The sequence below is a fragment of the Lygodium microphyllum genome, chromosome 13, assembly GCF_053477565.2.
Source record: "Lygodium microphyllum isolate KBCC chromosome 13, Lygodium_microphyllum_v1.1.10, whole genome shotgun sequence".
Lineage (NCBI taxonomy): Eukaryota > Viridiplantae > Streptophyta > Polypodiopsida > Schizaeales > Lygodiaceae > Lygodium > Lygodium microphyllum.
This window is the reverse complement of record NC_141147.1, coordinates 25,594,502-25,666,590: the sequence shown is the minus strand read 5'-3', so window position 1 is coordinate 25,666,590 and position 72,089 is coordinate 25,594,502. Positions and strand designations below refer to the sequence as shown.

The 72,089-nt window shown below is 39.6% G+C and overlaps 1 protein-coding gene across 2 annotated transcripts; it reads left to right on the top strand.

Moving 5' to 3' along the window:
• Positions 1 to 16,215: 16,215 nt before the first annotated feature.
• On the top strand, positions 16,216 to 45,276 carry LOC148026434 (CBL-interacting protein kinase 23-like). 2 transcript variants are annotated; one of them, XM_087690875.1, is made up of 14 exons: positions 16,216 to 17,150; positions 17,559 to 17,621; positions 17,760 to 17,831; positions 17,923 to 18,030; positions 18,220 to 18,300; positions 43,043 to 43,090; positions 43,189 to 43,314; positions 43,399 to 43,488; positions 43,597 to 43,719; positions 43,816 to 43,926; positions 44,020 to 44,136; positions 44,290 to 44,346; positions 44,766 to 44,840; positions 44,933 to 45,276. In XM_087690875.1, the coding sequence occupies exons 1-14, from the start codon at positions 16,980 to 16,982 to the stop codon at positions 45,005 to 45,007; spliced, it is 1,317 nt and encodes a 438-aa protein (XP_087547001.1). In that variant the 5' UTR covers positions 16,216 to 16,979; the 3' UTR covers positions 45,008 to 45,276. The 2 variants fall into 2 exon arrangements, with proteins under 2 accessions (XP_087547001.1, XP_087547000.1); XM_087690874.1 differs by having other exon boundaries at positions 43,043 to 43,120.
• Positions 45,277 to 72,089: the final 26,813 nt, after the last annotated feature.

Sequence of the window (72,089 nt, the reverse complement as noted above, 5' to 3'; positions counted from 1 at the left end):
TAAATAAGACTCTGTGTACATCGAATATACCAAGAGGCTCCCACTGGAAGTGAAGTCAGATGCAAAGAGAGCAAGCAATGCTCTAATACATCAAATACATAGCATCAGACATGCCAAATCCCAGTAGAGTACATCCGGAGCATAAATCCCAAGCTATCTCATGCCCATAAAGCATAAGCTTGAAAGCATTCAAAGAGCATGTAACTGACAACCACATGTAACTGACAACCAAATGTAATGCCTAGTAGATCCAAAATGCTCAAATACATTTGAAGATGAAGCTCCAAGTAACTATCAAGCATGGGCAAACCAAGTGGCATTCATATCTGACCAAAGAATAAATGCAAGAGGCCTAAATGTCAAGTAGTGACAATAGGCATAGACATGTCCAAAGCATGCCAACTGAAGCCAAATACCAATGAAGAACAACCAAATCGAAGCTTAGTACAAGCTCAAAAGCATTCCGGAACCAAAGATAACCTCGATGTTGTACCCTAAAGGTCAATACTTCATTGCATATCCCAAAGACATAGCCCGAAACCAATAGGCATAACCAAACATGAGATAATAGGCTTTAGCCCACTGTGGTATAGCAGTGATTTACTGTTCAAAACTGAGTATTTTCAGTAAGAAAATCAATCCAAAATGATGGCATAACATGTGCCTTGCATCCCCCAAACAATCGGGCATCAACAGGTACCAAACCAGTTAAGTAGAAGTGCCCAAACAAGCATAGCATTAGATACCAATGTTACTTTTGCATAACATGACTATGGGACTACTGTAAAAAGTACTAGGAATGTACAGATTAGACCCAAAACTGATGCCAATGATCAAGGAAGCTTCAATCAAAGTTAGATACCAATGTTACTTTTGCATAACATGACTATGGGACTACTGTAAAAAGTACTAGGAATGTACAGATTAGACCCAAAACTGATGCCAATGATCAAGGAAGCTTCAATCAAAGTTAGAGACCATTGCCAAGTGCATTGCCAAGCCCGAAGAAGCATGACATAGCCATCAATGAGGAGTAGGTGAGCTGTTGTAGTGTGATATCCAAAATAGCCAAAAAAATGGCGCAAATTTGCTGAACCCTTCTTCTGCTCCTGTGCATCCACGTGACCTCAATGGTAGTCGTTGGAGGCTCCGGGGGGTGCCCATGGAGGCCCACAACAAGCCTCAAGTGCCCAAATGCAAGAGGGAGCAAGATCCAAGCTCCAAGGGTTTGAGCTATGGGTGCCCTATTTGACTGCAACATGAAAACTAAAGAAAAACACTAAAAGAACACTTCAATACCTCTGTAGCAATGCCCTGAGAGTGCCTCAATAGGCCGGGAAGGTGCTCGGGAAGCCAGGGAGTGACGAGACCTCAGGAAGATTAGCTATGGCTGCTAGAAAGGAGACCCAATGCTATAGGTATTTGAATGGAAGCTAAGAATGCCACGAACCAAGCTCCAGAAGTTGGGAAGCCTCACTCTAATACCAGTTGAAAGGTGAGAAGGATCAAAGCTTGTTTGGAAGTGAGCTATGGCGGAGAGCAAGAGCAAGAAGAGAGAGAGACACAAATGGGAACTCCAATAACCACAATGTGTGGCTGGGCCTTCCTTTATTCAAACTATCACTAAAAGAATAAAGAATAAGTGACTATGACGAGCACGCACCACCTGTAGTGTGCAGTGGCGGGTATTGTCAGTGTAGTAATACATGGGCGGCTAGGCGAAGCACCTTTACCCCCAGTAGGCAGGCAATAGTTCATAGGTCACAGGCTGCTGCAAGAGACACGTTGTAGGCAACCAGGTTGCAGACGACCAGGCCAAGCAGACATGCAATCGGGTTCAATGACAAACATGGTGACAAGCTATAGACATGACCGCCAAGACGCGACGACCTGATGGGCAGCGGCAGATATGAAACGGGAAGTCAATATTTTTTTAATCTTTTTTTTTTCAATTTCGTCTCCCTTCTCTACTAGACGTTCATGTATACAAGAACAGAATACAAATCTATATACATCTACTCTTGGAAAATTGGGGCTTTTCCCGAATTTGGGGACTTTAATGTAGAAGTGGACAATCTGACTCAGAAATTGCAAAAGTGGTGCGCATTTGCCCGTGAAATTTTGGGGCTTTTTCACATTTCAGTGAAATTTCTTCAATTTCAATTAAATTTGTGCACACCAAACCCAAGAAATTTGGGGCTTTTGCAAAATTTCATCAATTTGTGTAATAATTGCCTAGTATATGCACTTGGGTACTTGAATTGATGTAATATGAATGGATTATCCTCTAAAATTTTTTGGACTTTTGATCCAAATTATCAACTTTTGCTCAAGAATGCCTTTGGAGCAGAAATTGCAATGAAATTTTGGGAGTTTTACATGTATCTAGTGGCTTGGTCTCTAAATGTGTCAGATATTGCTTGAGGAGTGCATCAAACAATATTTTTGAATTGTGAAAATATATTTGCATATCTAAAATTTTTGCAATCTTGGGATTTTCATTGCTACTTGGTACTCTTGTGTGCTGTGGTCACTTGTGTCACATTTGGATTTGCCTTTGGTGACTGGTTAGTCAATTTGGGACTACAAATTATGGCTAGAAATAGTGACAACATTAATCTTTTGCGCATTAAGATGCTTGAGGGTGCACATAATTTTGCAATTTGGCAAAAACAATGCTATAATGTCTTGGTGTAGAATAAACATGTAAAGCCCATCAAAACAAAGGGAATCAAACTAGTAGACATGGAACAAGACAAGTGGAATGACGTGGATAAGTTTGCTCACTCTACCATTGAGCTCTCAATGTCAGACAACTTGCTCTTCAACATTGAGAAGCTGAATTCAACATATGCAATGTGCCATAGGCTTGAAGAATTGTATGCTCAGAAAAGTGCAGCCAACAAGGTTTATTGGCTGAAAAAACTAATGGATTTTCACATGAAAGAGGGTACAACCATGTTTGTATATTTGAATGAGTTTAACTCAATTTTCAGTCAACTGATTGCTTTGGATTTCCATATTGATGAAGAGTTCAAAGCTACTTTCTTGCTATGCACTTTGCCTGAAAGTTGGAATACTTTCAGGACAACTTTGAGTAATTTGAATGCTCAGCTATTACTCTAATGTGGAGAGTTATTTGCTTATGGAAGAACTCAATAGGCAAAATAACTCAACAAACAAGTCTTCAAATGCATTATACACTAGAGGAAAATTTCAGCATAAGAGGGGTTCTGAAAACACAGCATGCAGCAAATCTCATGGAAAGAATGTGGAGTGCAAAATGGTGTTGCATCATGTTAACAGATTGTGGTGAACCGTCATGCTTCCAGGAAGCAATGGATAGACAAGATAGTAAGAAATGGCAAAAAGCAATGCTATCAAAAATGGAATCTCTCATGGAGAATGGCACTTGGGATTTGGTACATTTACCAAAAGGACAAAAAGTGCTACCCTACAAATGGGTTTACAAAACGAAAGTCACTTCTGGTTCTTTGCCCAAGTGCAAGAAGGCACACTTGGTTGCTAAAGGGTACAAGCAAGAACACGGAATTGATTTTGATAAAATATTTTCTCTCGACTTTGCAAACCATCTTGGGCTTAGTTGCATCTAAGGACATGGAACTCATATAGATGGATGTAAAACCCGTGCCTTCTTACATGGTGATCTACATGAGGAAATCTATACGCAACAGCCTGTCAATTTTGTTGCAAAGGGAAAAGAGCACATGGTATGTAAACTCAACAAAAATTTATATGGGCTAAAGCAAACACCACGAGAATGGTATCGCAAATTTGATACATTCATGCAATCTCAGGGATTTCATCGTTCTCAAGTTGATCACTACTTATATACCAAGAAGGGACCAGATGGCAGCCTTATTCTCTTAGTTCTATATGTGGATGACATGTTAATTGCAGGCAAGGATGTTCATGCCTTGGACTCCTTCAAGTAAAGTCTACACAATAGCTTTGATATGAAAGATCTTGGTGAGGCAAATCGCATTCTTGGCATGCGTATACTCAGAGAGAGATCAAAGAGTCTTCTTTATCTGTCACAGTAGGACTATATTACGAAAGTTCTACAATGTTTCAATATGGAGGGGGGGAAGCTATTAGTGTACCTTTACCTCCATATGTGAAACTTAGGGTAGATGACAACCCTACATTAGATGATGAAAAGGTTAAAATGGCCAAGATTCCCTATGCTTCAGCTATTGGTAGCTTGATGTATGCTATGGTTGCTACACGTCCTGACATTGCATTTGCGATGGGAGTGGTTAGCACATACATGGCATATCCTGGAAAAAAGCATTGGGAAGTAGTGAAGGGTATCATGAGATACCTTAAGGGCACAAAGGATTTGTGTATCTACTTTGGTAAGCAGAAGTGATCTGTTGTCGATTTCATGGATGTAGACTATGCTGGCCATCCTAACTCCAGGAAGTCTACTTCAGGATATTGTTCATGTTCACAAGAGAAGCAGTCTCTTGGATATCTAGGCTACAAAAGTGTGCTACATTTTCTACTACAGAGGCAGAATATGTGGCTGCCACAAAGGCATGCAAAGAGTCTTTATGGCTTTCACATATAGTGAGAGAGCTTGGGATCACAGAGGTTCCTATCCTCCACTATGATAGTGAGAGTGCTATCATGCTAGCATGGAATCATGTCTTTTACGCAAAGATAAAGCACAAACAGGTGAAGTATCACTTTATCAGGGATGTACTTGATAGCAAAGGCATTGAGCTTGTCAAAATACATACAAATGATAATCCTGTAGACCTTCTTACGACGGGTCTTCCAGTCGAGCGGTTTTCTCATTGCCACCAAATGATGGGGTTTGGATAGTATATGTGTCTTTCTGTTTTGTACATGCATAAACTTAGCTGATTCTTTCCTCTACCTTCAAGCATGTTGCCTTTAGGTGGGAGGTTGTTGGGAATAAAGGCTCACCGTGCCTTTTTATTGAGTTTGGGTGTGTGGGGTGTGAATGCATGCATATATATATATATATATATATATATATATATATATATATATATATATATATATATATATAGAGAGAGAGAGAGAGAGAGAGAGAGAACCTAAAAGTGGTGCACTAGTCTTTGTATTGAACATCAAGTGTCGTGCTCACTTTCTCACTCTACTACTCTCAACTCTCTACACCTTCACTCTCAACTCTGAAATCCTTACATCAGTTTTGGTATATATTCGCAATATCAGATTTTGAAGGCTTGTTGGAATGGAAGTATGTTTGTTGGATTGCATTTGCAATGTAGGGTGATGTGTCTCAGCTTCCATCACACTTGTAAATTGATGGTTTATTCCTACATGGGTGAGAGCAGTCTTTGTATTCATGCACTTGGAGTGCAAGATGCAATGTCTCAACTTCCCTCGCACTTGTAAAAATGATGGTTTATTGCTGCATGGGTGAGAGAAACCTCTATGTTTGTTGGCAGCAACACAATGATATTCCATAATGAGCATGCAGTGGTAGTGGTGTTTACTAGAACAAGCATGCATATGAAAATATGCATTGTAGAATGTCAATTACATGTACAATGCACAATGCACCAACATATTACATCAAACAAAAAAGAGCGGCCATGACAATGGAATATATCTTGTTGGTGAAAGAAGATTATATGCATACGCACTAGAAAGTCCCGTGTATGGTCTTCCATTAGAGATGAAAATTTCAGGTTGATAGCTTTGATTTTTAGTTCTTGATGGTCAATAGTGCAATGCAAAATGCCCAAACTATATGACTAAGAGCAACATCCTCTACACTTATTGGCAGCAAAACAAGGAAATATATGAAATTGAAGATGCAATGGCAATATTGTTCTATGGAAATGAACATGTAGTGGCAATAGCATTTAGTGGAACAAACATGCATATGCTTAAATATGCTCTAGTGTTTTAGCACATTTTGGGATTACAATTGTAGTGTACAGTGGATCATCATATCCCATGAAAGAAATAAAGGCTAACATGAGAATGGTTTCCATCTTGTTGTGAAAAGATGATTATATGCATTTGGACAACAGGATGTCAGATGTTTGGACTTCAAGCAGACGTGCTTTTTTTTAAAGCAAAACTGTTGGTTTTTCATGCACACATGATGGAAAACCTTTGTGAATCTAGGAAGCATAACAATGGGTGAGATAATAGCATATTGGCCAGGATAGAAATCCCTTTTGCTTGACATCAAATAAGCTGACCCATAAATTTCTATGTATGCCTATGATGATGATAAACTTTTCTTCATTCAATATAGCTTGATTTTGTTACTGAAACTATACCAAGGTATTTGCAACAACTTATATTGGTACACCTTGAGATTGTCTATGAGAAGTTGGTTGATTGCTAAAGTGCACTATAAGTGCAAGCAATAGAAGATTGTCATTGGTGCAAGTGTCTTTTGCAAGGATACCTATTGGTTTTTCAAGTAGCCATATCTGGAAACCTTGGGAAACTAGGAAGCAAGAAATGGATCAAATAAAATCGGATTATTTGGGATAGTTAACTACAATGTAAACTATGATGTTGATGAACTTGTTTTCATTCAAAACAGCTGGCACCAATAATGGTGATCATTGCATTGTGTTGGCAGTAATTTATGATGATACAACTTGACATAGATTATGAGTAGTTGGCTTGTTACTATAGTCTATTGTAATTGCAAGCAGAAGTGCACAGTCTTTGTTGTGTGTAAGTTTCTCAAGAAAACCTATTGTATGATATGATGACATTTTGGGATACCTCAAAGAAACCATGAAATTGCAAAAAGGGTCAAGTAATATGATATCATATCAAGGCGAGGTAGAGAGTTTGTGGCTTGATCAAAGTGAAGATTGTTTGAGGTAGACTAAAATGGAGCAAAGCATTGTCCTCAATAAGATAACTAGGACACTTCATGGAATTGAAGCGTTGGACAAAGCTCAAGCTCATGGAGCCAATAATTGTGCAAATCTATATTTGTATGTTGTAACTAATATTAGAGGATCTATTTTGCCTTTCTTGGGTTCTCTTTTCTGTTGTTGAGTTGTTCTTTAGAACTATATATCTTGCAATCTCGCACTGTCATATTAGAGGATCTATATGAAATCACCAAAGCTAAATGGCAAATGGAGATATAGACACCATTCCCAAAGGTTGCATATCTTTTGAAGGGTGATGAAGAGTTATGATACTGGAAACACAACAACTTTGTGACTGTTGGAGGATATTGAGGCTCAAGCACGGCACATGATGAGCTCTAACTAGTAGTAGCATAGCAGGAGACAATTTTCATACCAATTTTCTTAAGTCTTACATCTTAACTAAATGTTTGAAATACCAGGGCTTTAAGAGAGCTGTTGAAACTAGCCAATAATATGAGATTAACTTACGCTAATATCTTAAGTAGCTAAACTAGCATACTCACAAGGACAGCCAGATAGACAGCAATAAGGTCAGAAACACAAGCAGCATGTAGAAGAGTGGACAAAATGGGCAGGGCTACCTACTTGGAGGCCAACCAGGCATGTGCATAGTAGGCAACTGACAAAAATCCAGGGGCCTTACCAAGCTTTTCTTGTATGTGTTAGAAGTGCACTAAATCCTAGTCTAGCATAAACAAAAGAGTCAAAGAAGTGTACATGTGACAAAAATTTGGAAATAAGAGAGTACACTTTACAAATATCCCTCCTTTGTAGCTCATGCTTTACTTTATCCTTCATTTGTTAGCCAACCAAATGGAATTAAAAGTAACAAGCCCTTGAAGTGGCCAATAATTGGACCCCTCTGTACGGTGGTCTTCATGTATGTAGATTGTGATTGCAAAAGTATATGAGCTAGTAACCAAGGAGAGAACCAAAGAAGTACAATTTGCACACTGTATTTGGAAGTTGTTGATTCAATATGTGGAATAGTTAACTTGCCAAAAGCATGATGCCAATCTCAAAACTTAATCATGACAAGGTCAAAGAAACTTGATACAAAATGCAAATGTTTATGTGATCAAGCATAATGCAGATGGTGAATAGTTACATAGTCCATAAGAGCTTCGCGCATTCGTAAAGCTTCAAGTTGTTGTTGTGGGGAAAGATACAAATCAACATCCTCAGGTGGGTGCACAAAAGGATTGTCAACAAGTGGATCATTGAGATCAATACGTCCTCTTTCCTCCTCCTCCTCCTCATCATGTTCTAGCAATATATTATGAAGAATGCAACAAGTGTGAATTAACTTTGGTAAAAAATCAATATAAACATTAATGTTTTTTTTCTTAGTATAACCACTTCTTTTTCAATCTAACAAAGGCTCTCTCTGCAACTATGCATGTGGTGGATAATCTGAAATTGTAATCATTTCTTTCCGAAAATGTAAGCTCATTTCTTTGAAATGGAATCATAAGCCATGGGAGCAAAACAAAGCCTCCATCTCCGACCATGTACTCTCTTATTTGAATTTCAGCAAAATGAAAAGGAGGACTTATCCATCTGCCTTGCCCTTGGCACAGTTGGAAGAACCTTGACATGGCCATCCAATATTCACATTCATGAAGCGCATGTTTGCATCTACAATACCTTGCATGATCATACGATACTTTCCATATTGATAATACCAATCGGCATTGCTCTCATCAGGAGGCATTTCAATTTGAAAGTGAGTGCTATCAATCGCACCACAAAAATTTGGGAATCCTTGCAAAGCATGAAAACCTTCCTTCACCCCATTCAATTCCCCTTCTTTGATAGGGCAAGGAAGGAAATAGGAAGCATTCCTGCGAATGGAGATCACAAAATCTTGCACTATTTTGTGCACTATGGAGCAACCACAACCAAAGTGCTCCGAAACATCTAGTAGTCACATCTCGGAGGCTAGACACAATACTGCAATTGCGACTTTTCTTTCAACAGAAAATACACACCCTGGGACCCTTCGAAGTGAGAGTGGGATGTCTCCTTGTTGTAAGTCATCACGAAACAAATCTCTCACTTATTGGAAAATTTGTAGGGGCATTTTAAAAAGTTGACGAAATCTTTCGTTGAAAATATGAGCATAATGAAAATAATGGTTCCACCAAATTATTGATGACCGAGTCCATACATACCACATGATTGGCTCTCTAGAGGGTAGTTGTGAAGAAGCAACCAATGATGTGTAGTGCTGGCTCTAGCCCATAAGAGCAGTTGGAAGGACATAAGAAGTTATGTTTCATCTTCCTCCTCCTCTATGCTCTACAGAATAGTGCAAGTGCATAACTCCTAGATTTTACTAGCAATTGCGAGTAGGGAAATCAAAGATTGCAGTAGAGGGAGAAGAGTAGACTCCTCACAAGTGACATGCACAGGAGAAGTATCCTCATTGTCCACAAGTTTGTGGGCTTGGTAGATTGATATGGTGTATTTGATGGTTTGGTAGCTACTGTGAGATGCTTAAAAACATAAAAGGATGGGACTCAATAGCAGCAGAATGAAGTAGAAGGATTGTCAAATTACACGTAGAGTTTTTGAAGGAGAAGGAGATGCCTTGGAGTTTTTCCACCCAAGATGCAAAGAGAGATTGAAGAAAGAAAGAAAAAAAAATAGTATTAAAAAACGGGCAACAAGAGCAACAAGCTGTGAATGGTAGAGAATAGAGAGCACCATGTTTTTTGTTGGTGATTTTCTTGGTATTTTTGGGCAATAAATACCGTTTGGTGCAGGTGACCTTCTTTATCGACAATAGTGGGTGCCTTTGCAAAGTCATAGATATATGTGTCATGTCCTATTAAAAAAAAGGTCTTACTAGTCAAAGTTACCCTCATGTGGCATCACTCTTAACTTAGCTCTAATCTTCACAACTTCTCTAATTGGCTCTCAACCAAACAACATGTGGGTGGTTGTCTGGTGGCTTGGCACCAAGGTGCAACTGCAACAAGGAGGTTGATGATTTGGTTGATAGGCATCTCCATGAAGGGTGGCTATCGAGTGGCGCCACTATGCCAGCAGTTATCTCCACTTTACAGCTTTTGTAGCACCAACAATGCAGGATTGTTGCTAATGGGGTTGTACCTCAAGTGGTTTGAGCATGTGGGTCTATACATGGGTGTGTGAGTTCAAATCTTAGCACCAACAATGCATGACTATTACCAATGGGGTTGTAGCTCAAGTGGTTTGAGCATGTGGGTGTGTGAGTTCAAGCCTTGGATAGGCCTCAAACATATCCTTCAAATTTCAAACCTTCCACAAGAAAACAAAACAATGAAAGATCAAGCTTGATACAACCATATGAGAGTATAGAGCTAAAATTTTATCACAAAAGCTATAAATACCGCATGAGTCCACATGTGGTGGATCTCTTTGAGCATTAAGGGTTTCCACAATACTTAAAAAGTTGTTTCCTTCATGAAGGATATATTCAATTATCATGTCTTTTAGAAACTCAATGTGATTTCAAAAAGAAACGAAAAAAGAATGTGTTCCCATCATCGTTCGAGTCTTACAAGTTATGAGTTGGGTCAACTACAAAAGCCATAGAGCTAAGTGTTGTCCTTATGATAGATATATGCCAAGGTTCATGGTTCAACTTTGCTATGGCAATGTTTCTTTGAAATTGAAATAAGTTAGGGTCTAGTTTTCTTTGAGGGTTGAACCATTTAATCAACCTTGCAACATGTACCACAATTAGTCCATGTGATCAAGTCGCAAACTAAAGTATGTTTTCTTTGCCAACATGGTCAACATTGCACATGCAAGGTCCGAATATAACATTATACCTTAACCATAAACATTTAAAACAAATGCAATGTTCTTTGCTTTCATTCCATCTATTGTATGTTATTTTCCTTTGGGTATTTAAATTGCATGCATTGGTGTATTAACTTTTGTGCACCTTCCTTGTAGTTTGTTGAAGAGGCCACTTATAGAGGGCCGCCTACTGATCATTCTCTCTTTCTTCATTATGATTATTAAGTCCATGAGAACCTATCTCTCTAGCATGCAATCCACCTCTTGACGACAACATATTACAATGATTTGGATGCTATTGGCATTCATGGATAATATGAAATTGTTTGACTTTGAGCATCATATCATGTTCTTAACTAGCATGGGTAATTTCCACTAGCTTCTAATCTCATCTCACCACATGCCCTAGAATGGTATTCACTTTGATATGTGGTATATAAAACCACTCTCCATCCATTGGTGGCCAAAGTACTAGCCTTGGTGCACGAAGGATCACATGTACTTCTAGTCATTTTTTCAAGTAACTTTGTTTGCACATCTACTCTGCATTTTCACACCTCACAAAGGGAGGATACCCAAGTAATTGTTAATAGTGAAATCTTGTATTTTCCCAATGGAAATGAAGGTTGCAATTTCTATTCTCCACCTTGTAATTGGTTGCTCATATGCACTTGTTTCAGACTAGTTTGGTTGTGAGGTGACCACCATGTCAAGGATGTCATTAGATGGCTAATGATTGTAACCGAGATTCAACCTACAAAGGATGGAATGGATAAATTTCAAGGCTTTCCAAATTGCATGGATACTATTGATTGCCCCCACATTAAAATGGAAGGCCAATGAATGAATTGGCAATGAATTAGTGTGATTGGATAGGAAACTACACTGTGGCTTTACATGATATAGTTAACATAAACTTGTGCTTCCTTGATATGTACACAAGTTTTCAAGGCCTACAAATAGTAAAAGAGTTGCCAAATAGCTCCTTATTTCTATTGGCACAAGCTATTTGTCAACTCAACGGCCTCTCCTTTTGTAATACATTTGAGAATGCATAATAGGAGATAGGGGTCTTTATGAGTTTATGTGGTTGCTTATTCATTTTTAAGAACCATACCATGCTTCACAATCATGCTACAAATTTTGATTGGGATTCTCTCAAATGGTAACTGAGCATGTCTTTGATCAATTAAAAAATGCTTAGTGAATCTTAGCTAGAGTCATAAAGTATCTTGATGTTTGCAAGGTCCAAAGGTCGTTGTTTTGTGTTATATGTCACATGACACAACCATTTGGATCATGGCATGATGTTGATGATGAGGTAGACATGGATTTGGTAATTTAGAAAATAGAAATTCTTCAACAGGTGGATGCTTTCAATGATATTTATGGCGAGATAGTGACCATGTATCTTGACGAGATTCAAGACACTCACATTTGATTATCCTTGAGGGCACATGGTTTCTAAGTATAAATGTCTATGTGTCAGATCTCATTGTCTCTCATGTATTGTTAACTTTCATATCTTGTTATCTCTTGCATCTCATTCTCTCTTCTAGCCTCATGAGAATTGTCTCAAGCCTGTAATTGTAGAGTGGGTGTATTATTAATGCATGTACTTAATTTCACATCATCACAGCACGTGCAACAAGAGAATTGTGAGAAACTAAAGGTCATACATACAAAATACATAATGCTTTTCAAAATATGTGTCACTATTTTGGCGTTACTCTATGGTTTCGAGGCTCAATTAAAATAATTGGTAATCTAAAAGATGATCTGAAAAATTTGCAAGAAAGATCATGTTTTTGACTATTTACTTTGATGCTCAACCCTATACCCTAAAGTCTCACATACACTCTCGGGGAGTCCACCTTATAGAACATGTAAGCTACCATGTAAGTTCATATGAAATGGTATTTTATTTAGTTAAATTTACAGGATTATATTTACAAAATGGGCTTTTTCGATAAGTTTAGTAAAGTAAAAGGGCCATTTTATAGTCTTATAGCATGTAAAGAAAAGGTATTTCTTAACACCCTTTGAACACATGTTATATAGATGATTTTTTTATAAGTGCAACCCTCGAGCATACACTATGCAAACAAACACTATAGGATTGATGCTCAACCCTATACCCTAAACACTCACATACACAAATGCACTGATGCACTATGGACATATACCCTAAAACATGTATATAAACTACTTGGTTCAAAGTTAAATTCATATGATTTGACTAAAAGATAGTGAATAGTTCCAAGATAATTGTAGATTGTATGTCTTGTTAATGCATACTTAATTTTGCAACATCGAAGCATGTGATAGAGAATAATTGTAAGAAACTAGACTTCATACATGCAAAATACATTATGATTTTCAATTTGGTGACATTATTTTAGATTTAGGATACTTGCAAGGAAATGCGTAATTTTCAAGGAAAGAGTTTGAATGACTTCAAAGTTCCTTGGAAGGAATTTTTGTGAAGCTCACTTAAGGTTATTGATAATCTTGAATTTCATTTCGAAAAATCAAATGAAAATAACATTTTCAATTATTTGGTTTGACACTAGACCCTAAAGCCTAAACCCTCAAATACAGTCAAGACTCAATGTTAGTCCCTTACAAGTGCTAGGGCCTAATAAGCACATATGAGCAAAGAGAATTCAACATTGTCTTGATTGAGTCTTGTAGAACTTGAACTTTGTTTTTTGTCACTTGTACCTACATGGCTTGCAATGATAACATTTCTTTGACCTTCCTTTGTTATTGTTTAGATATTTTCTTTTCAAGTGTCCCCCCACAGTGTCAATGAGGTTCTTGCTTATGTCTTGAAACTCCTCCTTGATGCTCATAGCTTTTATATAGTTCATTTCCTTAGTTGAGCTAGGACTTTCCATTGGAACTGCAACTAAATGGGTGGACCTAAGCTACTAGGAGTGTTGTTGATAGCCCCTCCCCCCTTGAACCTGCATTTTTAAAAAATTGCCCTACCTATGTTTATGCATTCAAGTTCTCTAGAAAGGTGAACATTGTCTGTGTCAACATTAAGAATACATTGATAATCTAGCCATGAACCACATGCACCAAGTAATGTTCATAACAGAACAATATGCCTAGTTCTCCTTGTTATTTATGAGGCTCATGCTTGCCTTGTTGCCACTATTTCTTGATGTTTCGAGACTATCATTCTAAACACAATAATGAGAGAAATGTAGTTACTATCTCCAATGCATAATTTGTATGGATTTTGTAAATTGGCACGATGCACAAAGCAATGCATTTTAGTGTATCCTTCATAGAACAATAATGTGGTGCAAATGTCAAAGTACAAATGATATTTTATAAGAGAATGATCCAATGCAAAGTTCCAAAACAATCACTTCTCATAAATATAGGTGTTGATAAAGTACATGAATGAGTGTGTATGATAGTCATGAAATAAGGATTGATGGAAGCATCATAAATTAAGGAGAATTGTTCGCAAAATACATAAAGCTAAAATTATCTTTCAATTAAGCTCAAGTGATGTGTCTTTGTTTCTTCTTTTAGTTTAAGAAAAGAATTACACAATTTTAGCAAACCCTAAGTTAAGGCATGCACTAATGCATTCACATGAGGATGCTCTAATGCAATCCAAGTTGCTCCAAAGCAACAAGAATAGCCTTAGAAAATGCTAAAGCAACTGCTCCCAATAAAGCATTGATGGCCCTTGTAATACAACAAACTAAAACACACAAGTTTGGGTTTACATTCAACATCTCTTGGTGACACTTCTCTTCCAAACACCATACTTTAAAAGCATTGTAACGATGTAATTGTTGCTCCATTTTACACAAAGGATAAGAAGATCCACAATTTCTATCGAAGTTCACGTGGGACAATCTATGATTATATGTATGGATGTATGTATGTATCTATTAATCTGTCTTGAGTCAAAAGGCTTTATATGGAAGGATTATATCAACATAACAATTTATTATTATGTTATGCATTGTTCACATGGGATGGACATGTATTGATTAAAAGTTTCAAATATGAGTAAGGAGGGAATTTATAATCAACATCTAACTTGGTAATCATATTCACCATTAAGGCAAACAACCTATTGCAATCAGGTTACTTCAAAGCAAGAAAAATAATGCTTAGCAAGAAGGTATAACCACAAGAACATTAGTATTAGTAGTGCACTCCATTAGATTTGATTCTACAATTTGTTAAGAAAATTCAAAGGGCATTAGTTTGCAAGAATGTTAATAATGCCTAATGAAGAATGTAATGATAATGCATTTTCTTATTTATAACGATATCTAACAGTAAGCATAACATTGTGCTTGATATTAAATGAATGGCATATTAATTAGAAAATTATTGTAATAATAATCATAAGCTTACTTACATGTGGAAGTTGGACGTGGATGGTGTATGATGGGTGATGTAGGGCATGGATGCCCAGGGGGTCACTAAAAAATATGTAAGGGGACTTTCGTGTGATCCCTTTTGGAAAAGGACCAAAAGCAACGATAGCCATTGTTGTGCGTTCTCTAACTTTTGCTATATTAGCAAAAGTTTTCCAACTATCCCTACTTGTTGCAAATTTGGCATTGTTTGTGGGGTGGGAATGTGGAGGTTGGGTGTGTGATGTTGTTTGGGTTATTCGGAAAAGGGGTTGTGGAAAGGTGTTGTAAGTCTATCACATGGGTTCAAAAGAAATGATTTTTAAATTCTCATTTTTATACAACCTTTACATTAGAAGCGTGCCATTTCAAGGGGATATTTAGAGATTGAATAGGAAAAGGGTATGTTTTATTCATGGAAAATTCACAAACAAGGAGTTTTAAAAATGCATTGAACGCACTTGATAGGGAGGAGAGTTTACATATAGTGAACCCCCCTAAGCATGGACATTGTGTTTGGAACTATGGTTTATGTTGTTGATAACAACCACCATGAAGGAGAATAGCATTGAGCAGGGGGCAACCAATGGGGTGGATGAAACAGAACGGGACTGATGGGTGTGTTCAAAAACCTTATATATACCAAGGATCATTGCCATTTGCATTGCTTGCAAGCAATGATCCCCTAAAAAGGATGCCAATGTTCAGAAACTTTTGCACCTCGAGAGAGGAATCTGTGCCTCAAAAACGGACGGAATACACTGCTTGAATGTTGTTGATTTGATTGCTTTTTCTTGTGGTTCCTTCTCAACACTACTTGGGGGGGGGGGGGGAGGGGGGGAATGTCATCCAATGTGAAACTATAAGTTATGATATGAAACGTTTAGGTTACAGTAGTCTATGGAAACACTCCATGACAATGTGAAAGTAAAGGGGTTTTCAATGGTGGTGGAACTGACCGTGGGAAACCCCTTCTAGTCTTGGATTCCGTAGACGATAGAACTGGTTTGGATATTCTCACACGTCCTCAAGGCGGAGCCTTAGGTCAAATTTAATATTAGTATTGTAGCTACATTATCAGCAGACGTAACACCGGCTCTAGGTACGACTGCAGGGAGGGACTTGCTCTATCCAGATGGGGCCCTGGCCATGAGTCATCGCGACTGGAAAGTTATTATTAGTGCAGGCATATTCTCTTTGAAGCGTAAAGATTCATGGTACGTCTGTTGTCTGTAGGTCTGTGGCAACGTCTGCATCCCTGCCTTTGGCCATGAACCGATAATCGAACAGGACCCTATCACATGATCCCTTGCCCGGTTCTGATCCTTTCGCTCTCTCCAAAAAGCATACGGATCCTTCTGAAGCCCTGCTTGGCAACTTTTATGGCCGGTGCTGCTTGAGCGGATTGCTTATGACCGAAGAATCTCGCAGCATCTTTAACACTGTAATCAAGGCATTAGCTTCTCCTTCTCCGTTTTTGCAGCCGATGATAAAGTTTTGATGCTTGGTACAGGCTTCTGCTTCTTGTCCATTACATCACTATGACATTATGTACACGCGTGGTTCTGGACACACCTAAGCATCATTCGAAGCTCCATTTGAGAATAAGCTGCACTGCGCAGTCTAGAATTGGTCTTCTTCTTTTGAGTAACCTGTCAGACGCATGTTATATCAACAATCATTGCTTTCAATATGTTGAAACTGGAGTTTGCTCCTGCATAGCCTGATCTCGCTTGACGACATCTATTATGAGCGTTACCTTCTGGTTGCAAGACAGCAAGAAAGAAATCAGATGAGATTGCAAAGAAGATTCGCTTTAAGCTGACTGATTATCCTTCCACCCTTAATCTCAGTAAACATGAGTGTTAAAACTTTACGCACGAGGGTTGGTCAATATGAACTTGGGCGCACAGTTGGAGAGGGCTCCTTTGCAAAAGTTAAGCATGCCAAAAACCTTGAGACTGGGAAGAGTGTTGCCATAAAGATTCTGGACAAAGAGAAAGTTCTAAAGCATAAGATGGTTGAACAGGTACATTCTGCACGCCGTATTGTTGTCTTGTTATGTGACACTAAAGAAACGATCAGAGTTCACCTATGTTGTCAACTGCTAGTTTTTTTGAAGCTTGTAATTGCTGCTGATTTTATTCCCTGCAATACTTGTTGCGGATCATTTGGATGTAACTCAATTGACCAGAAATAATACCTCAAATCAGTGCTTAACCATGTTCAGGAAATGGATTTTTAGAGCATTCTAGCGATGGAATCTTCTCTGCCAGAATGCTCTTTAGATATGAATTGTTTAGGCAATGATCTTGATACATTTGTAAGTCAATGGTTTGATGATGGATGTGCTCTTGACATTTGACATCTTTAGCGACTTTTTTCTTAAGCATGGATTTCAGCTCACAGCAGACAGTATTAACATTTCTGTCTGTAGATTAAGCGAGAGATTTCAACCATGAAGCTCATCAAGCATCCAAATGTTGTACAAATTTGTGAGGTATTCCTTGAAATGGAAAGCAAATGTTGATTTAGGCTGATACATGCGATTAGAGTCTTGTTAGAGTAATGCTTTTTGTGCTTATATCTTTTGAGTTTTTGTGGTGCCAAGGAAAGTTAATACCATATTGAATTACAGGTTATGGCTAGCAAAACAAAAATTTACATAGTGCTGGAGTTTGTGACAGGAGGCGAGCTATTTGACAAAATTGTAAAATTTATGATGGAATATCAAGTTCTGAAGTAGTATATTTAACAGCTGGCCTGATTTTGAGTTAAGGCCAAAATTGTGTTTTGCACAGGTTCATCAAGGTAAACTTAAAGAAGATGAGGCAAGAAAATACTTTCAACAACTTATTAATGCGGTAGACTACTGCCATAGCAGGGGGGTTTACCACAGAGATCTAAAGGTTTGTGAATTAAGTTTTGACGTCTAGGATTGGTAAAGTTGCAGTCTGTGTCTAACTGAATGATAAGAGATCAAAACGGATACTAGTACATTGGGCATAAGTATTTTGCAATTTCAAGGTAAATTCCGTCATGTCTCGGTTTTCCATTGATGCATTAACACGTTTCTCTTGTGTTATGTTGGATCCCAGCCGGAAAACTTGTTGCTTGATGCACAAGGAAACCTGAAGATCACAGATTTTGGATTGAGCGCCCTTCCACAACAATTGCGTGTAAGGAACTTCTATTTGATGCTTAAATTGTGTATGGGATTTCATTAGCAGATCATTGATAAGTCACTTGTTTTACATGAAGTTGATGGATGAAAGTTTGGATTTATTTTCAAGGAGTGCTTACCTAGTTTGGTTTTTTCATGATGTTGTTGAAATATAATAGCACACTTAAGAGGCTAGGAGGTCCATCAGTCCCATCCTCCTCTTTCTTGCTCACAGCCAACTTTGGCCTTTCTGTCTGCTCCTCCTTTCCATGCTCTAGTGTGCAGCCAGCTCCTCATCTTTCTTCTTGTGGTGCCGCTGGTGTGCTGCAGGGCTGGCAGAAGCACGATTAGATCTGGTGATGATATTCCATGACTGAAATATTGCAAAACGAGGCTACCACAGTAGGTAGCATCAGCTTTCCCTCTCTGTTGCAATGTATGGCAATGATACCATGTCCAAGGCTGATGCTATGGCTATCATTCCATGTTAGAAGGGCGCAAAAAAGGGAACATGTGAACAGAAAATAGAAATGCTGAGGAGCAAACATGAAGGCAATGAACTGAGATTGATGATGAAACAAGGGCGATACAAGGAAAGCCCTTGCATATGCTACAATGTGTAGCTGCAGTGAGGGCGCTAATGAGAGAGTGGAACTGGCCCACCATGTGGCGTTTGAACCAAAAGGCAAGAAAGAAGGAAGCACTAGGGTCCTATATATAGAAAACCCCAAGTATAGACTTAAATGTCTAGGTGGACTGAAAGCGTTTGGCTACCACACAACTGGCCACAATGGACTGAAATGACCAAACTGGCCACAAACAACCAATAAATGTCTGAGTTCATGACACCCTTCATTGACTCAGTGGTAGGGCTCACAACCAAGAGATGACTTATAACATGTATTGCTAACAAGAGTTATGGGTTGCAGTGATCCTTCTTATTATGTTGATGCTATGACTAGGGATAATACTTCTAGGTGAAAGAGGGATATGGAGTCAAAGATGGATTCTTTGGAAAGAATGCTTCTTGGGAGTTAGTTCCTTTGCTTAAGGGCAAACATATACTACTATGTAAGTGTGGCTACAAGTTGAAGCTATCTCTATCTGATGCCTTGCCTAAGTACAAGGAAAGATTGATAGCCAAAGGATTTAAGAAAGAGAAGAAGATCAGCTTTGATAAGATCTTCTCACCAGTGCTCAAGTTGAATACCTTTTGTGCAATTTTTACTTTGATTGCCAAAGAGGATATGGAGTTGGTGCAAATGGATGTAAAGATTACTTTCTTGCATTGGGACTTGCACGAGGATATTACATGTAGTAGTGTGAGGGATTTGTTGTGGAAGAAAAGGAGTAGTTGGTGTGTAAGCTACATAAGAGCTTATATAATTTGAAACAAGTATCCAAGCAATGATATCATTTGTCAATGACCATGATTCTCTTTTCACTTTCGGTTTTTGGAAGAGCTTGTTTGAGGCCATTGGAACACAACTTTGTTTTAGTATAGCTTACTATCCCCAAACTAATTGCCAAATAGAGCAGGTAAATCAAGTCATTGAAGACATGGTTAGAGCTTATTATTGGAGAGAACCTAAGTGGTGGATACAATATCCACCCTTGGTTGAATCTATTTACAATGTGTCCTATCATCAAAGCATTCAGACAACTCTGTTTCAAGCATTGTATGGGTAATATTGTCTTACAAAACTTAACCTTTTTGATAATACCCTAAAGCTAGAAGCTTCTAAAAAGATGTTAGAAGAAATAGATAAGCAAGTGAAGGCCATAAAACAAGATATCCAAGCTACCAAGGATCGGCAAAAAACATATGCTAGTCTTGGAAGGCAAGGGTAGATCTTCAAGGAAGAATTGGTCTTTATCCATATCCATCCTAATAAGAGTTCCTTGTCCTCGGGAAATTCAAGAAGTCGAGCCCAAGATATTGCGGGCTATATATGGTTATCAAGTGTCTCAGACCCCATGCATACAAGTTACAATTCCTTGAACACTTCAAAGTTCACAATGAGTTTCATGTTAGTCTATTGAAAGGTTATATAGCCAATCTTAATCATGTTCTTAATGATCAACAAGATGTAATGCCAAGCCAAGGAGTCCTTGAGGTTTAGCCTGATAGGATACGTGATGTAAAAGAAAGAATCCTAAGAAGCACAATCCTCAGAGAGTACCTCATCTAGTGGAAGAATTATTTTGAAGAGGATGCCACTTACATTGATAAGGAAATACTGTGCAAGCATTATCCTCAATTTCTTTCAAGATGAGGACATTTTGATTCCTCTCAAGGGAAGAGGATGTAATGTTTGGGGTCTCTCCCTGCCCCTCATCGTGTGTGAAATGGGGGTTTTGTCAGAAGTGGAGCAGTAATGGAAGTGTGAACATATGTTGTAATAAACTGCTGAAACACAAGACAAAAGAGAAAGGGAAAGGAAGGACACTAAAAAACACAATATAGATGAGAACTCAAATGCATGCTTGGGAAATGGAATCCATATATCCAACACGAGATAGTCGCATATAATAGTGAGCCCCATCTCACCACCCTCTCACTCTCCCCCTCTGGTACTGGAGAGTCACGAGGGATGCTGTCACCACCACCACTAGAAAGCAGTTGAGGAAGGGGCCATCAATCCTTCCCGCGATCTGAAGAAGCTAATCCTTTCCACGCCTTGGACTTCTCCTTGGTTGGAGGATTGGACTCTGAGTTTGAGGCAGATGATGACTTGTCGGAGGAGTCCACATCCCGCTTTGTCTTCTTCTCCTTCTTCTTCCCTGTAGTTGCTAGCTCTTTGCAGTCCTTCCGTGAATGACCTTTCTTCCCACAGTGGTAACACTGGGTCTTCGACTTTTTCTTCTTCGAATCCCTCTCTAAAGCTACAAGAGCCTCACTAGAACTTGATGAAAGCCTTCTCTGTAACCGCAATGATGCCTCATGCTCAAGCAACATTGAGGTCATATGTGTAAAATTGACAGGAGTCGATGATGTCTGTGCCTTCAAAGCATTTGACACTCCATCGAATGTCGGAGGGATTTTGGAGAGTGCGAGTCCAATAAGATGAGCCTTTGGAAGGGCAGATTGCATTTGTTGAAGCTAGTCCTGGATTTGGGTCACATGAAGTAGAAAAGACTGGGTAGTATCTTTGGTCTCGAACGGAATTTGTTGGAGTTGTCCGTAAAGAGTGACTGCCCTCATGGTGGAAGGGGCTGCATACAGCTGCAACTTCGTCCACACTTTAGAAGATGTCCTATAGGAGGTACTGTAGGTAGGACGACTTTGGAAATACACTGAAGCAAGGCTGAGTAAGCACGTGTATTGTCCGAATCCCATGTAAGCACTGCTTCCTCATGGTTGTCTTCATTAAAATCAGCTAGAATAGGAGGCGGCCACTGAGGACGTTCAATAGCCCCACAAACCACGTACCATAACTGCTTCTGTATAAACCAAGCCTTCATCGCAACACTCCATGTAAGATAATCAGGTCCATGTAGCTTATCATCAGTGGACGTGCATGGAGGAGCCATCTATAGAGGATTTAGAAGAGAAGTAGAGAAAATAAGGTATTTGGAGAGGGAACACAGCCAAACCACAAGCGCAGACGGCAGAAAATGAGAGTTCACATGTAGTATTCATTGAAATTTGACCAAAACAAGAAGAAATCTGTTGTGAAAAGTCAAAAAATTAGCTAGAAAATGCTGGAAATAGCAAAAACTGCCTGAGAATACAGTCGCCCAGCTAGGAGGAGATATAGAGACACCAAATGTAGGCTGGAACTAACGCAGGCGATACAGATGCTGACATTAGTAAAAACATTGGAAAAACAGGTCATCTAGTTGAAGCAATAGTTGCTGATCAGCAATGGTCAAAACAGTCCTGAAATCAGCAAAGAAAACACAACAGGACCATAGAACCTGAGCCCTAATACCATTTTAGAAGTGGAGCAGCAATGGAAGCGTGAACATATGCTATAATAAAATGCTGAAACTCAAGACAAAAGAGAATGGGAAAGAAAGAATAGTGATGAAGACAATACAGATGAGAACTCAGATGTATCCTAGGGAAATGGAATCCATATATCCCACACGAGACAATTGCATACAATAGTGAGTCACTGGCTGCGTGGACACTGATACTGGCTCCTCTCTCCATGGAGTCTCCACGTGTGATGGCAGATGAGTGACTGAGTGGGGAGGAGCCTGAATATATAGGACAAAAATATGTCCTCAATATGATCAGGTCGGCTAGTATTTAATGTTGGTTGGCTAGCAATAAATACTAAATATGACCAAAATAAAGACCATAAAAAATGCCTAAAATATCCTAAATAATGTGCCTAGCCTTTGGATGCATAGATTCACTCATGAGTTGATATATTTGCTAACAGGCTGAGGGGGGATTAAATTTTTTTAAATTTAATTTAAAAAAAACTTACTTTTACTTGTCGCGCCCACGTTTGTCGGTGCCACCTGGTGCCATGCAGTTATGGTCGATTGGCATCTGACCACTACACCACTAGTGTCACCCTCCCAACACGTATCTGCAGCTCCCTGCCATGCAATCCAAACTAAAGCTTCATAGTGAAGGATAGGTCTTCAAATAGATGGAGAGAGATCCCCTTGAGGGATTGAGTTTATGATTAATGGGAGGAGGGCCTTGAACGAGGAGCTTATCTTCTTCTCCTTAAGCTTCCTTTTTCGCATCTCTACTGCCTACGCGTTTGTTCCAGCTTGCGTTTTGGTGTCTCTGCATCTCCTCCTGGCTGGGCGACTGCATTATGAGGCCGTTTTTGCTGTTTCAGGCAGTTTGTGGTTGATTTTTGACTTTTGGCAGCAGATTTCTTCTTGTTTTGGTTAGCTTTTGGTGATTATTCATGTGAACTCTCATTTTTTGCAGTCTGTGCTTGTGGTTTGGTTGTGCTCCCTCTCCAAACACCTTCTTTTCTCTTCTTATATTCTTTTCTCTACAGATGGCTCCTTCGTGCACATCCCTCGATGATAAGTTTCATGGACCTAACTATCCCACATGGAGTGTTGTGATGAAAGCTTGGTTTGTGCAGAAGTGGTTATGGTACATCGTATGTGGAGCTATTCCTCGTCCTCACCGTCCTACTTCAACATTGGATGATTTTGATGAAGGTAATCATGAGGAAGTAGTGCTTACATGGGATTCGAACGATGCACGTGCCTATTCGGCCTTGCTTCGGTGTATTTCTAAAGAAGTCCTATAGGTAGTTACCTCTTGCAAGACATCTTCTTAGGTATGGACAAAGTTGTAGCTGTTGTATGCGGCACCTTCCCCCATGAGGGCAGTCTTTCTTTACGGATAGATCCAGCAAATTACATTCGAGGCCGAATATACTGTCCAGTCTTTTCTACTTCGTGTGATCGAGATACGAGACCAGCTTCGGCAAATGCAGTTTGCCCTTTCAGAGGCTCATCATGTTGGACTCCTCCTCTCCAAACTCCCTCTGGTGATTGATAGAGTGACGAATGCTTTGCAGACGCAAACATCATCCACTCCTATCAGCTTAACACATATGACGCCGATGCTACTTGAGCATGAGGCGTCTTTGCGGTTACAGGGGCATCTTTTGTCATCTTATTATGGTGGTTCTAGTGAGGCTTTTGCAGCTTCAGAGAGGGGTTCGAAGAAGGCGATCTAGTGTTACCACTGTGGGAAGAATGATCATTTACGGAAGGATTGCAAAGAATTAGTGGCTTCCAGAAAGCAAAAGGAGACGAAGCCAAAGTGGGATATGGACTCCTCTGATGAGTCCTTCTCTGCCTTCAACTTAGACTCCAATCCTTCGGCCAAAGCACGGGCTAAGATGCAGAAAGGATCAGCTTCTTTGGCTTGCAGGAAGGGATCGATGGCCCCTTTCTCGACTGCTTAGTAATGGTAGTGATGACAGCATCCCTCACAACTCTCCAGTGTTAGAGAGGGAGAGTGAGAGGGTGGACAAATGGGCCAGCTACTTCTCATTTATACATCTATACAGATGCATAGGATCCAAGGAGAGACTTCCCTGATGCATCAATCGAAGTTTGGCAGATTCAAATCCTGGAGCTAGAATTGACATCCAGGTTCATGATGGGCTATCTGGCAGAGAATCAAAGGCATTTTTGACAGGTTGTTCATGTATGCTACTAAGAGACATTGGGACAACCACAGAGATATGCTATGCTCTTCTCTATTTTCAGGTGCTCATCCGATCGACATCGACATCAAGTTTTCTCCAAGGCACCTTGGTGGTGGCTTGCGTATCCACTGCTTGGGTATCCATGGTTCTACTTGGTGGTTCTATGTTGTATGATTTATGATTCATTACCATTGTACCATTGTATTGTATGAGATCACCCATGATCTAAGAGAGGGTGTTAGCAGATATGTTAGTGCGTGTGTGAGCTTATGCATGCTATAGGGCTGGGCATTATTTAGGTTATTTTAGACATTTTTTAATGGTCTTCATATCTATCATATTTAGCATTTATCGCATATTGAGGACATATTTTTATCCTATTTATTCAGGCTCTTCCTCCTTAGTTAGTCAGTCAGTCACTCATCATCACACTTCTGGATTTTCTGTTGGGGGGAGGAGCCAGTGCTGGCAAGATGCAAAGGCAATCGGTTCTTCTACCACTTTACCATCACACCTTCCATACTTCTTTACCTTTTCCCTCGTCATCGATACCCTTGAGTGGTTGGGTTGGCTTCTTTGTTTTGTGATGTGTTGGATCTAACCATCCTTTTGTTGAGAAACCAGTTCTTTCGTGTATCCACCTAGAGTGGTTTCTCAATAAAGGGATCTAACCATTCCTTTGTTAAGAAACCACTTCTCCCATGTATGCACCTCAGTTAGGGTATCCCAAAAAGGACTGGCGCCCTCATTTTGGCAAGTTTATCAGTGGGTATCCACTTAGTGGTATGCCACCTTAGGTAGCTGAGGTCTATAAATAGGCCCTCTAAGGTGGCTGAGGTCTATAAATAGGCCCTCTCTTCATTCATTCCACACCACTACCTTATCTCTTCACGGCTCTTCTTGTGTCATTAGATACCCTTCCCTTCTCTCGCTAGCCTCTCTTCTATTGCTCACATCCCTTTTGGAGAACATTGCAGTTCAAGATTCGTGGCTGCCTACTCTATCTTCACTCTTTGCTTTAGGTGTCCCGTTCCACATCGTTAGACCTCCACGTTTGGAGCTTCCCTTGCATGGTGTCATCATCTCCACCAAAGGCACTAGCTCTCTCTCTCTCTCTCTCTCTCTCTCTCTCTCTCTTTTGGCTCCATCAACATTTGTGTTTGGTAGCTTGGAGATCTCCTCCATAGTTGGTGTCACCTTCCCTAGCTCCCTTGACAGCTAGTGATTGTCTTCTTTATCCCTGATGCCATCAAAGGATTGTGTTTTACTCCCTTGACAGTTGTTCTTCACCTTCCATTGATTACTTCGATAGCCCACTACTTGGAGGATTGCGTTTCACTCCCTTTTCCACAAGTGTTGCCTCTTGATTTAGACAGGACAATGCAATCATCTTCTGAGCTTCAGCTCCATTGTATTAACTTTTCTGTACATAGCATGATTCAATGCTTCATCATCGTGTTCTCTTGTGTTTTTGAGTTTCTCCTCTCTTGGTGTTTGTCGTACACGGCTCTCTCCGCAAACCCTATTATCTCTTTGCATCGTTGCATATTCTGACATGGTATTAGAGCATACTTGTTATTTTGACATGGTATTAGAGTGGAGGAGCTCAAAGAGTTAAAGACCCTATTCATTAGAGAAGGCAAAGACATGTTTCAGGTTTGGCATCATCTATTGATTTTTCCATTTCCACTGCATCAATATGAGACAGATATACCCTTCTCTTCCTCTCCCTCCCACCCTCCCTTCTACATGTCGACACCTCGGTGCTATGACTTCTCCACAGGCAAATGGACAAACCACTAGGTGCCCCTATTGTGGCATCACCGGACCCCCCACCCATGATTTTCGACATCGACCTTTGCTCCCTACATTGCCGGAGTATATACATCTACCCCAAGGTACTCTTTGTGCCACCTCTCCCTTTTGGGCCACAGAGTGTATTTTGCACGGGCTTTCAGATTTTTATGCTCAAGGCAATACGATGCATTTGATGTATGCAAAGTCCTTTTGAGCCAAAGGAGGACCACTTGGTACCTTGACCTCCTTGAGACCACCGCAATGCACTATGGAGGTTTCTTCTACTTCTTCTAGGGCTTCAGGAATGCCACCTCGACAAACCATTGTTGTGCAATCCGCTCCATTGAGAGGTAGTGATTGTTGGCTATTGTCCCCTTGATAGTCCGCTCCTTTGAGAGAGAGTGGTTGTTCAATTTCTTCCCTTCGGCTTTGTAGTCCACTCCATTGAGAGACACCAACTGTTTCCCACCCTTGGCTTAGCATGAGCCCTATCTTTTTGCACCCTTGACTACTTAGGTTCGCAAGGACACCTCTGGGAGTTCTTTGACATGTTTGGCACCCCAGATACCTTCTTCGGCACAATTGGTGGCCCTTCCTTCGTCATAAGATGATTCAGAGTTCATGATCCATGAGTTTTTAGATTCCCTCTCGTAGAAGGGGATTCAGAGGGGGGGTATACTTTCCTTGCCCTCCGCAAGGGTGTTAGAATTTGCCGATTCTATGGGCAACGCCCAATGTAATTTGTGTGGTGTGGACACTATTAAAGTGTCAATGTAAGGTGTGTACACCTAGTGTCTTGGAAACTTGAAGTAGTGACTCTAGGCTGTAGAGTAAAATAAACCTAACTCTAGTTAGTTGGTGGAAGGCTGGTTAGGTCAATCCTTGACCTAAACATAAGTTTTACTTTCACTCCATCTTTAATTCTAGCAAGTACACTCTTTTCTTTTTGCTTCAGCTCACTCTCTTTTTCAAAGGCAAAGGAAATGTCAAGCAAAATGTAAAAAATCAGCAAAAGGGTGATGCTGGACAGCCATCAAATAAGGTTGTCCAAGACATAGAAAAGACTAAAAAGAAGGGGAAATGCCATTATTGCAAGAAGCCCGGTCACTATATCGATGAATGCAGAAAGAGATTGGCCAAAGAGAAGAAAAAGAACCCCGGTTTGGCTGTCTAAGAAACATCAGTAAGCAAATCTACTAATGATGATACTTCAACCAACTTTGTAGAGGAGGACTATGCATTTCTCAAATGTAGTTATGATTCTTCAATGACTGATTCAGCATTTAATGCTGCTGGAATGCAGCAAACATGGTATTTTGACAGTGGGGCGTCAAAGCACATCACTTCCAGGAAGTGTTCGTTTACCTCTTTGCATTCAGCCCCTGCTAGGAAGCGTGTTACATATGCGAACAACAATAGTTATGATGTATGTGGCATTGGGACAGTCAATATTACTGCTGTAGATGGTTGTGATTTCATGCTTCTAGATGTCTTTTTTGTACCTGGCATTACAAAGAACTTGTTGTCTATCTTTGCTTTTAATAAGCATGGCTTTCAGGTCATCTTTGAGGATGACAAATGCATTGTTAGAGACAGAGAGATGGATTATGCACTTAGGCTGTCTGGCACCTTGCATAAGGGTCTATTTTTGTTGGATACATATGACAGATAGTCTCATGATGCTTTAGTAGTCACTACTTTTTCACCTGCTATGCAAAACACGGAGCTATGGCATGCCCGCTATGGACACATGAGCTTTGGGAGTTTGATGACCCTTCAGAGGTGTCATATGGTAGATGCATTGCCTGCAGTGGAGACTCCACCTCCTCATGCACGTGAGGGATATATTTTGGGTAAGATGCATAGGTTTGCCTTAAAAAAGGATGGTGCAATGCGTGCTGTCTGAAAAATGCAGCTTATTCACTCTGATGTTTGTGGTCCCATGAGGACACGTGCACTTGGAGGTCATCAGTACTTTGTTACATTTATTGATGACTACTCTCGGTATACATGGGTGTATGGGTTGAAGGCAAAATCCGATGTGTTCATGCATTTCAAACATCTTGTTGTAAAGCTTGAAGCTGAAACTGACTTAAAAGTGTAGACACTTTGCACAGATAGAGGGGGGGAATACATGTCTTGTGCTTTTGAGACATTTTTGCTTGATCATGGCATTACGCATCAAGCCACTGTTAGAATGACTCCTTAGCAAAATGGTGTTGTTGAAAGGAAGAATCGGACTCTTATGGAGATGACTCGTTGTATGCTAAAAGGCCTTTAGTGTGCAAATGATGTGTTGAATCGTGCACCCACTAAGGCATTGAAGACGATCACACCGTTCGAAGCTTGGCATGGCAAGAAACCCAAAGTAGACTACTTTCAGGTGTTTGGTTGCATAGCCTATGCACATGTTCCAAAAGAGCTTTGTGGGAAGCTTGATGACAAGGCTATAAAATGCATATTTATTGGCTACAATTTGGAGAGCAAGGGCTATTGCTTGTATGACCCGTGCACAAAGAAAGTCTTTGTCAGTAGGGATGTCCTATTTGCTGAAAATGCTGCATTTTCACATGATCAGTTTCAAATGCTAGCCACCCATGACATTGGTGATGTCTTTGAGGGTCTTTTGCCACTTTGGAGCAAGTGCCTGCTATAAATGGCAGGACAAACTTAATACAGCAACCTGTTGCTGCACCACATACTCCTGAACAGCAGGGTATTGATGATGGTTTGCCACATGTAGTGGAAGAAGCAGCACATCATGAAAGGGCTGCTATAAATGCAACCAAAACAGCCCCAAGATGGCTGTTATAGACTCTCTAGGAGAGTAAAATGGATGCTTCTATACCTCAACACACTAGAAGGGCTGCCCGAAATGCAGCAAATGATGCAGGAGGGGCACATTTGATTGATTTTACGGAAGTGATGATTGTAATGAGCGTGTGTTTATGAGCTCACTATTGGATGATGATGAGCTACTTCCTTGGACGAAGCTCAGCAAGATGTACATCGGATGCAAGCCATGCAAGATGAGTTAGACTCTATTGCCACTAACTCTACTTGGGATCTTGTGGATTTACCACCTGGCAAGAAGGCCATTGGCACCAAATGGGTTTTTAAACTCAAATGCAAGGCTATCATGATAGTACAATTGACAAGTATAAAGCACGGTTGGTAGCAAAAGGCTATGCATAGAAGAAGGGCATAGATTATAAAGAAACTTTTGCTCCTACATCCCGTATGAGTACGGTGAGATGTGTGATTGCTATGGTTGCAAATTATGGTTGGAAAGTACATCAGTTGGACATTAAGACAACATTCTTGAATGGGGATTTGCATGAGGATGTTTATGTGTCACAACCTCTAGGGTTTGTGGTTAAAGGGAAAGAGCAAATGGTATGCAATTTGCATAAAGCTCTTTATGGTCTCAAATAGGCTCCTCGTGCATGGTACTCCAAAGTTGATGCTTATTTGGCTAGCAAAGAGTTCAAAAATAGTCCTATTGCTCCCGCTCTATACATTAAGAATAGGGGGGGACTTGCTGATTATCATTCTTTATGTAGATGACATGTTGCTCACTGGACCTACAAAAGAAAAAATTGTAGATTTTAAGGCTGAATTAAAACATGCATTTGCTATGTCAGATATGGGCTGCCTACACTATTATTTGGGGATTCAATTCACCCAAAATCAGCATGGTATCATCATGTCACAGTCACAATATGTGGATAAGCTGTTACATAGGTTTAGTATGCAAGATTGCAAACCTATGTGCACTCCTATGGAGCCAGGCTTAGAGTTGTTTATGCATGATGGTGAAGAGATGTCTGATGTTGCAATTTACAGCCAGGCTGTTGGCTGTCTTATTTATCTTTGCAACACACCCCCTGACATTCATTATGCAATATCTCAAGTGAGTAGGTATATGCATAGCCCACTGACCATACATTGGCAAGCTGTTAAGCAGATCTTCAGATATTTGCAAGGTACTCAGTCACATGCATTATTATTTCCTAGGGGGGGAGACTTGCACTTGCAAGCTTACAGTGAATCAGATTGGGCTAGTGATGCAAACACTAGACAGTCTACTAATGGACACTATTTCTTTCTAGGCCGTTTATGCATTTCATGGCTAAGCAAGAAACAGCCTACAGTGGCTACCTCGTCTTGTGAGGGTGAGTACAGGGCAGCCTTCACGGCAACAGTCGAATGTGTATGGTTGTGTAGATTGTTGGTTGATCTACATTTGCCATTGGAGGGTCCCACACCCATTCTTTTTGATAGTCAGAGTGCTATTGCAGTAGCACAAAATCCTGTGTTTCATGCTCTCACGAAATACATAGAGGTGCATTACCATTATGTCAGAGAGAGATGCTATGCAAGAGAGATCAGCTTGATGTATGTACCCACATAGAAAAATATTGCAGACATTTTCACCAAGGCACTACCACACGAGAAGTTTGAGGCTTTTCGAAAGTCCTTAAACTTGTTACCCTTTGGTGATTGATCATCCTTGTATTTCATCACATTAGCACTGCAGGGGGGTGTTAGAATTTGCCGATTCTATGGGCAGCACCCAATGTAATTTGTGCGATGTGCATACTTATTAAAGTGTCAATGTAAGGTGTGTATACCTAGTGTCTTAGAAACTTAAAGTAGTGACACTAGGCTCTAGAGTAAAATAAACCTAACTCTAGTTAGTTGATGGAAGGCTGGTTAGGTCAACCCTTGACCTAAAGATAAGTTGTACTTTCACTCTATCTTTAATTCTAGCAAGTACACTCCTTTCTTTTTGCTTCAACTCACTCTCTTGCTGTCATTGTCTCTCCTCTCTCTCTCCATAGCTGGCTGCCATTTTCCAACAAAGGGTTCGTACTTCTTCGGATTTAGAGGGGGCAACCCTTGACCTAAAGATAACTTGTACTTTCACTCTATCTTTAATTCTAGCAAGTACACTCTTTTCTTTTTGCTTCAGCTCACTCTCTTGTTGTCATTGTCTCTTCTTTCTCTCCATAGCTGGCTGCCATTTTCCAACAAAGGGCTCCTACTTCTTCGGCTTTAGAGGGGGCCCTTGCATGCTCCATTCTCCGAGGGGGTCCTTCTTCATCATGAAGTCCTTTATGCATCCTTTACTCTTTTGGGATGGCCATCTTCGGGTAGTGGTTTCTTCTCTTGATATCCAAGATCTTCAGGTACCACCTAGATTGGGGCCTTTGAGGTTCAGCCATGACTTGGTGACGAGTCCTTCGAATTCTTTTCGGCATGGAGTTACGATGCTAGTGGCTTCTCTCCCAAGGTGGAGTCAGGCTCTACAATTCATCTTGTCTACTATTCCTTACTACAGGATATCTTTTAGGTGGAAATCTTGGATCTCAGGGATTCTCTATATCTTCTTCACTTCTCTTTCTTCATCACTTTTTGGGCTGAGATTGGGTGAAACCAGTCTTTTTTCTTTGAAAGGGTGGTGATAATCTGATTAAGCATTAATTACAACAAGCATAAAATTCACGTAAACTAAAACGCACACTGTACCATACAATCTTGGACATTGGACAGCTTGTTGGCCCCAAGACTAGCACCTCTTGTGGTATTTTTTAATCTTATATTGCAAATGGAAGGAGTACAATTGAGATCCTTTGATCTCCTCCACTAATCCAAGTGCCTCTTGCTGTTATAACTGACCAACAAGTCTTGAAACCAAATTTTCCCTTGGTTTGCTTGGGGATTAGCCTTTACCTTGCTCCTTAAAAGACAAAATTTGCCCCAAATCTGATATTGGATGGCTGGCCTCTTGAATCACCTTGAAATTCCTTAATTTCAAGTGCAAGAATTTAAGTCCTAGGCTATCAATTCTAAGCATGCATCCTGAGGTGGTGGTCAAATCCTAATTTCTATTGTATATTAGGGTTTACAACGGAGATTGACTAAAGTCTCTTCCTCTGATGGCTCAAATTGTTGGAAGATGTTGAGATAACTTGAGAAATGGCGGAAGGATGAGAGAGAATGCTGTAGAGAGAGAAATTTTAGAGTTTCATCATCGTGAGAAACTTTGAAATGCTACTATTGCCCTACTCAAATAGCCATGGAAGCTGTCATCTACAGCCTAGGAACACTAGAAAGATTGTTGCCCTCTCTTGTATACTGTCATCTACACTAGAAGAATCTTGGGTTGCTGTCACTTGCTCCGAGAGGGCTCCAAACTATTGTCACATACTGTAGGACTAATCCTTGGTGACTACAAATCACATCAGCAGCCTCTTCTTACCCTTTAAGAGCCTCCTCTCTCACAATGGCTGGAATAGACTTCCACTAGCCCCTAAAAACGTTTTTTCCACTTGCATAGGCAAGTTTTGCCAAGTATAGCTTTCTAGTCCCATTTTTCGACATTATTCAGCTTAATATTCTAGTGCTCAAAAAAATAATTCATCAATCATCAATAATTAAATTGGTAAGGCCAATTTGCCTTCAAAGTATCCATGAGTAGTTATTGATCCCTAGACCGGCATTAACTAATTAATTAATGCAAAGTCTCTAATGTCACTATTGACATCAGCTCTAATAGATTGGTCTAGGTCCAAATTTGACACCAGGTGTCACCTAGTATGTGTTAGAATAACTTATTACAACTTTTGCCTTCAATACCAATTGATATCTCAGGATCTTGGATCAACACTGTGAAATAATTAGCTTGCACCTCATCTGTGCAAGTTAAGCAAATGCTAAGTAAAGCAATAAAATTTCACATCCTTGTGGTAGGGGATGTTGAGAAACCACTTCTTTCTGTGTATCCACCTTAGTTAGGGTTTCACATTGAGAGCCTAAAAAAGGGCTGGCACCCTCATTTTAGATACTCTATCAGTGGGCGTTCACTTAGTGGTGCCCCACCCTAGACAGCTAAGGCCTATATATAGGCCACCTTTCATTTTTTCCACACCACCATCCACACTCTTTGCGACAGTTCGTCGGTCATTAGACACCCTTCTCTTCTGTCTCCAACTTCTCCCCTACTACTCACACCTTGTTTGGAGGACATTGCAGTTCCAGGTTAATGGTTGTTTACTCCATCTTCACTCTCTACTTCAGGTGCCTTGTTCGACATCATCAGGCTTCTGCGTTTGGTGCTTTCCATGTCTGGCGTCATCATCTTCACCAAAGGCGTTAGTTCTCTCTCTTCAGGCATCATTAGTATTTGTGTTTGGTAGCTTGGAGATCTCTACATTTGGCGTTAGCTTGCCCAGCTTGGTGTCACCATCTTTCTGAAGAGAGAAGCCCAAGTGGAAGCACGAGCAAGCAGAAGCAAGAGAGGTGAAAGATGTGGGAACTTCAATAGTCACAATGTGTGATCGACCTTTCCTTTATTCAAATGTCATTGAAAGAATAAAGAATGAAGTAATAGTGATGGACACCCGTGGCTTGCAGTGTGCCGATGCGGAACTATCAGTGTAGTAATATATGGGCAGCTAGGCACAGGCGCCTTTATCCCCAACAATCTCCCACGTAAAGGCGAATGTGCCTTGAGTGAAGAGAGAACAAGAAAAAAATGACAAAGTGCAATGTGTACATAGAGTATAACAGGATGAGGAATAGAGGTCATTGCATCCAATGTCCATAAACTTCCTAGGGAAGGCAAAACACTCTGTTGAGAGACTTTTCGTGAGCAGATTTGCAAGATCTTGGTCAGTTGAGATCTTAACAAGGTCAATAGGCTCGTTCCCAATGACCTCTTTAATAAAGTGGTTCCGCACCTCAATGTGCTTTGTCTTCGCATGGAAGACTGGATTCTTAGCTATCTGGATAGTACTCATAGAATCCAAATGCAGTATAGGGACCACCTTAGTCATACCAAGGTTTGCTACCAGATGGCCTAACTAGAGAGTCTCTATGTAAGCCTCAGCGGCTGCAATTTACTTGGCCTCCGCAATAGAGAGGGCCATGCATTTCTGCACCTTGGAGATCTAAGAAATAGCATCCCCAGCAAAGGTAAACTCATAGCTAGGGATGGATTCCGTATTGTTTGCTTGTCTTGCATAATCAGAGTTAGTGTATCCCACGACTCGTGTATCTTAGCCACCATAACATATGCACATATTTGCTAGGTCCTTTAGGTACCTCGTAATACCCTTGACGGCATCCCAATGCCGCCTGCCAAGTGTAGCCATATAGTGTGCCACAGCTCCCATTGCAAAAGCTATATTAGGACAAGTGGCTATCATGGTGTACATCAAACTGGCCACTGAGAATGCATAAGATTCTTGGCCATCTCGGCCTTTTGCTCATCACATTGTGGACAATCGGCTTGGCTCAACTTTATATGAGAAGGCAAAGTACTGCTAATAGGCTTAATATCTTGTATACAAAACCGCTCAAGGACCTTCTAGATATACTCCTATGATAAGTAAAGGAGCCCCTGAGAGCGGTCACATGTAATGCGTATCCCAAGAATATGTGAGGCCTGTCCCATGTTTTTTATTTCAAAGCTCTTCTTGAGCTGACTTTTCAAAGCATCCAGCTAATCAAGAGCTCTTCCAACAATCAACATGTCATTCACATAGAGTGCCAAAATTAAAAGGCTGCCATCACGAGTCTTCTACGTATATAAACACAGATCCATATCACTGCGTGTATAGCCCTGTGAATGCATAAAAGCATCAAACTTGTGGTACCATTCTTTAGGTGCTTGCTTAAGGCCATAAAGGCTCTTTCTCAATTTACACACTAGGTGTTCATTGCCTTTTTTCTCAAAGCCCTTAGACTGTTGCATATAAATCTTCTCATGCAAGTCCCCATGTAAGAAAGCCGTCTTAACATCCATTTGTCCAGATCTAATTGAGCAACTAATGCTAGTACTAGGCATAGGATAGTCGTTTTAACTATAGGAGAAAATACTTCCTCGAAGTCGGCACCATGCTCTTATTTAATACCCTTAGCAACCAATCTGGCCTTATAGGCAGCAGGCTTGGGGCGTCCAAGGATACTCTTCAACTCGTACACCCACTTGCACGGCAATGCACACATTTCACCAGGCAAAGGAACCAACTTCCACGTATGATTTTTTTTTGTTAAGAGTCAAAACTCTGACTGCATAGCCCTCTCCCAAGAGTGACTATCACCACGACGTATGGCTCATCATAAGTGAGAGGCTCACCTGCATGTGTCACCATCACATAATCAACGAAGGGCTCAAACTGTTGAGGAGGACGTTTGGATCTAGAATAGTGTCTTAAGGCAAGTTGAGGAGCCTACACATTTTGTCTAACATCATGATCATGGGCCACTGGAGCATTAACTACTGCTACCGGCTGTCTAGTTGGTTGTACGGGAGCAAGAGGCTCCTCTTGAAATATAACCCTATGTATCTCGACTATCTGCTCAGGCTGCCTATGCATCTTTTTCTTATGGAAAACTACATCATGGCTGTGGATGAGATTGTGAGCCTGTGGATTCCATAGGCGATAGCCCATCTCACTTGCATCCCCATAACCAAGAAGGATGCATTTCACGGACTTGGGATCTAGCGTTGTGCTCTTGTCCTTGGATACATGGTAGAAAGCCTCACAACCAAACAACTCACTTGCCGAATCAATTATCCCTGAAAATGGATGGTGCTGAAGCATGCGACCTATACTCGGCCATCGGGGCGAGTGGGAGGTCTCGATGAGTAGGAGGGTATGGGGGTCGTGGCTCAGCTCTGGGTGCGAGCCCGAGTGAAACGGCCCCCAGTGCAGATCTTGGTGGTAGTAGCAAAGATTCAAATGAGAATTTTGAAGACTGAAGTGGAGAAAGGTTCCATATGAACAGCAATTGGACATGGGTTAGTCGATCCTAAGAGATGGGGCAGTCTTGTGTCAAGGGCACAATGCGTGCTGCTCATTGAAAGGGAATTGGGTTAATATTCCTAAACCGAGACATGGCAGTGGTCGGCAATGTGACCAAATCCGGAGACGCCGGCGGGGGCCTCGGGAAGAGTTCTCTTTTCTTTTTAACGAGGGAAGTTTTCTAGACCATATCTTCTTTGCAACCTGAAAGTTAATAGTATTATAAGTAGATTGATTGATCAAGTGTGATAGTAGTCATTGCCTCAGCCCAAAACTACTATGGTAAGCTTGTTTGGCTAAGCATACTATGGATCCTTTCTTGTATTATCTTGTTCATATGCTTAGCAATACCATTTTGGGGTGGGTTGTACGGGGCGGTTAACTGACGCTTAATACCCCTCTCATCGCAAAACTGCTCAAAGGCTTTAAAAACATACTCACCCCCATTATTTGATCGTAGACATTTTAGTCTATACCCAGACTGGTTCTCAACCAATGCAAGCCAACAGTGAAAGGTAGCCAAAACATAAGATTTCAACTTTATGGAATATGCCCAGACCTAGTGTGAGTAATCATCAATGAATGTGACAAAGTACTTCATGCCTCCTAACGATTGACAGGGCATAGGTCCACAAACATCAGAATGAACAAGGGCCAAAGGCTTATCCATGCACAGAGTGCAAAACTTCTTATGTGTACTATATGTGTTTGCCTGCAATACAAACAATGATCACATGATTCAAAATACTTATAGTCAAGAGGTGGAAGATATTACAAATGAGTAAGCATTTCCATTCCCTTTAGGGACATGTGCCCAAGGCGGCGATGCCAAAGAGATACATGTGGAATTACAGCCACAAACAAAACATGATCTACAGATCTAGACAACCGAGGGATATAAAGTGCTAGACTTGGCACCGCATGCTAGAACAAGGTTCCCATGTGGGTGATCTTCCAAGAAGAATTTCCAAAGGAAACAAAGTAATCCTCATCATCCAATGTGCCAGTAGAGATAAGACTCTTCGTGAGAGTCAGTACATGTCGAACATTATACAAAGTAAACATATTGCCTAAAACAAACTGCAGCCAGATATCACCAATGCCAACTATCTGTAATGCCAAGTCATTCCCCAAACAGACAAATCCAGCCATACTGCAGTAGAATGAACCACTCTTTATGAGGGGCCACATGAAAGAAAGCCCCTAAATCCATCAACCAACAGTGAGCAAAACTAGGTGAGGCATCAATCAACTGTGACTCATCCAAATAAGAAGTTGCAAGTATGAAATTATCATCAGAGTCAAGTTGTTGCTGCACTACATTGATATCTTTGATCTTAACACTAGACTTAGCAAGGACAATGTTGCGATCATTAGACTTGTCTTGTGCTTTCCCTTTGCCCTTTTCTTTGTTCTTGTCATTGTACATTTTATGGCAGTGTGGTTTGATATGTCATGCTTTTTCACAAAAATGGTGAAAGGTGAGAAGGATCGAGTAAGAGAGCACACAGTGAGAGTTATGGTGGATGGAGCAAGAGCAAGAAAGAGAGAGACTCCAAATGTGGGAACTCCAACAGTCACAATGTGTGACCGGTTCAACAGTCACAATGTCTGACCGGTCTTCCCTTTATTCAAATGTCACTGAAAGAATAAAGAATGAAGTGACAGTGATGGGCACCTGCTGCTTGCAGTGTGCAGGTGCGGGTACTGTCAGTGTTGTAATACACGGGCGGCTAGACGGAGGCGCCTTTACCCCCAACAACCTTCCACTTAAAGGCGAATCTGCCTCAGTGAGGAGTGAGAAGAAAAAAGAAAAAAGACAGTACAACATGTATATAGATACAAGAGGATGATGAAAGACGTCATCTCATCCAATGCCCATCAACTTCCTAAGGAAGGCAAAGCGCTCTGTAGAGAGGCTTTTCGTGAGCAAGTTTGCAGGATTCTAGTCAGTTAAGATCTTGACAAGGTTAACAGACTTGTCCTCAACGACCCGATTTGTTCGTCATTGGCGTTAACATACAATTTTTGTGCCTGGTTCTAGATCAATATAATGCTGACAAAGTTCAGCTTTAATACCCTTAAGGTCAGTATAAGACCAAGCAAATTCCCCAATATGTGCTCGTAATACCTCCTCAAACCTTTCTCAATCTTGGGATTCCAAGTGAGCCCCTAGATTCAAACATTTCCCTTCTACCATTTCTATTTTAACTACTTCCACTTCGGGCTCTTCAAGAAACAAAGAGGCTATTTTCCGAGGGTTGATCATAGATACATCCTCGGATACCCCCATTGATACATTTTCAAGCAAGTTATTCCTAGCACTCGATTCTGGTTCTTCTTCTCTCACAGTCACAGAATGTACCAAGAGTACAACAAAATCTGAATGCAGTGTAGGGATAGCATCTGCAATACCAAGGCCAACAACCAAATGACCCAACCAAATGGTCTCCTTGCAAGCCTCAGTGGCTGCAACATACTCGGCCTCTGTAGTAGAAAGGGCCGTGCATTTTTGCACCCTGGACATCCATGAAACAACACCTCCAGCAAAAGTGAATACATAGCTAGAGGTGGACTTCCTACTATTTGCATGTCCTGCATAGTCAGAGTCAGTGTATCCCATGACTCTTGTATCCTGGCTGCCATAACATATCCACATATCAGCAGTGCCCTTCAGGTACCTCATGATACCCTTCACGGCATCCCAATGCCTCTTGCCAGGTGTGGCCATATAACGTGCCACAACACCAATTGCAAAAGCAAGATCTGGATGGGTGGCTATCATGGCATACATAAGACTGTCTACTACGGATGCATAGGGACTCTCGGCCATCTCGGCCGTGTGCTCATCTGTCTGTAGACAATTGGCTTGTGATACCTTCATATGAGAAGGCAATGGATAGCCAATAAGCTTTACATCCTGCATACAGAAGTGCTCAAGGACTTTATGAATGTACTCTCTCTGTGATAGATAGAGTAGTCCTTGATGCCTATCACGTGTAATGCGCATACCAAGAATGTAAGAGGCCTGTCCCAGATCTTTTATCTCAAAGCTTTTCTTGAGTTGAGCCTTAAGAGCATCTAGCTCATCACGAGCTTTCCTTGCCAAAAACATATCATCCACATAGAGTATCAAAATCAATAAAGATTCATAACGGGCTTTCTTCCTGTACAAGCACGGATCCATAGCACTATGGTTGTAGCCCTGTGACTGCATAAATGCATCGAACTTATGATACCATTCCCTAGGTGTCCGCTTCAAGCCATAAAGCTTTTCCTCAATTTGCACACTAGGTGTTCCTTGCCAGGCTTTGCAAAGCCCTTAGCTTGCTCCATGTAAATCTCATCATGTAAGTCCCCATGTAAGAAAGCTGCCTTGACATCCAACTGATACAAGTTTAAGTCAAGCTGTGCAGCCAAAGCCAAGACTAAGCATAGGGTGGTCATCTTAACCACATGAGAGAAGACCTCATCAAAGTCAACACCATGCTTCTACTTAAAACCCTTTGCTACCAATCTGGCCTTGTATGCCGGCCTGGGGTGACCATGGGTACTTTTCAACTTGTACATCCACTTGCAAGGCAAGGCTCTCTTGCCACTAGGCAAAGTACCCAAATCCCACGTACGATTCTTATGCAATGAGTCAATCTCAGATTGCATAGCCCTCTCCCAAGAGTGACTATCACCCCTGCGCATAGTCTCATCATAGGTGAGAGGCTCTCCTGCATTTGTAACCAAGATATAATTTATGGAGGGCTCATAGCAGTCAGGAGGTCGTCTATCTCTAGTAGAACGTCTAAATGCAGACTGTGCTGCTTGTCCAATATCCTGTCTAACATCTTGTGTAATATCCTGTCTAACATCTTGTTTAACATCTTGGCCGTGAGGATCAACTGGTACAGGTTGTCTAGCTAGTTATGTGAGAGCAAGGGGCTTCTCTTGAAAGATAACCCTGCGTATCTCAACAACTTTCTCAGGCTGCATATGCATTTTGTGCTCATGGAACACAACATTATGACTGCGGATCACTTTCCACGCATGCAGATCCCAAAGACGATATCCCATCTTACCTGTATTTCCATAGCCAAGGAAAATGCATTTCACACTTTTAAGATTCAACTTATTGCGTTTATCCTTGGGCACATGGCAAAAGGCCTCACATCCAAAGACACGCAAATGAGCATATGAGAGAGGCTTTCCTTTCCATACCTTCTCTGCAACTTGAAAGTCAATACCACTGCAAGGTGACCTGTGAATGAGATGCACGGTGGTAGAGGCTGCCTCAGCCCAAAAATACTGTGGTAAGCCTGCTTGGCTAAGCATACTGTGGACCCTCTCTTGGATAGTTCTATTCATACGCTTAGCTATACCATTCTAGAGAGGGGTGCAAGGGGCGGTCAATTGACGCTTAATACCCTGCTCGTTACAAAACTGCTCAAAGGCATGCGAGACGAACTCACCATCCTTATTGTTCCCTAGGCATTTCAGCCTATGTTTAAATTGATTCTTTGCTAAAGCAAGCCAACGCTGAAAGACGGTCAAGACATCAGATTTTTACTTGATGGAATAGGCCCGAACCTTAAATGAATAATCATCAATAAATGTGACAAAGTACTTCGCACCTCCTAATGATTGATAGGGCATGGGTCCATATACATCTGAATGCACAAGAGCCAAAGGCTCACCCATGCGTGGAATACCAGGCTTTTTATGTGAATTCCTAGTCTACCTGCCATATAAACAATGATTATATGACTCAAAATGCGAGTAGTCAAAAGGCGGAAGATACTGCAAAGCACTAAGCATTTTCATTTCCTTAAATGACATATGTCCGAGATGAGCATGCTGGGGAGAGACATGTGGGATAGAACCCATTGACAAAACATGGTCAACCAAGGGGTAGAGGCTGCTAGACTTGGCACCTCTTGCAAGAACCAGCTTGCCACGAGTTATCTTCCATACAAAATCACCAAAGCATATATGATAACCTGCATCATCAAGCTGTCTAGCAGATGTATGGCTTTTAGTCAGTGTGGGTACCTGACGTACATTATGTAGAATAAAAGTGCTACTAGAGGGAAACTGTAGAGTGACATCACCAATGCCAACAATAGCAAGAGATTGATCATCACTTAAGTACACAGTACCAGATACACTGCAATAGGTATGAAACCACTCACGGTAGGAAGTCACATGAAAAGACGCACCCGAATCCAAGAGCCAACACTGTGCATGAATAGACCAAGTCTTGGTCAATTGAGAGGCATCACATGAAGAGGTTGCTAAAATGTAGTCACCATCGGACTCCTCAGGCTGCATGACATTTATCTTCTCAATCTTTACGCTGGACTTTGCAGGTATAATATTGTGATCATTGGATTTTTCCTGCACTTTTTCTTTTCCCTTTTCTTTGCGCTTGTCATCGCGCATCTTATGGCACAGTGGCCGTATGTGTCCCACTTTCCCACAATAATGGCGTGTAAAATCAGACTTACGTCCACAGGACTTGTTACGTCCATGTGACTTAGACCAGGACTTTTGAGAGTCCTTTCCATGATGATCATTATCTTTCTTGCTACTTCTGCCACCTCTAACGGATAAAGCATGTGAAGTGTAGGAAGCATCATTGTTTTTCCTGTTAATTTTTTCAGTCAAAAGAGCACTCTCTACATTTTGCAATTTCAGCCCATCAAGTTTGTTGGTATAGATTGCAGTGCGAAACACATCTCAAGACTCAGGTAAAGTGCCAAGCAGAAACAAAGGATGCAGATTACCCTGAAACTCAATACCTTGTTGAAGCATATTCTTCATGATAGAATGAAACTGGCTAAAGTGAGTAGACAATGGGGTCTCCTCCTTCATGAGGAGATCCATCAATTGTTTAAGCCAATACATCTGTGAAGAAGCAGGGCTTTGCTTTGCATAAAGTTTCTGAATCTTTTCTTGTAGATTCCATGCACTTTGATCTTCATCTTCAGCAACATTATTATGGACCTCTTCAGAGAGTAATAAAATGATAGTGGACTTGCATAGTGCACCTGTAACCAGTCTTTCTTCCGTGGATGGGTGGTAAATTCTTGATTACAACTTAATTACAGTAGCAAACAACCAATGCAAATTTGAAAATACAAATTTACCTATTGATCTTGGACAATGCACACCCAATTGGCCTCAAAATTGGCGTCCCTTTCGGTATTTCTTTAGCTTTATTGAAGAAAAAGTTGATTTACATTGCAATTCAAACTTCCCTTGTTGTCCAAAGTGACTAGCAAGTCTTCAATGTGATTTTCCCCTTAATTTGGGCACTTAATTGGCCTTCACCCGCTTTGATGGAGATGGAAAATGTCCCAAATTTAATGGATGACTAGTTCTTCACTTGAATTTAGCTAAAATTCACCTTCAGCCCTGAAAGATCCAAGTCTTGGAGCTTTCAATTTCTGGCACGCTTCTCGAGGTTGCTGCTAAATCCTAAATTCTGTTGCAAATTAGGGTTTACAGCAAAGAAATCTGAAATTTCTCAGCCTCTAATGATCTCAATGCTGCAATTTTTGGAGCAAGGCTGTAGAAAGGTTGGAAGATGAGAGAAAAAGCTGAGAAGAGAGAAAATTCAGACTTTCTTTGCGAAGAACTAAAGAAAATCTATCATTTATTGCTGCTACCTTGTCTCAATAACTCTCTTTAGTGATTGTTGAAGAAAATCAGTTATTTACTGCTGTTGCCCCATCTCAACAGCCCGTAGATGTTGTCACCTGTTGTTGATTGGTCTTCTCTTGCCCTTGACTGCCTCAAAAGGTCCTCCAATGGCTGCTAATCAGACCAGTAGCATCTCCATTTGAATTATTTATGTTTTTTGTTTTTAATCCTATTTTTCTATAACTACTTATCTTCTTTTTAGGGTAAACTTGAGTTTATTTTCACCTATTTCAAATCAAACTTCCTATCGTCAAAACTCAAGAAGGTTTTAATTATTCTGATAGCAGCCTGAATTTGTCTGCAGGAAGATGGTTTGCTTCACACAGCATGTGGTACTCCAATGGCCCCAGAGGTTATCCTACAACCATTTTGTCTTGAAATGGTTGTTATGTCATTTTTTTGACTCATGAAATTTCTTCTACAGAAACTGATTTTGAGTCCATGCTTCAGGTCATAAAGGATAAAGGTTATAGTGGTGCAACTGCTGACTTATGGTCATGTGGTGTCATTCTTTTTGTTTTGATGGCTGGCTATCTACCTTTTGAAGACCAGAATCTTGTGACCCTTTACAAGAAGGTACTTTACAGATTTCTGCTGAAAGATTGTATGTGACTAATCTGAGAGCGAAAAGTTCATAACTCATACTATATATGGATGTAGATTAACAAGGCTGATTTCAAATGCCCTCCGTGGTTCTCATCTGAAGCACGCAAACTGATATTGCAGATACTTGACCCCAATCCAAAAACTGTGAGTTCATGCCGGTTATGGTTTTGTATACTGGCCAACTAAGTACAGGCAATGTTTGCAGCAGTCATATTTGTGATTGAAAGCAGATCATTGTTTTGCCCCCTTCAGAGAATTACCATATCGGAAATTTTGAAAAATGAATGGTTTAGGAAAGGTTATACTGCACCTAAGTTCAAAGAGGAGGATGATATCCCTGTTGATGATGTTGATGCTGTCTTCAATAACTCAGCTGTAAGCATAGCACTGCTTCTTGGGTCCTATTCTTTGTCTAATGTAAATCAGCTTTTTATCTACTAAGGACTCCTTTGTTCGTATCTGGTTCTGCAGGAGCATCTAGTCACAGAGGAAAGAGAAACAAAGCCAGCTAAGATGAATGCGTTTGAGCTGATCTCGATGTCACAAGGTCTCAATCTCTCTAACCTGTTTCAGAAGCAGCAGGTATACACAACTTTGCTTTATATGATTCAAGATGCACTGCATATAGTAAACATCACGAAGCAACTCCTGAAGACATTAATTTAATTTCTGCAGGGTTTAGTGAAACGTGAGACGAGGTTTACATCAAAAAATCCAGCTCCAGAGATCATATCAAAAATTGAGGAAGCAGCAAAACCATTGGGGTTCAATGTACAGCGGAAGGATTACAAGGTGATGTAAACATTACTGTTTTATTTTCTAAAAGGAAGTTACAGAGGGCAAGGTGTGGTCGTCCATGTGAGGATGCTCTAAAGCCTCTTCTTTTTCAAGAAGGAAATTGGAGGGTGCCTTCCATCTGACTGCTTATGTTGCACTCTGTCACAGATGAAATTGCAGGGAGAAAAGATGGGAAGAAAAGGCCATTTGTCTGTGGCTACACAAGTTAGTGTTTTGTTCTCATTCACTTTTTTGCATTCTGAATTCTGTACAAACATAAAGAACCCTCTACATCCGATTCTGGCACCAGCTTTGACTGAGTCACATATGATCTGGCATTATAGACCACCAAATTGGCCATTCACACAGCCCTTGTATTTGACATTCTCCTCATGGGCAGTCAGCTCCAAGAAATTTGGTTATTTTTGTTCTATCCTCTTTATTCAACATGGCTTATTTTGTACTTTGCATTGGTCCTTCGTTAACTGAAACATTTCATACCAGTGATTGTTATCCTACACGGCTTGCATTGTATTTTACCTTGGTCCTTTGTTTAATCGACATGTTTATCAACAGAAATTATTTTATTGGGAAAGCAAAGGATCCTAGATGACAGTCACCTGAGTATTCCTGTCTTCCTACAGGTTTTTGAGGTAGCCCCATCATTATTTATGGTGGAGGTACGCAAAGCTGGTGGAGACACCCTTGAATTTCACAAGGTAAAGAAAGCCAGTTTTTCAAATCTTGACCTGATTCATTAATCTCTAATTCCCATTTATATGTCACTTACCCTGATTTACCTGGATTTCAGTTTTATAACAATCTATCTGCGGGTATCAAAGACATTGTATGGAAATCAGAAGAAGATATTAAGGAAAAGGAATAGTATAGTGGCAGTAACAATGAGCTTCTTGTGTGGCTGCTTCTTTAGTTTGTTGTAGTGATAAGATATATATGGAAATAATCTAGTGTGCTTTCATAATATCTAGCCATTTAAAGTTACTCCACTGTAGAGGATGCTTTGTATTTTACCCTCAAGTTCACCAAATGTATATAATGATTGCAGCAGAGATTGATCTAATCTGGCTCTGTGATGTATAGACACCCATTGATGAGTCTTCATCATCATTAGCAATGCTTGTGTCCATATTCAAACACCTTTCACTATAGATTTGAATCTTAGCTTAGTGAGCTTTCCCTTTTAGTGAGGATGAGGCCATGGAGAATTGAATGGGGTATATAAGAGCTAATGCAACTTCTATTAGAATCAAAGCATGAATGGAATCAACAGGGACCAGATTGGGGTGTATGCATGAATAGGTGGACTTAATACCTATGCTCCGGGCATCTCACTAGCAAGCTGGTAGCTTCTTCCTAAATCTAATGAAGCCTTTGTCTAAAAAGGTGAAGCATCTTTAAATAAAAATTAGCTGAATGTTTTACACAAGCTTCATGACCCTTGATGCTCACTTTGGTAGCTATAGTCTATGAGTTGGTGCGAAGTGCTCTCTCTCTCATGCAATAGTAGTAGTTAGGCATTTTCATTTTCATTGTTTTTCAGCTGAGACCCCATGGTCTGATGTATTTATTCCTTTGTCTCATAGGCTATCTTGGCTTTTTAGAGAGGGAGGTGTGTGTGTGTGTTCACACACACACACACACACAAAATCTCCATTTCTATCTTTACAAGAATTCTCATCTCTAGGCTTATCCTCACGTGTGCACGCACGCACGCATACGTAGCATGCAAAACCTTGTGGTGCATTTTTGTGAATTGGGACATTATTTTGCCATTTTAGTTTGCCTCCCAAGGACCTAGCAATTTTATTACTGCATGCCTATCTAACGAGTTAGTTGAGTGTAACTCGTGCAAAAGAGCTCTAATCAAGTAGTATGAATCAAAGATGAAGCAAGAATATCATATGGAAGTCGAGGCTAAGAGCGTTAGAATTATGTAGATCAGGCAACGTGAGACTAAAAAATATTAAATTTGTTTTGAGATGATGAAGTGTTTCATGTGTTGTGCTTGGCAAGGCGGCAAAGGTGGAGATTTTTGGAAGGTTAATTGAAAAACAATGATTAAGAGCCTTGCATATTCAATGTAATTAACTTGATGTTTGCAATTTTTAACAAAGTTTTGGTAAGTGGATCGCACAACACTCTCAAGGCAATGAAGAAACCAAGAAGCTTGAAAGAGTAGTTTTTGAAATGAACAAGTATCATGATAAATTCTACCAGTCGATTTGTCAAAAGTGTATCATGAGAAAAGTGTATACAAAGATGTCCAATGCATCTTCTTTAGCAATGCCATGTTTTTTTTCTTCATTTTGGCATTGGTTTGGTTCTTAAATTGATTGTGGTTGCACGTTGAGTTGGACATATAGTTACATTATCTATCATAGATTCTTGTCTTTTTTCTCTCATTGCTACAAAACTATTAGCTACTATCCTACTGCAAGAATCTTACCTTTTATGAGTTTCCAATCTATTATCAAAATTGTAGCTAATACCCTATCACTCCACACCCATGCTAGTTGTTACTTTCATTTTGATACGGTGATACAATTTTTCTATCTTGTCTTTAGCATCCACCATTTCTTTGTCTTCCCCTTCAATATTGCAGATAGATATAACAAATGGTGTTAACTCAGGGGTTTCATTATATGTAAACCCTCTATATCATGTGCTTTCAACGTTTATATATACTTATTTATAAAAATTTTAAGAAATAAAACATACCCTTGTTCTATTAAATTTGTAAATGATCCATTTATATAGTATCATGTATGTAAATTTTTTGTAAAAATAATATTTTAAAAATTCATTCTTTCAAACTTAGGTGATATGTTTACATATTTGTAAATGATCCCTCAAGAGGATTGATACTATGGAACAAATAACAAATGAAACAAAAAATAACAAAAAAAAAAGATTATGGAAGATACAAATTTTGGTCCTTGCCATATCAACGCGAAACCAAAGTTGTTATGGTAGTAAATAAAGAAATTTTTTGCCATAACACGCTTTGCTCCAAGAAAAGGTGGATATCATTTTAGTATCACTTGTCAAAAAGTTTGAGAGATTATAAATTGCAATCTATTATCATATTATCACATTGATTGATTGTTAGTTCCCATATTTCTACCATGCTCAAGATCAAGGAGATTAATAGACTAAGAGTTGCTAGTTTGCTACTAGCCAAGGAGATTATAGGGTGAAAGGTATTAGTTCTTTATCATCTATTAGTCCACTATAAACTCCCATTCCACTTTTAGCTCCAACAGATTGGTAGTTATCACCTTTGATACTACTATACTTGTCTACTACTAGTGTGCTATTTTTAGTGTACTACCAGTTGGCAAGTGGATACTCTTAGTTTGCTAGCATGTACTACGAGTGTGCTACTAGACTTGCAAGTTTGGACTACCATTTTATTTTTAACTGAATACTAATGTGCTACTTTTAGTGTGTTGCTAGTGTGCTACTAGGTTGGTAGCTTGGAAGCTACCATTTTTCTCTTCACTTCATACTAGTCTCTACTTTCAATGTGCTACCAGAATACTACTAGTGTGCTATCAGATTGAACCTTGGGAGCTACTATTTTTTTCTTCGCTTGATACCAATTCACTATTTTTAATATGCTACTAGTTTGCTTCTTGGTAGATTGGGGGTTACCATTTGGTTTTCCACTTGATACCATTCTACTACTAGTTTGTTAGTTCCATGATGCTATCACTCTACTACATAAGAGATCTAACATTTTGTTATCAACTTTATACCACTTTGCTACTTGTAGTTTGCTACTTCCAGGCCTGCAATCAATTTGCTATCCAAGAGAGCTACTATTTTGTTTTTAACAAGTAATATGTTAGGAATTTTTTAGCATTGCTAGTAATTATTTGTATTTCATGTAGGCAGAGTTCTTTCTTATCTTCAAAAAAGTCATCTAGAGGTGCAAATCCAATAAAGGGCCTTTGAGAAATTGAAGATTTACTTTGTATATAAGCTTCAAGATCAATACACTTGTTGTTGTATCATGCATGTGCAAATATCATTTTGAGGGATGCTCTAAATCATATAAGACAAGTTTCCTATAGTGTTCATGGGAAAGAGTGCAATTGTCAATGTGATATTTGTATGAAGATGAGAAATGTAACTCATGCAAAAACTCTACATGACACTACATAGCTTTGGGAATTTGTTCGATGCCCCAAGCCCCAAGGATAGTCACTGCAAAAGTGTTTGATTAGCAATTGCTTGTTATGTAGACCTTCACAAAAGCTACCTATTTCCCCAATAGAGGAAACACATATTGCATGCATAGTAATAGTGATGATATTTGAGGATGTTCACGTTGGTTGTACAAATATCACGAAGGGGGGAAAAAAATCTATCAATGAAAGAGATAAAATGTAGGGAACTCTTGGTACTATTTCAAGATGCTTATAAAGCATAATTTTGTTACAGATGGCATGTAGAGAAACTTAAAGAGCATTTGCTTCGATTCATTGAAGATGTGGTTGTTTGTAATAGATTTCATAAAAAACTACACATTCAAAGAACAAAATGAGGTGCAATCCATGCATTGATTTCCTAGCTAGGTTACAATCTTTGTCTACACATATGTGTGCATTGTAGGTAGTATCCAAAAGTACTATCAATTCTATATATTTGATAATATAATGTATGATACTCTTTTTGTTCAGCATTGTTTTATGTTCCATCATGGATGGGTGAAAGAACTAGGGATGTCACTAAATGAACATTGGGTGTGATCAGATGGTGCAACATCATAGTCCAAAGCAAAGAGGCCTTTCTACTTTGTTGCTCCATATGGTTCAATGAATGCATAAAAATGACACACCATCTTTATGGTTCATGTTATGAAAAAGTTAAGCATGATGGTGAAAGTGCTATTATCAAGAGGCATATAACTCAAGAGTAACTAAAGTTAAAAACTTATAAGTTGCAATCTGTAGTTGATGTAGAGTCATTTTTGAGACTAAATATGTCTAAAAGGGCTATAGCCACATATTCTTCTAAAGTATAAGTACTTACTCTAGTATTTTGGGAGGTTAAGGAAGGCGATGTAGATAAACACATTTGTTTGGATTGTAAACCTATACCCAATATATGTGGATTACATTATGCCTTTAGCTACTCCTTGACGAATGGAAAGGCTCAAAGATTTAGGCAATTTTCATGCTTTTGTAGTGCTTGCACGTAAAGCCTTTGGAGAAGACGTTCTTAAAAAATATACATTTCATCGTGGGAGTATGTTACTCTTGAACCTTTAGGTGATGTAGATTATGAGATGGATGATCTAGTATATGAAGGATATCATGATGGTTTGACCAATACACTATGTTGGGATAATTTTGTAGCTACAACTCTGCACATCAATGAAGAGCTTGTGGATCTCTACATCTTGAAATGCACAAAGAAAAAGACAAGGATTAATGCTTTGCTTCATGATGCATATAGGAATATATGTAGTGTAGGATCATTAGTTGTCAAGGGGGTTTGGTACTAATAAGTACAAGGAAATCCCTATGGATTTAAGCTCCTACAATTAAAGCATGAAGTTATCTTGCAATCCCACCTTTTTAGAGCTATCAAGTTTCCAATGCAAAAAGTAGGTCATGATAGAAAATTTATATTGTCTCTAGAAGTATATGAGGCTATTTACAACAGCACTCCCTTTGATGTATAGCATTGCTCTATCTAGTCAACATTAGTTTTTTTATTCCTCTTGAGTATCCATGTTATCATCATGAATGAATGAAGTTTATAAAAGCTTATTTTCTTGATGCTTTTGTTTATGTTGCTTTTGAAATTTTTTGGTGAATTTATATTTAAAGAGAGAATTACAATTTTTAGTTTAATAGTGTAGTGTTAATGGAAAAAAGTAGGATATTGGTAGCTTTCATATACCTCCCATTATGAGGACAATTTATGTTGGTAGTTATCATGAAAACATCAAATTCATTAATTAGAAGAAAGCAACTATACTAGTATGACAGAGGTAGCTACTAGCATGCAATGGTAGCTATGAGTAGGACATAGCTACCTACTAGTAAGACAATGGTAGATAACAATAGGACAAACATATCTACTAGAAGGAAAATGGTAGCTACTAGCAAGAAAGTAGTAGCTACCAATGGATAGTGGTAGCCATCTGGTTCAGAATCGTCAAATACTAAGCTTTGACTACTTCATCATGATATCATGTATAAGAGTCATCAAATGCCTAACCTTTAACTTTAAGAATAAGCTAGCTACCATCATGCAGTGGTAGCTATTAGTAAAGTAGAGGTAGCTACCTAGAGAGTGGTAGCTAGTATCAAGACAGTTGCACCTACCAATAGGACACTAATAGCCATAGTAATCCTACAACCTATGTTAGATTCATTAAATGTTCAAGCTTGAACTAGAAGAACAAGGTAGCAATCAATAGGAGAGAGGCATCTATCAATAGAATAGATGTAGCTACCAAGAGGATAGTGGTAGCAAGCAGTAAGACAATGGTATCCCTCGATAGGATAGTGGTAGCTATATTGGTATGACAGTATTGGGTACCAATAAAACTATGGAAGATTTGAATATTTACATTACATGATATGATAGAGTCATAAAAAAATTCTCGAGTTTAATTTCAAAGAAATTGAATTTAGCATGGTTTAGAGACATCACAAATTTGAAGTTGGAAGCTTTAAGTTCTTACATTACCTCATGGTTTATAGTCACTAAAATTTGAACCTTAAGAACTTCATCATTACATCATGGTTCAAAGTACGCACAAGTTTAAAGCTTCATGATATTAAAGCAAGGTACTTGAAAACATCACAGCTCTTAGAGACATTGTAATTCAAAGGCATATTGAGAAAGACATCAAAATTTTGAAGCTGTATAATATTGAATATATGACAATGTACATCATTTCTTTGAATATATAAATGTTTATGATTCCTAGCCAAAAATTTTTTATAGCTACATATTCTAGATAGCACTACTTTGAGCATTAGTATTTTGCTCTAAGGGTGAGGTTATTGTAAAATTCATATGATCCTCTTTATCAAGCCAATTGTTGAGCCAATAAGAGACAATACTTGTAAGATAGTGCCTATGTCCATAGGGTCTTGATTGTGCCTATGGGGTTTCACAATTTCTTATATTCGTTTTCAACCATCATGATAGTGTTTGATGCCACATACTTTGGTTTTTGCTCCCAAAAGTATGATAATTTCTTCCAAAAAAATTCTTGTGTCCAAGTCTTTGAAAAGCAAGCACTCTTTTTTGTACAAATATCTTGTGCAAACAATCTTTTGATATATTGAAACTATGATGGGAAGAAACTCTTTAAAAGATTAACTACCCTTTCTTATGGAAGAAGATCCACACAAATGCATCAAATTGTGAGCATCCTACTTGTAACTAGCAGATATGTTGGCACTTATATTTGGAATTTTTAGTTCATACAAGTAGCATGAAATCGATTCTCCATACCTCTACTTGACTATTGTAATGGTAGCAGACCATTGATGGATGTTGGGTCTCAAATACAAGACTCTTTGGATCATCCCATAGTCAATAAATCCTACCATCCTACTATCCCTAATATTTATTGCCATCAAATTGTGAGCATCCTGCTTGTAACTAGCATATATGTCAACACCTGTATTTACAATTTTTAGTTCATAGTAGTAGCATGAAATCAGTTCTCCATACCTCTTTTTGACTATTGTAATGGTAGCAGAGCATTGATGGATGGTTGGTTCTGAAATAGAGGACTCTTTGGATCATCCCAGAGTCAATAAACCCTACCATCCTACTATCTCTAATATTTATTACCATCAATCATACTAGCATCAATAGAGCCATATTAACTTGTAGGCATCCACCCAATGGCAGTAATAGAACCCCTCAAGCATTGAATACTATGAGCGACAATAGTCTTGGCCATTGCAACCACAATATTTTTGGCTATTTTAGCCACAATTGTCTTGACCGCATATGAAGTAATTTGCAATTCATTTTTTGGGTCCATTTTAGGCACTTCCTCCACATGACTATCCTTTGTTTTAGGCACTTAGCTTTTTCCATCCAATACTTTCTCAACATGACTATTCTTTGTTTTTAGGGACTTTAATTTTCCATCCATTTCAGGTGCTTGCTCAACATAACTATCCTCTGTTGCTTTGAATAATCCAACATCACAAGCTTTAATTGCCTTGAGAAAAATGTTTGTGCTGAGTGTCTCTAGCCATAGCCTTTTATAGGCCTTAAGAATGCATGAGAGACTTACAGCCCCAAAACACAACTTATTGTGTGCACAAAATATGGCAAATAAATAAATAAATGATCTCATGAATGAGCTACCATGAATCATAATGTATACATTATAGACAAAAGAGTGAACTTATGAAAAAGTTGAAATGTCAAATTTTTTCATTTATTAAATAAAGATAAGATGTTACAAAGCCAAAATGGCTCAAGGCTTGAAAAAAAGGCTATTATAGTCATGATAATAATAGGAAACAATAATGTCTATAGATGCTTTTGGACTCCTAATGGTTATAGCACCTTTTCTTCCAGCTTCTTGTGCCATCTTTTGCTTTAACATTGCATGCACACTTTTAACCTCTCAATCTACAATTTTCCCAGCTAGTTTTTTGTGCCATCACCTATATGAAAAGAGTTGGAATGATTAGGACTAAAATTTGTATAACATACCTTAATGAAAAAATAAAGCAAAATACCATGTGTGATCTTCCTTTTCCTTTCCTTCTACATTATCTTTATCTTTTGTGGAATACAAAAATTGATTTGTGCCACTTTATTTGAATACAATTTAAGGGGGTAGCAAAAATCTTTGCTTTATATGAGATGTGTTAATAGCACCTGGCTCCTTGCATCATCCTTGGTGACAATTCTATATTTCTTATGTCCATGTACACATGCATCATGCTCCTTTGTCAAATTGTCTATTGACCACTCTTGAGCATTTTGTTTCCTTTGTCTCTTTGTTTGGTGCAAACTTAGGTTCTATAGTCATGACAACTTGTAATCAAGGAATCACCATTTAGAAGAGTGGAAACAATGTAAACAACAACTGCTAGTGGTAGCTACTAGTTTATCATTGTAGGACCAGTAGCAAGGAAGGTAGCTGGTAAGCAATTACCAGGTCAAGTTTTAAAAAAACTAGTCCTACCTATGGCAGCTCGCAGCCTTGGACTAGTACAATGGTAGCTACTAGTCCCATAACTATTATTACTGCTCTTAAATTTATAGCTACCTATCCCAGTGGTAGCTACCAACTCCAAACTGAGAGCTACTAGTCCATGACTAGTAGTTTGGTAGTATTCACTAGCATGGGATTCTTAGGTAGGTGTTGAGATCCTAGACTAGGAGCTACTAGTCACTTTAGTGAAGTTTGGCTATGGCTTCTTGGATTAGGGTTTTGACCCACATGCCTGGTTTTTTGCAGATATCAAGAGCTATGCTTGATCATTTTTAAAACTTTTGTTATGAAAATGAAGCTTATCTGATGCTCTATCAAATCCCGCGCCAATCATCCAGGCCACTCTATTGATTTGTGACGTGCAAAGCTGGAGAATGTGACCGGGCACAATTTTAACAACGATCACAAATTTTCGTAATGTCGGGCTAATTGAGCAGTAATGTTGCTATTTGATGTGCCATAGAGAAGCCTTATGATTCAAGAAAGAAGTCCACAAAGGAAAGTACAAAGAGATATGGCTTCTATTGAGAGATCTAGGAGCTCCAATGTGGGTATGTCCTGCAGGTCACAGTTGCAAGCTATGGCAGTGACAGAGAATTTTGACAATGCTAAGCCTATGGTTTCCTGGTGTCAGTGATTGAGGTGACAAGAAGAAGCTCTCAAAGTAGGAGAACACTTTTCTAGAAGAAATCTCCAGGAGATTTGACGTGTGGAGTGAGATATAAGAGCCTCAGTTTGTCAGGGTGCTGCTGGCTATGGCTACCAAGGAAGCTCAAGTGAAGGAAGAGTTGAGAGATGAAGTCATGGGTTGGAACTGAGCTGACTAGAGTTGAAAATGACTGAGAGAGAGTAGAGAAGAGCTAAGCCGAGCTGATCCATGCCTAACTGGGCTCTAATACCGTGTCAAAAGGCGCAGGATCTAGAGCATCGCTATGGTGGATGAAACACAAAGAGAATGTCCATGATGACATAGACTGAAGAGACCAACTATTACTCAATTGAATTAGGTTCCAAGATGAAAGCTTGGACTCATAAACACAATCTTGAGTATGAGACTAATAATGACCAAGACACTAATTGAGATGGAAAAGCATCATGATATTGTATTCATCATATATAAAAGTGGCATCCAAGTACAATATTATATAGAGAGGGTGGGTGTTAGTCTTCCTCTCTATGCATATGGGATTCTTGTAGCCTGCATGTCTTCCCCAGCCCATCTACTCTCAAAGAGGCAGCATGGATGTGATTACAATCTCAACATGGGACGCACGCACACACATGCATGTACACACACACACACACACACACACTCTTTCTCTCTCTCTCTCTCTCTCTCATGCACACACTTTATATATCCTCCTCTCTCTCTCTCCCCCCCTCTTGTATATGACGTACACCCCAACACTAAGTCTTTCAATGACACCCATATCTGACATGAGTATTCGTACATGTGTAGATAGCTTTGCAAATGGATCCAACATCTAGTGCTACACCAAATACCAAGGTCTGCATATATGTATCATCCCTCTCTGCCAAACCTATTATGCACTACACAAGTAGTCGGTTCCTAATGTTGAAGAAGAAAGACATTTGCAATGGCAATGACTACCATGTTCTTGCTATCACCCATGCGAATGGCCAAATACAAAGCACGCCGATCCATTGTAACAATGACCATGAGGCTGTCCAGGTATATGTTCTGGATACCTTGGTCTCACAAGACTATCTTGTCGGACAAGGAAATGGGCCTACATTGCAGCCTTTCTCCACCATAGACCTCACCCAGAACGCTTGTAGCATTGAGAAAACAACAATCACCGTGGAAGCCTCACCACCCCCCTTGGACATTGGGAAAAACAAAACCATCCCTATCACGCTTGATGTGGAAGAGAAGGGGATGTGACAATCATCTTATGCTATAATTGTGGTTGAGTACATAATGTCTTCAGGGGGCTGACACTAAGTCTTACACCATTTGCTTCAAAATTCGAGTGCTATAGAGAGAGTGGAGGAGATCCCAATTTTCTATGATGGCAATGTGGCATATGAGCTTCCATCAGTAGCAGACAATATGAGTCCAATGGAGGGTATGGAGCAAAAGTACAGTGGCCATTGCTAAACAAATCCCACATCAACATCAGTTTGGCATTCCTCGATATTGTTCGCCGAAGTAAATGTATCGGAGAGCTAGAGTGTCCCAATAGAGATTTTACCGGCATGTTGATTTTTAGCTCCCCAAACAAGGTGGCGTGGACAAGTGCAAGATTCTTCATTCGCCCCACTGCAATGTGGCATATGCGCTTCCACCAGTAGCGGACAATATGCATCCAATGGAGGGTATGAAGCAAAAGTACGATGGCCATTGCTAAACAAAGCCCACGTCAATATCGATGGCATTCCTCGATACTATTCACTGAAGCAAATGTATCGGAGAGCTAGAGTGTCCCAATAGAGATTGTACTGGCAGGTCAATTTTTAGCTCCCCAAACAAGGTGGCATGGATAGGTGCAAGATTCTTCATTCTCTCCACTATCATTAAAGTGATTGCAGAGTCACATGACATGGTTCTAGTACCTTATCGCAAGTAAATCACACTAATCAAGTCCAAATATATGCCATGCAGGTAAACTCAGTACCACCATACTAACTGTTGGAATGTCAGCTGTTGGTCTAGGAAGCCTTGGATGCTTCTATTGTAAGAATCTCCCCATCCTGCTATCCAAGTGCGAGTGTGTAGTCTATTATGTGATATCAGCAAGGCCAATGTCAAGACCATTTATTCATCAAGGCACACATAACCATGAGGTGCAAAGAGGCACATGTAGAGCTAATGTCAAAGAGGTGCGAAAGACCGTAGAGGAAATGGTAAGAGACTTTAGTGCAGATGAACCTCTATACCTACAAATGATTGTGGCTAGAAGGCTAGTGATGGGTGCCTTGGTTCATGAGCAAGGTGTCCCCATGTCCGACACTGAACTCTTGACGATGCTCGAGGAACTCCAACCACTCATTCAAAGGAACAAGTAACATATTATTCCATTCACAACACATTTCAAAATATCTTTAAAAGGCCATGCATATGAAGATCAATATTTTGTACATGCAGGTTCAAACACATGGTCTGTGCATCACACACTGAGAGTGATCAAGGAATGGAATATCGTCTTCTAAAGTTAAAGCAATATTGTGCATACAGATTTTTCCATGGTAGCCTATTTCATGGGCAACCCATTGACAATGATAGTAGGTGCTTTATATTCAAAATGTAAACAATTGGGCCAGCCTCAAGGGTTGACTTAGTGAATCATATGCAAAGGAATGGCACTGGAAACCTATGCAATAGTTTGTATGCTTTGACCACGTGCATTGCATTAATGATTGGACCACCATGGTAGCACATGTGTATGACCCAAGGTAGTTTCTCTTACCTGATTCTACCATCACAACACAAACTTAAGTAACATAGTTCTCCTTACTCTCCCATTCCTTTCTTGTGTTTTTGTAGTGTACAAGAGTTGATGACTTTAGCAATATGTGAGATGAAGGAAGAGGATACAGATGCACAAGCTCTTTTTTGGACAAAGATGAATGAGGTGATGGAGAACTGTGGACACCCAAGCGCTGATTTTTGAGGATTCATGGCAGACGAGGCAGATACCAATTGGAGGGCCATCCACACAGTGTTCAATGGTGGGCCAAACAACATAATGCAAGGAAGGGAGAGATCTTTCTTATTTTAGTGGGAGTGGGAACAAAGCCTCCAAATACACACATCACAGTATGTGCACAAGAGTTTTCAAGATGAGCATAAGTGCTTGTGCCGCATGTGGAGGTGTGCAGTCACGGAAGATGATGCAACAATGCAATATCAATTCATTCGAGCTTGGTGGGCCTTAGGGAAATTTGCGGATTGCAATATACCAGCAATGGATTGTTGGCTTAGTTCGTGGCATATCAGATATCTATGTTGGAGGTGACACTTTGTCGAGGGGTAAGACTAGTTTGTAATAGTAGGATGTGACATGTGGTGCATTTTTTTTCTCACGCTCCATACTTCTCGTGCTATATTTTTTTCCAGGTGGTGGAGGACATTGCTCATATGCCAACCACGAACTTGGCAAAGCCAATGCATGCAAGTTAGTTAGTAAGGGAGGGGTTCAAGGGATCTATCAGCTTGCAAGATGCATGTGTCAGTGATTTGGCCAACACTCTACTACAGAGCACAAAACAACATGCATTCATTGGTGGAAAGTTCCATGGTGCAGGACCCAATGCAGAGAAGATTTTGAGTCAACTACAACAAGGAATTAGCTCCACACCTCGAGCAACGATAAGGATGATTGAGGAGGTGGCAAGAGGAACTGAATTGCATAAATGTCCCAATTTTCGAGGGGACAATGTGACTATACTAAGAAAACACAAGATTGATGGGAAAGTGGGGTTTGAGGAAGCCAATGCCTCTCACAGGCCTGAGTATGTGAGCGAAAACATACCTAGAAGAAAGGGTACAAGAAAACTAAACTTTGAGGACCCTTTTCCTTTCCGACCAATCAAGGGTAATATCACCAAATCGTTCGGAGGAAATGGTGGTGGAGACATTCCTTCATGACACCGTTTGGGCTATAAGAAGGATTCCAGCTTGTAGCCGTATACAATGTCAAGGATGGTTGGGAGCTAGAGAGGGAAAATGCAAAAAACCTATAAAAAATATGTCACATGGGGTGCCTGCACCTTCATTTTGGGTCATCATGGAGTGGTCTAGCTCAAGAGAAGAAGCTACAATCAACATGGAATGCAGTGCGAGTTCATGTGGCTTTGTAATGATAGTGTGGACCATACATGGAACATTTTCTCTTCCATTCAACACGCACTGCCCAAGGTTCCACAAGTATGGCCAGTGGCACGAGGCACTAATTTGACCATAGAAGAAATCCACATGTTGGAGAGTGGTGGTTTTGTTTACAAAAGGTAGCACAAGAGGCGGATGTTAATGAGGGCTTGTGTAGATATAGAAGAGGTGTTTCATAGGCTACAGGGAAAAGGATAGACTTTGTGTTAGCTCTAGATGCAACTGTGAAGGGGCACACAATGGTGAAGGCCTCGAAGCATTAGGTTTTCAAATTAGAGATAGCTAACTCAAGTGTCATGCATGAGTGTTATGATGTGCACATTGCAAAGAATCCAACATGTAATTGCTGAGATTTCATGGACCGTGCCATAGAAGAAAAATCATATTTGGCATGAAAGCACCTATACTATGTGTACCTCTTAGTGTTTGGGATGGATGCAAATGCCAACATGTTTATACACCAACCCACACTCACTGAAGAAAACTTGCACATTGTATTTGGAAGTAGAAGAACTTTTCCAACACCACCTATATAGTGACCAACAATGCAATGCCAACACTACCTCTTAGCACAACCGCATTTTATTTTGTTGAGAAGTCATTGTTATACAATCCATTTGGATAGCAAGCCTTTGGTGAACTTGTCTCTCTTAATTTGACAAGCAAAAGCACGTTTCCCAGAGTTAACAAAGGAGCTATCAATGCATTGAAATTAAAGTCCTAAAAACACTAAGTGGCTACCCAAGCATTCACATTACGAGAGAGAGAGAGAGAGAGAGAGAGAGAGAGAGAGAGAGAGAGAGAGAGAGAGAGAGAGAGAGAGAGAGAGAGAGAGAGAGAGAGAGAGAGAGAGAGAGAGAGAGAGAGAGAGAGAGAGAGAGAGAGAGAGAGAGAGAGAGAGAGAGAGTGTGTGTGTGTGTGTGACGGAGTGAGTGAATGAAGGTAGTGGTGGCAATCGTGGAGGTGGTGGGGATAATGGTAGTGGTGGTGGAGGTGGCAATAGTATTGGTGGCAACGACAGAGATGGTGGTAGTGGTGGTGGAGGAAGTTTTTGTGGTAGTGGTGGTGGAGGTCAAAAAAATCAAGGGATTGAATAAGTGGACTGTGTGGAACAAGAAATGGAGGTTGCCCAGAAAAGCTCGCTCAAAAATCTCACTTCTCGCACACGCTCTCTCAAGCTCTTTGACCTTGCATTATTTTGTCTATTCATCTCCTCAATGAAAAACTTGCTCTTAACATTAGCACTCATAAGACCACCTATAGGTGCAGAGTTACTGATGGTAGTCATGAAAGTATCCCAACTCCCAGGCAAGGTGACTAATGAGAATATTGCCATCACTCAAACACAAAATACAATCTTCTAATATGTCAATTGGCTGAAAATGATGTTGAACTCATTCAGGTGATTAAAAATCAAAGCCCTCTCCTCCATGCAGATATCAATGAGTTTTTTCAATCAATAAACTTGCAATGTTGCACTTTCTTTTTCAAATGGGTCATCAAGCTTTTTCCTACACCATATGCACCTACCTTGTCTTCCACATTAAAATACACAGACTTTGAGACTGCCACTTCTGGACCAACACATTGTGTCCAATGTAAAAGTTTTGTACCATCAAGAATTTTAATAGTCAAAGATATATTCTCTAAAGTTGATAAAGAAGCCATAATGACAAAGTATGTCTACACAACAAAAAAATAGTACAAATTAGTCAGTGTGGCTAATCTTTAAACCTTATAGAAATGTTTTTGTGATAAAATAGATACCCTATAGCTTCTAGATAATGAAAAAACATAGGGAGAAACACAAGTAATAAAAAAGTCTCCACACAAGTCATTTTTAACATAAATGGCCTCATGGAGCATCCTGATTAACACCATAGCCCATAGACATCACTTCTAGGCAATTCATCAAGTCTCTCTCTCCCCTTATGTTTCTTTGTTACAGAGACAATCATACCCCCTAATTCAAAACAAGCAAAGCCTAAGCTTGCACAAGCCCCTTGCTAGATCCAAGTAGACCCCTTTCTTATACAAGCATCAATGTTGAAGAAGAAGGTCGAATCCTTAACCTTTGTACAACAAAGCTTCACTCCTCGCTCCAAACACAAGCTCCCATGAACACTAAATATCTCTTTGATACTAATTAAGAGGAAAGTGATGGTGGGATGCAAGGTAGAAGCCTAGGAGTGCAAGAGGGTTAATAGAGGGAACACAAGAGAGCTATGTGGTTACAAAATGAATGGTACTCTTATTCTTTGTTATCTTCACTTGTATATGACTATATACCTAGCTATTGATTATTAGTCTTTACCCCAACACAGAGCCAAGGATTATGAGATAATAACAATTTGTAAGCCTACCTACCTAGACCTATTCATCTCTCACCTCTTTTGAGCTAAACTCAAGCATGTGTCACTTGCTGTAATGACCTAGGAGTGTCCAAGCAACTCACCAAGGCACTGCTCCACTACACAGGAATCGAGCGGAGTGTAAGGACACTACTAAAGCTTGAAGTATGTGTATGGGCCTTGAATTGAACGAGTGAATAAAATGATAGAGCCAACAACTCTCAAGACCCAAAAAAATACCAAGGAAAACCATTAGTGAACATACAATAGGACCAAGAAGGCCTTGATAGGTTTAGGAGCTCCAAGTAAGCAAACATGAGTCTCATAAATAGATTAGGTCATTAAGGCCCTATAATTTGCAACTAGATGTGCTCTTGGTGAAACAAGCAAGAGGTCACATCTTTTATCAATGCCCAACCACCCACACCATGACACACACTTAGTAAAGAAGAAATATGTCCAATACTCACATTTCTCCCCATTGAATATATAGTTTGACTAGTTGAGGAGGGACAATACGCACCATAATTGACTGCATGAAAAAGGAGCATCAACTTTCAAAATTCCCAAGGAAGACATTGGATTCTTTGTGTAACTTCTGTGAAACAACTAAGATGGATATCACTCAACTCAATAAACCTTGGACTCTAGTACTAAGGGTGGCTAGACAAGAGCTCTAGTCCTCATGTTTGCTGCAATACCTACAACCTCTACATCACCCTCATAGCATCTAACTCTACAAGGATGTTCATGACAACAAGAGAGCCACCATTATTTGCTCTATCATGTTTCACCACCATGAGGCCATCTCCATGGGAATGCCCATCCAAGGGATTATCGTCAACTATACTCTCAACATCCTCATGCACCTCCTCTTATGCGAGTGTGTTGACATCCACCTCACAGGCCTGTCCAAAATTGTGTTGGAGAAGAACTCAAAAGGTGTGAGAAGAAAAATGAATAGCTCCTCAATATCAAGAGCATATTGAGAAGGCAATTTTCTACCTATTTACCTGAATTGTTCTATAGGTTGGATTTTATAATGTATATATCTTAGTTGTAGATTTGAAATATGCTTTATTATGTATGTATACTTTATGAAGTCTCCTTGCTTGTGGATTTTAAATGTTATTAGCCCACCAAGACTTGGTGACAAATGGAGGGAGAGCGTTTGCCTTGAAGTGGGCCCTGATAGCTATGCCACTATAGAAGAGTTAAACTTGCCAGCTTTGAATGGTGCATCCATTTTTAAAGAGTTGATTTGGTTGCCTCTATTGGAGGCAACAAAAGCTAGAGGCAAGAAAGCATTTATGAACCCTTTAGAGGCAAGGAAGGAAGGAAAACATGAAGATGTGAGTTCACAATTGCACAAGCTTGACTTCTTTCATATGACATAACATGTTTTGTATGTAGGTATTCTTATGACATTCATTAAAAAAATAGCTTCTCTTTTGTTGAATTGTGCTCTCATCCAAAAATATGTTTTCTTATTTTGTTAAGCTTTTTCTTGTTTTTGAGAGAAAGGTAACGCATAGCAATCCTACGAGGTTTGAGTAAATGATAGTCTTTAATTGCACGAGAATAGAGTTGTTTGTATAATTCCCCTCCCATGCATTATTTTGCCCAATGGTAATTGCACAATTGTCCATGGTATTAGGACGAAACCCAAACATGTGTTGGCTTTGAGAGAAGGAGTTTTATGCACATGTTTGGTCTATGATGCATGATACCCGCATCTCATAACTCTAATAATACTATGGTAAGTACTTTCCCTGGATTCTATTTTTAATTGGCATTCATCTGAGTGAGCCCTCAATCTCGTCCTGCTTATGTTAACATAAGCAATTCTCTAAATGCCTCTGTGGGTGAAAAGGGGCCAAGTTGAGAATCTGGGACGTATTTTGGATTATGGAAGACCTTTTGGGCTTTGCAGTGTGCACCTAGCTCATATATAGGTGGGAATATTCCTTGATTTTTTATTTTTTTGCCTTGCTCGAAAAATAATACTCGCCTTGATGTAACACTCGGATCGGTTTGTGTTTAGATCTAGCCTTCTTGTTATTTGGTTTGGGAATAGCTTTTTATTGAGGTGGAAATTGGAAGAGATTATAGTAGAAGAGGAGTTAGTTTCAAGGGGCTAGGAGGTAACTAGATCCATTGAGTATCCTTGGGTGGATTAGCCAGCAGCGGAGTTGTCATGTAGTGTGGCGGCATGCAAGTGTCGCCATACACCGCGTGAGCCGCCGCCAACACGCTGGAAGAAGTCGCCATCAGAAATCTTTGCCTGAAAATTTCCGTAACAAACGCAAAATAGACTACCATGCATCCCTGCGGTTGGCGATAGGACGAAGGAAAAGGGAAATACGTCCAATGGAGGGAACTACGACAGGATAAAACAGCCATAACCAGACTGTCAAAACCACTGCTTTGCTTTATGTCCCCATTGGAGAGAAAGAGACAGACAGACAGAGAGCCAAGTGAGAGAGGGAGGGAGGGAGAGGGAAGCTCGAAGAAACCTGGCCTGATCGGGCATCGAGCTTAGTGTCATTCATCATCAGCATTGTAGCTCACGAAAGTTCACGTGTCTAGAAGTCTTGCTATAATCCTTGTGAATTCTAGAGATAGTTTGTCACATATACGAGTTCACACTCAAGGTGCTCACAAAAACCAAGCAACGTGCCTGAGAAACTCTCTCTTCTAGGCCTCTCTCCACTTTTGGGATCTAAGGTAGTGAATTTGTACTAGCTATCATCTAAGCTACTTAATGCTAGATGGCTCTTGAATCAAGCACCCTGTACAAAAACTAAAGAAACTTTCGGTAGGATAGATCAGTTCGTGTTTCCGACTCCAAAAGCAATCACTCAATCACTCAAAATGATGTGGAATCTATCTGCTCGCCATAAATGTGATCCATCTAGGTGGTCTAACTATAGAATGTAGAAGTAGGGATAGTTTAGGTTGCCTAGGATCAATTCTTACTTGACTTTGGAGATAGCTATATAAATAAGATCTCGAGCTATCTCGCAAACTTGGTGTTCTAGTCTTGTTCGATGGACTTTAGCTGTTGTGGATGAGTCTGTTGAGCATATTGTTAGTTCTAATTATTCTTTTTTATTTAGTATAGATGCTATGGCTATGCACTAGAGGTGATCAGTAGGTTGGTTAGGGTATCCATGGTCATTTTCCACCTCAATCAAGGTGATGCAAAAAGTTGATCGTAGCACATTTACAGACCAATGATGTATGGTTCTACATGAGTCCAATCAAGGTGATGATTGTCCTACCAACGTGCACTCAAGATAAATATTTTGGCTACACGTTCAAAGTTTATGCACCACAAGTTGTTTCAAATGCTTATCACTAAAGTATGAATTGTTCAATAATAAAATTAAGAACATAATAACAAAAGTTGGACAATTCGAAGTTAATATTTCAAGCTCCTGATCAAAATTTGTAACATGCATGAATTGATATTCAACATATACCTAATCGAGGTGGATTTTATAGATTGAAGGCTATGATGGATCTCAAGTGCAAGACATAGTCGAGTTGCTTTAATCAATAAGCAAGGCTAATCTAGCTGCAACATAATTTTACAAATTGTCAGGACCTAAAATGGGTTGACACTGGCTCTAAGGCTCTAGCTAGGCACGATCTATGCTCACCAAAATACCCCATGGCCTCGGCACCAGGAGTGTCCAAAGGCTGAGTAGAGGCTACACACTGATCTAACCGAATAAGCATTTGTAACATTTATAGTCCAACAAATAACCCTTCTCAACTCCTCACGGGGAGTCCCTACACATATTGGTGTTGTACACCGCGTAAAATAAACATAGGGAGCACCCCTCAACTAATTGTCGTGGCCCCACTATGGCTCTCCTACACCCCAAGGATTAGCCTTGAGATGTGCCCTGAACACATATAACACATACAACACATAGTCCTCTCTTTTAATCAATCGTTTTAAGAGATAGAATATAATCTTCACTGAAATTGATTGCTAGCCCTACAGCTTGGGATACCTCACTCTCTGCATGGGTCAATGTTTATGAAGACAATTGCCATGTATCCAAGATAATACCATGTGTTGAATACAATGCAAATATGAATGATTCATAGTGCTCAATCATTTTTATTCATTTAAAATAGCATTGTGACACTGTGAAACCATTTCTTTGTGTGCTATTGAACCCTTTAATTCTCAAAATACACGTATCCTATATGCAAAGTTCATCAGAAAAAATCAAATTTAGAATGTAATCAGCACTCATTACCCCCTCCTCTCCCTACTGTTTAGGATCATGCATTCTGGTGGTAGGTTTAGAGAGTGTTTTGATGTACTTTTCTTCATAAGGAGCGATAAATACTCACTTTAACATAAAGATAGGCTAAGCTAAAGCTAAACCTCATGCTTCAATCTCATCATACATCCATGGACACATATATTATTTTTTCTTATTTTTTAAGCACAAAAAATCTATTGTTTTTATCTTTTTCTCTATTTTTTCTATTTATTTATCAATAAATATTGATATTTCCTAATTTCTTGATGTGACTTGATTAGGCTTACTAAGGACTATTTTAATTTCTCATTTTATCCCATGAGAACACCATTGACACATCAAAACCCCCAAAGTCCATGATTTACCTTAAATTCATAATTTTACGTGTTTATGAAAAAATCAATAGATGCCATTGATGCTCACTAACAGCCGCTAACACTCCTCCAAACATGGATCTATGCTCCATCATGTCTCAACATCAATATCTCAAATCAGCCCACCCCCTTCTCTCATAGATTGAACCATAAAAACATGCATCAAGAGGAGAGAGAAAGAGAGGAGAGAGAAAGACTAACTTTTGATCTTCTCATTTAGACAACCATTTCATGCAAGGAAGGTAGCAATTGGAAGCAAAAAAATCAAAGAATCCATGGCATTGATCAGTTTGATGACTTCTTCTCAGCCCCAAATCCCCCTCTCCCACAAATCGAGGTGAAGGAGGGGGTGTTGTTTGCATTAGGCCATGAAAAAAAATGCCCCCCTCCCCCCAATTGATAAATTTTTTAAGTTTGCCCTTTTGGGCCCCCCTAAAGACTATACCCAACTCAAATTTGGTCAAATTTTAACCTTCTACGTACCCAACTCTGGAGATCAATTCATGATCCGAAAAATTCTGCGTATCTTGCTTGAGGTCTTGAATGACTGGAAACTCATCCTACTTCGATCCGGCACTCAAAAAATTTATGAAAAATATGCAACCATCGCAAAGATTGAAATTTGTATTACTATCTTCCACGGTCACTTAAAATTGTCGAATCCACGTCTTTCGCTTCCGTTGGGCTTTAAATTCTACTTTAAACTTGCATCATTCTGCTCTTTTTCGGTATGACTTGGACATTTAAATCCTGCTCTCATTGGCGACTACAGAATAGGGCAACCTAGCCCGTCAAATCCTACGAATTGATTTGCACAAACAAAAATCACAAAAGGCATTAAATTACCACAAAATAAAATACTCAACAAGGCACAAACACAACGCTTTTACCCCACCCCCGACAAGATCAAGGCATGAAACCCATGGCGAAGAGGTTTAGCATAATCAGATAGAAATCAAGAGTGAGTTACTAACCAACTACTCCAACATAGACTGGCTAAAAAGAACCATCAAAGAAGTCATCCTAGGTGGTGGTCTGAACTACCTACCCAACTTAAGGATACTGGACCAGGAACTCCTACTAGGCGAGGAGTCATATAGTCTAGTCAGCATATATTTTTATTTTGTAGTATTTTTCCTTCAAGTTTCCATACTCGGACACATGTAAAAAGGAGGGAGTTGAGCATAATAACCCAAGGTGAATAGGGCATTGGCCTTAGGGTCCTGATTCAATACCCAAGAACATACCAAGCCCTTGCAAGGTGACACTTAAATATTTCTTTCTTCTGCTCACTTTTATTTTTTCTCCAACCTTCCTTAGTATGTTTTCTAGCTAATTGCCACCCCTAAGAAGAGAAGGCATTGGGCTCGAATCCTAGCTTGTCCACACGAACCTACCAGCCCTTCGCAAGGTGATTATTAAATGCACTTAAGAATTTTTTTATTTTTTACACCTATATTTTTATATTTTAATTATATTCAAAATTTTCTCTCTTTTTTATTTTGATAGGCTTCTCCAACTACCTTACTACTAACAAAAACTCCTAGAAACAACTGCCTAGCAAACTAACAGAATAGGGTCACTTCTTAGAGTGCTCAACAATGTCTTCACAAGAGGCTTAGACCTCCCTCAAACACACCTAACCTAACCTTGGGACTTCATGCCTTGATTGCTGATCCCCAATAAAAGAAAAATCCCCCACAAGTATATAAACACATATAGCACAGAGAGAAAGTACGTGTAAAAGAAAAGAATCACCTAGACTTGGCCACAAGAAGCTTCTGTGCAATAAAAGGCTCCCCCAAGTTATGCTAAATCTGTATAGCACAGCACCAAAACAAAACCATTAATCGCACTGCACTAGATAGACACATAGCCCTTTTGGCCTATTGAAATATAGCACTTCACTATAGAATAATTGGCCCTCTTAGCCTAACATGATAATTCACAAAATGACCATGCACCAGCATACTATTTCTGAAACAAACCCTTGGTCTCGACATAAGTCTACTAAAGCATAAGACCAACCAAGGTTGAGGGCTCCTCCAACCCTACACTAAGTGCATCAGCTTATTGGCTAACCTCCTTGCATAAATAATTCGATAATCTTTACTCCACTAGATCACTCGACCTTGGTAGTAACACTGCTCTAAATACATATGGTCAAGATAAGGAATGATTCTTCCCATCTGATTATCTTGGTACCTACTACAAGTTAAAGTTGAATCCTAAAGGACCTGCATAGGCAACAAGCCCAATGTCAACCCTTACACATAGTAAGGCTTCAACTTATTAAAGTTTACCTTATTTTTAAACTATACCCCCTGCAAGTCTACTAAAAGGGATGTAGATTCATTATTTCTTATAGGAAGAATTTTATATGTCCCATTCCATTTGGGTTCTAGTTTACCAGGAAATAGCTCACAACGAGCATCATAGTACAGTACCAACTAACCCTTCACAAATTTATATTTCTTAGCCCAAAGGTCATGAAGCACTTTCATTCTCTTCTTCCCTACCACTTGATGTAATAGAGCCTAAAATCAATTTTTATCAAGATGAGCAAGAGACATAAATCTTTCCTACAATGCTTCTACCTCACTCAACGAATGATTGAGAGCAAATCATAGAGTGGGCAGCTCTATTTCTAATGGTAGGACACACTCTTCCCCATATACCATCTTAAACAAGGTGTGGCTTGTAGCTCTCTTAAATGGCGTATTGTAAACCCAAACTACCACATACAATTTCTTATCCCAATCTCGCTTACTTTCAGACACTATCTTGGATAAGATCCCCATAAGCTATTTATTCGTACTCTCAACTTGACTATTTGCTTACGGATTATATGGGGTGGTTTTATTGTGTTTAATCTTGAAAGCTTCCATTAAGGCTACTATAACCTTATTCAGAAAGTGTGTCCCTCGGTCAGACACTAACACCTTAGGTGGACCAAAACAACAAACAATTTGCTCAATAATAAAACTAGTTATCTTCTTGGCATTATCCTTCATCATTGGTCGAGCTTCAAACCACTTTGAAAAGTAGTCAATTGCTACAATGATATAATGCTTTTGCGTAGTCGATGAAGTGTGTATTGGTCCAACAAATTTGACACCCCAATTTTTGAAGGGTAATGTAACTAAAATAGGATTCAACGACCGCTTGTGATTCTTCCTAGCATCATGTCTTTGAGAGACATCACAACGCTTAACATAATTGAAAGCATCCTAGAAAATTTGAGACCACTAATATCGAACATGTAGAGCTTTTGGGGCAGTAAGCCATCCAATAAAATGTGCTTTTAGGACTGGTGCTTTCACACCAATTCCTACTTCACATCCTCAAAAGATACCTAACATGCTTCACTCCAATTAAAATGACAGTTAAAAGATAATAGGTTCATCAATGGCAATGTTCTTTCTGCCAATGCACTGATAAATCTTCAGTAATACCCCACCAATGATAGAAAGTTGTGAACCTCTTTTGGATTGTGTGGCGGGCTCATAGTGATTATGACCTCTATCTTTTCAAGGTTAGTTGTGATACTAGTCAAACTAACCACATGGCCCAATAATAGCCCATAGGGCACCCCAAAGATGCACTTTTGTGGATTAAGAGCAATGCAAAACTATCTACAATGCTCAAAACATTTCCATAAATGACCAACTATTTATCCCTTATGGTGGCTGCCCCTAGATCACCAATGAAAACTTTTAACTCCTCTAGGGAGATGTCGCTAAAAGTCTTATAAGCTACTCGTTGCCAAGAACCAGGCGCATTACATAACCCAAAGGCCATCACATGATATGCAAAGGTACTGAAGACAATGATAAACATCGTTTTCAGCTTATCTTCCTCTACAATAGCCATTCGATTATATCTAGTAAAGCAATCCATAAATGAATAGATTTTCCTACCTGTTAATTGATCTAAAATCTGATCAATGAATGGTAATGGATAGTAATCCTTAATCGTCTACTTCTTAAGTTTAAAATCTATACAAAGCTGAATTCGAATATTATTATTCTTCTTCCTAATAATGATAGGTGAACACCACTCTGTGTAGTGTACTGAAAATATGATGCCAGCTTTTCATAAAATTTTCAATTCCTTGAATAGCATGTCCCTTAGTTTGAAAGGCATACACCTTACTTTTTGTCTCACAGGGAAGCTACCTTCCTTTAGGAGAATAGTATGAACAATAGGCTGGGAGAAATACCTCTCAGTTCATCATAGCTCCAAGCAAAGATATCGCAGAATTCTTGAAAATGACATATAGTCCTCCCTTTCTTCCAAATTGAACATGGATCCTAACTTAATTGGCAGTGAATCATTCATCATCCCAAGGTCCAACTCAATAACATCCGCGTCTCTTATCATATCCTAAGTCTTTATTAGCTCATTCAAAGTTACCTGATAGATATCCTTTGTAGTGGACCCCTCTTGATGACGTCTCAATAGCAGATGGATTCTCTAATATATCTCACTCTATAAAGGATAAAGGAACTCTCCCACTTTGAGGAATTTTAGGGTAGGCATCTACTACTACACATATGGCACCTCTACCAAAGATCAACCGAGCAGTGGGTATATCAGCTTGACAGTCCACTTGTAAGATCCATGGCTTACCTAGAAATACTTAATAGCTAAGCTGCCTTGCAAACTTGATAACCCTAAAGTCTAAAATGCATTCCACATTAGCAACAGTCATGTGGACTTTAGTGATGCAAACTTCAGGTTGTCTTAAATTGTCATCAGCCATTTGGAGAATCATGGAGGCATCTTTTTTGGATTGCTAACCCTAACCTCTCCACCAATTTCGAGCTCATAATCCACCCCCTCTGAATTTGCACATCCTTTGGTATGTGCCACTGATGCACCACCCAAGTCAAACACCCATAGCATTAACTTATTCCTCATCATGCACATAAGAAGGCATCCCCCTGGATCATAGATCAAAATGACTAGCATTGGCACAACTCTTGAGCTATACCTAGTACCCCATCCTTTGAGGCCAGAAGGCCTTGGGTGCACATCATACACTAGAGGTTGTGGAACCTCCATATACATGCTCAAAATACACCCATCAACAAATACATAGCAACATGCTTGGTATTTTAGAGTCCAAAGCATGGAAATTTACTAACACTGACAATTATGTATCACATCAAACATAAACTAAGTCTCACTTGCATCCAATATATGTTGACCATTACCAAAAATAGTGAAGTAGTCCATATCTTGAGTATCTTTGAATTGCCTATCAAGGCCTTTGACAAAGCATCTAAAATAGTCTCCAATTGTGGAGCATTATATCTAATATCCTCTAAAGGCATATCCTCGATAAAGAACTATTTTAGAAATGATAGCTATATCTTGCAAATTATGTGGATGCAATACTTCATCAATCTCCCTCTGAGTCCCTACATCAAATAAAACATGAGCTTCATAAACCTCTTCAAATACATTAAGAAAATCTACAGATGCAATGGTGGTTGACTCTTCCACTACAGGATCTTCCAAGGCATTTGTGGCTATCTCAATATCAGACTACAACTTATATCATGGTTGTTTGCCCTTCTTTTTGCCCTCTTATTTGCTATCATATTTCTGCTCCTGCCCAACCTCTTTCATAACGTGCTCGAGAGGTGACTGATTTGTAGCTTTAGGTTAATCCACACTTCTTGTCACTCTCTTAGATATCCATGCATTATCTTGATCTCTCTTTTTTTTCTTTTCCACAAGTATATCCATGTTTTTCCCTTTTGCTAAATCATCCACTAAATATGCATCTGTCGATGATTCCCAACTAGTTATATCACGAATGTCTTGCCCTATATGAGAAATTTCACTATTAGTAACTTTCCTCTTTTCAATTGCATGCAAAGTATGTGTCCATATTGTAGCCTTCAAACCAACCATTACTTAATCAAGCATTCTATCCAACTGTAGACCAAAAGTAGAAGTATGTACTCTCGCACAAGCATTTTAGACAACCAAGTCTTCCAACTCTTTCCAAAATTCAAAGCAAGAGGGAATCTCATTTCTTGTGCATGGATCTTGCCATCTTTCCAAAGGATGAGCTATCGTGCCAAGGCCTCTCCTGATAAATAGCACAATCCTTCCTTTCATGTTGAAAACTATCACACCACATGTATCTTTTCCCTGGTTTAGGGGTTGTTGCCCGTCCCCTTTCCTCTTGTCCTTTCTTATCCAATTTTGTGACATTCAACTAAAGATCCTTCATGCCTCTAACCAATTCATCTAATACATCTTCCCTAACAATGGGAATAGTAGGTGTAGCCATAGGGTTAGCCACATAAGTGGGTGGCTTACTGAATACATCAATTGTTTTTCCCGTAATAGTGGGAAAGCTAGATACTTGCAATCTTTCTCTTCTTCTATGTTTTTTCACCAATGTAGTAATAACTTCCTTAATATGCCTCCACTCTATTTTAAGCCCTATCTCTATAGTATGATCCTCTAACAAATCATCAAGCTTCTCTTAAATCTCTGGATCTTCCCCTTGTAGAAAAAATTCAATTTTCTAACTTGCAAGAGCTTGCTGTTATGCAAGATCCAACTGCTCAAACAAACTTTCAAATCCTCTTGATAACTATTTACTCACAATACCTTTATTGGGTTGTAGAATCCACTCCTAGAAAGTCTTGTGGGTAGTCAAACTAGTGTCTTCAATGTAAAATTCTTCCCTGAGTGTCTTCTTGAAAGCTATCCAATCAACATCCTACATATATGATTCAATAACTTGAGCTTTCAATTCATGTATAATGATCCGTACAAAATACTAGCTCCATGCAAGTTAAGCAACTCTGAAAAACTCCATCTTTTGAGCATAGATAT

Excerpts from the sequence above, each read along its gene's own strand:
- LOC148026434 (XM_087690874.1), top strand. The coding sequence starts at position 16,980 with ATGAGTGTTAAAACTTTACGCACGAGGGTTGGTCAATATGAACTTGGG. Across the intron at positions 17,832-17,922 it reads GCGAGCTATTTGACAAAATT|GTTCATCAAGGTAAACTTAA; the intron begins GTAAAATTTATG and ends TGTTTTGCACAG. Across the intron at positions 44,347-44,765 it reads ATTTGTCTGTGGCTACACAA|GTTTTTGAGGTAGCCCCATC; the intron begins GTTAGTGTTTTG and ends GTCTTCCTACAG.